Below are 69,342 nucleotides of genomic sequence, written 5' to 3'. Positions count from 1 at the left end.
GCCAGCGTGCCGCGAGGCCGCGGCGGCTGGGGCGCAGCGAGCTCTCTGCGCGGGGCCGCCTGCGCGGGCTGGGGCAACGCTCCTGATCGGTGGTGAGGGGGCTGGGGGAGCTCGTAAGCAGTTAGAGATCCGGCAGCAAAGCAAACACTACAGCGTTTCTTAAGTGAAAAATGAAACTCTGGAAAATAGAGGAGGGGTATTTGTGTGGCTCGGGCGGCTTCCTTACCGCCGGAGCTAACCGCACGCACAGGCTGGGCCAGTAAACCTTTCAGGCAGCAGAAAGGAGGCCTGGACATTTCTCTTCCTGCAGGTTCTTGTAGGCTAAGCGCGGGCGAGATCCCGCGAGATCCCGCGCGGAGCCGGTGCCTACCTGCGCACCGCTCGCCTCGCGCACGGCGGCTCCCTCCCTGCCCTGGCCGCCCTGCCCGCACGCTCCCGCCGTCGGCTGGGTTGTCGCTCTGACCTTCTCCTCTCTCCCACATGAATGAACGTGTAAAATAGCCAAATGGACGCCGGAAATAATGAACAGCAAAGAGGTTAGAAACGAGCTAGAGACAGAGCTACTTGTAGCCCAGCTAGAAAGAGCAACGTACGCACCCCGAACGACAGCGCGGGCGAAGCAGCCCCGACCTGCCCCTCCTGCTGCTTTCCACCTGCGTGCCGTGCCGGCATAGTTTTCCAGATTACTTACGGAGTTCAGGCTGGGTTTAAGTCTTGGCCCTCACAGGGAGCATGCTGCTGGTAGTCCACCTCTGCGCTCCATGGAAATGCCAGCTCAGCTGCCTTGGTTGACCCACGGTAGCTGCCGGAGAAAGGAGGTCCAAACCATGCAGCATTTGGGGGCGAGAAGGGCGAGTCCTCCTTGGAGACTAGCGGGCAGCCAGCGGAGGCTTGCTGGCGTTGCCCACTGCTTCTGCTGTCATACATAGCTCAGTAAAAATGCTGTTTGGCCTCTGCTGACTTCAGCCTCAAGTGGTTTTAAAAGGGCCTTCATGGTTTTCGTATATATTCAGTGGTGTGGTGAGGGCAAATGCACATAACTCCATTTCTCTAATTTCGGTGATATTGATGCCTCTTTACTGCCTATTCATAAAAATGGAATGAGTGTATTTTCTGATTTTTTTTATTTGGTGTTACAGTGGTGGTGTAAGGCCCATGCAGCGCCTGCTTCTGAGGCAGCAAAGCGCCATGTTCGGGGCTCTGTAAGACCCACAGCCAAAGGAGGGACTGTAAGAAGAACCGTGTGAAAAATGCAGACGCGTGGCATTGATGGGCATCTTCAAATCACATTTTGTTTTCACGGAAATGTTCATGCCCCCCCCCAAAAGCAAATAGAAAACTTTACAAAAAAAACGGAATATTTTGTTTTGGCAGGTTTTAAACATCTTCCTGTTGTCCATTTTCACTAGTTTTCATCTGGAAGTTTCTTTCAAGTTTATGCAAACTTTCCCTCTGAACCATGCAAATTGCATCCTGAAAATCCAAAATGAAGTGATCATTTCATATCAATGTTTACATTCCCAAGTAATCTGCTAGTCTATTCCTGCCCCCCAAACCTTCAAAAAACATTGTTCTGATAAATCTCCTTGGTTTTTAACTTCCAAAGGAACAGCTGACCACTAATTTAGCTGCAGCACGGTCAGTGTCCTGATCAAAGACAGACTCTGATGGTGCTACGATGTGATGTGGTAGCTCGGGGAAGCTCGACTTTTCAAATGACCTTCCTATTGCAAATGTTGGTAATCAACAACTGCAATTACCGCTCAGGGGGCCCTTTTCTCTCTTGCCTCTCTGACGGTTACTCTCCCCAGTTTGCCGTCAGCTTCTCACTCGTAAGTCATTTAGGACCTACCTCAATTAGACCCATTTTGTATCCCACCTGTTAAACATTTCTGTTTCTGCTTCTTTCTTGCAAGAGAAGGACTACTGAGGCCCAGAATTTTAATTACTGTGTTGGAAATGAAGTTTCCCTTGACCCATAGAAAAACAATACAACATTGTCTTACTGTTATAGACCATTTTAAAGAGGACCATTGTAAATCTGTAATTCACAGGTACAGCTGTCAGCCTGGAAATCCCACGTTGATGCCAAAGGGTACGTAGCAGCCACTGGAGAAACTGTGACCTAAATGAATGAGCTCTATTGAAACCAGTGCTAAGAGAAAAGAATCATGCAGTCTTAACCAGCACAAGATTGTTCATTATAACAAAATAGTACCTCTGCATTTTAAACTAATGATGACTTTCAGGCATAGTGTAATTATAGCACCAGTGGGAACCCATATGTCACCGAACTTTCAAATGTAAAGGTTGTGCCTACAAAATGAAGCCATATATTCCCATTAATTGAAGCAGTTGATTTCCAGTTACACAATATTAGTTTTAATGGTGAGACTATTAGAAAGTCTATGAATGTCTTTTTACTATTGATTTGTAGTATTAAGGTGGCACACTTTAAACTGATCAAAGCTGGTGAGAGGGTGACATTCATGCCAGCAAAGTTATAAATATAGGTGACTCTTATAGTTGTCGTCAGTAAGTTAACATTAGAATAACCTTGGAGGAACGGTAGTTTTGTGCTGTCAGCACAGCCTGCATAGGCTAGAAGATAAAGGATTAGCAAGAGAAATTTTGATGAGGGTATTTACTACTAATGACTGCCTTCAAAATTGCCTTTTATCTACAGCTTTTCAAAGTACTTTCCATTTATTAAGCCTTATAAAACCTTTATAAAATTGTTAGAAGATACAGAAATGCAGATATCTTTGTGCCAAAACATACACTAATACTTTGACAGAAAAGGGCAGCAGTACACACTACACACTGTTTCAAATAGGAATTGTACAGTTTTATAATGAGGCTATCATTCTGTTAATTCAAGTTTGACCAGGACAAGGGAACAGTCCTGCTCTTAAAAAAAAGTGCCATGGACTCATCTGTAAGTAGTGCTCAGGGCTTCTGTTTTACATCGTATCAGAAAGACAGATGTACTTTATGCAGTGCTATAAAAATAAAGTTAAGAATATGAATGCCACCTGGGGTTTTTTTGTATTGAAATCTGCTTCACAAACTGCCAGCCCCAAGAGATCAAAAGCTGTGAGTCAGACCTCCTAAACAGATGCATTGAAAACCTCAAGATTTAAAAAATAATAAATGTACGGTCCTTTATTTGCCTTTTTGTCTTTTGAGCCTTTAGTGTCAGATTTCCAGCCACAAGGAATACAAATTAAAAAAAAAAAAGGAAAAAAAAAAGCAAGCTGAAGGTGTGTCCACAGAGATGATCACTTTAGCAGCGTATGAGTGGTCAGAGCCAGAAGTGCTACAGCCACTGCAGAGCACCAGTGCTGGTAAGCCTTGCCAAGGCCAGACTTAGGCCAGTAGCTGTATTAGTGGCTTGCACTGGGTAAGGATGTGAACTCAGCTTGGCTGTGTTAGTGACACCTCAGTTGTGTAGACAACCACGTTGTTGAAGAGAAATGAGTAAAGAACAGAGCACTTGAGTATAGAACACACTTCCTTGCTGTGAGGTGCCTGAGCACTGGGACAGGTTGCCCAGAGAGCTTGTGGAGTCTCCATCCTTGGACATATTCAAAACCCACCTGGACACGGCCCTGAGCAACCTGCAGTTGACCCTGCTTTGAGCAGGGGGAGCTGGCCTAGGTGGTCTCCAGAGGTCCTGTCCCACCTCAGCTGTTCCATGATTCTGTGAGTCTGTTTTCTTGTTTCACCTGGCCACAATCCTTTGTTTAGCTTGGGTGGTTCTGCATTGTGTTGCATAGCGTGTTTTTACTGTAGCACTTTAGAAGAGGTCAGATGATGCATTTAAAAAAAATGCAGCTTCATATTCACAAGCTATTCTACTGATGGTGCCTGCATGCCACCAAGAGACAGAGTATGTGTGATCCTTATAACTTTATTGTAATTATATACACATTACCCCACCCTACGAAATTAAGACTAAAAGAAACTTGCTTCTTGTCCCAGAGGAGATCTAAAAGAAGATCAGGATTTTGAATTTGAGACACCAGACCTAATCTTGTCTGGTCTCTATTCCTAAAATATATTTTACTGGATATACATACTCACTAGCACTTACCACCTCTGCAAAAAAGCTAATCTTTGACTGTCAAGGTTATCCCCAAATGAAGTTCATTATACTAATTTATACCACTGGTCTTGTTCCCATTCATTGTCTTCTGGTATTTGAAGAGTCAGTTACGACAGGGTCATGATCAAGGAAAACTTTGCGGGGGGGTATTTTTCTTTTTTTTACTACACCAGTTACTGCTTTTTAAATCCTAGTGTTGCTGCTTAAATGTTAGTTCAGGTGTGTTGGAATTCAGCAGTTGCTATAGGAGCAATGTTTAAGGGATATCAATACAATTAGTCAGTCCTATAAAAACATAAGTAATAGCATATAAATGCTATAGCATTTCATAGCATATAAATGAAGGATGCCAAAATATACAGTAATCTGTTGTAAATCTTAAGTTATATGCATGTGTCAGCATGAGTCAATGATATGTACATTAAAAAAAAGGTAAAAGCACATTTTTACTTAGAAATGAATCATGGAATGAGCTTCACAGTATTGCTGAATGTTTTTAAAGGGAAAGATGTAAAAGTTAATACACAGGATCACTCTCAGAGTCAGCTATGCACTCTTCAAAAGGATGGAGGGTTTTTTTTTTGCATCATGAGGTGATAGCACTTCCCAGCAGCAAGCAGAAGGCTTTGTAAGAAGGAAGGGTCATAGTCACAGTGAGTACAATATTGCTTTCTGAGGAACCAGCCGATTTGGGTGGCTTACGGGTAGTTTTGTTATTCAGTTCATTTGCTTATAGGTTTGTCATTTCAGCTCATTAAACTGGATGGAAATTAACTCCACCTCAAAAGCAAGAAAAGATTTCTTTTTCAGTTAAATAGCACAGAAGAAAGTTGGATGAACACCAGGAACAGCATAATGAGCATGTGGGGAGGGAGCAGGAGGGTATAAGAAGGCTCTTAGCAGCTCCCCCCCACTCAATAGTTTGTGGAAGGAACCTACGGAAATTTGTCTTTTAATGTTGGATGGGCATGAAAACCCCACTAACCTGGTATAAAGGTCTAACTGTGTCAATAATGATCATAATATGGTTGTTATCAAAAATAGGTGAAGTCTTCTCCTAGGTAACTTGGCTTGTAAGTGCTTATGAGGTGGTCAGGGCTTTTGTTTCCTACAGCTGCAAAGCTGCATAGTTGTTGATTAAAGACGCAGTCTTTGGGTGAGAAGAAGCGCTCCAGCTCCCGGGAGGAGTGCAGTAAGCTAGATTTCAGTTTGCAGTGGTCATGCTGGTTAAAATATTCCCATTCTGTAGTGTTAATCTATCCTTTAATAGCCTGGCTCTGGCCATTGAAATTCACTGTAGGATTTTTTTCCACTCAGTTTGATTCACAGCATTTTCAATTATTTAGGTAGAAAGAACAAACAAACAAACAAAAAACTGGCTAGTTGCACAAGAAGAGAAGAGTTTTCAGAGCAGCTGGGGCAGTGCCGGTCCTGTTACAAGGGGAATCTCAGGCAACGCTTTGGAAAAAGGACCACTTCAAATTTAGGTTTCTTTTGAAGCCCACACTAGGCATCAACAGAACAATTTTGAAGCCTTTTAAATGCTTCTTTTATATACCCACAGCACAGTTAGACCACACAGCTAATTTTTAATCAGAGTTATGAGAAAGCATATAACAAGCATGTGGCTTTCTTTCATAATGCTTGTTGGCTATAGATGTACTGTTGAAAAAGGCAGCTACATTACCGGGACTTAATGTGACTGTAATAACTGCATGGCCACAAACCATTAGGTTCTTCATCTGATATAGCTAACTAAATTCAAAGGAACATATGTTAAGAGAATAATTTATTTCCCCAGATCCAACCCCCACCAAAAAACATAAAAAGAGGGTCTCGCAAGGCATTTTCAATGCTTTGTATTTACTGATAGGAGAATGAATAAATACAGAATAAGATCTAAAAGAATATTCTAGCAAAACTAGGTCTAGTATTTCAGTCAGTAAAGGCCAACAAAATTTATTTAAATGCCTTAAAGAAAAGGGGGGGGAGGGATGTCATTCTGTTGAACAAAACTGAGAGTCCCTTGGCCCCATTCTGTTTTAGCCCTAGCTATAGCTGGCTCGAGAGTCAAGCTCGCCTGTGGGGAGGATGCAGGCAGAGCCTGGGGAGGGCATGGGAGGAAGCGGAGCATTTGCTGCCCAGGCTCTTCTGAGAATTTAACTGCCAAATGCTAACCGGTCTTTACAGAGCTTCTACAAACTGAGATTTTTTTTTTTTTTCTTCTGAACCTTATAAGTTTTCCACATTTGGATGTATTTTCTTAGGGAGAGCTAAGTGTAAATCACTGACGAAATGATTATCCTCCTGCCAGCTTTCACATCCTGCTCTAAATCGTAGCAATGCTGAAACTTCATAACAAAAACAGTTGTCAGAATTCTTTTAATCTTGGCTGTAACATTTTTACTGAAACTTTTCATCAATTCTGTTCCTCGAATAAGTTAACTTTTTTTTTTTGAAAGAATCCAGGAAAAAATTTCATCCTAAATAGTTTACATTTGACAATTTATGAGTGTGAGTGTGTATATGCAAATTTCATAATGTGAAGTTATGGTGCGGTCTACAGCGTTATTTTGTAAGGAAATTTTGGTCAGGGTTTTCAAAGGTATCTTGTCTCAATGCAAACATTTGAAAAATAGTTGAACAACTAAATCTGTCTCTCAAAACACCTATTGATTGTCTAAGCTTTCAATATATGGATTTAAATAACAGTATAAAAGCAATCTATTATTTCACCTATCTTGTAACAGAAGTAGCTTATAACAGCTATAAGAATATAAGGGTTATATGAAATTATAACCACTATTTATGTATTATTGTATCCAACACATATGTCCTTTCCATATGGGTTGTTCTCACTGTACAGAACATGGTAGATTCCAAGTATAACTCAACAGAAGCATTCAACCTTTGATTTTAAAACTGCTATCATCATCTCCACTTCAACAACCCACGTTGAAAGGAAATTCCAGATTGTGGGGGGAAACGGCTGCCAATCTGAATAAGGAGGAACATAGTCAGATGGCAGGGAAGTATTTGTACTAGTTGTATTAACAGAAGCAATGACCTTTACACACTCCAAAACAAGCCATATGGGCCCTGGATCACAGCAAGTGTTTGTCAAGCAAAACTCCTGATTCATTTCAAGCAGTGTTCAAACACAGGCGGAAGAAGCTCGAACACATAATGCGCTTCTAAAATGCATTTCTGAAAGAGGGGAGATTCACCAGATTTTGAGGTAACTGGTAGCTAAACCTTCAAATCCTAGAGCTAATTTTTTGTATAAGTGTTGGCCCATTGACTGCTTGGGAGGGAAACCAGATGGGCCGCAGTTTAGCCTCCCACCAAGGCTCCAAATTCAGTTCATTGGCTTGATCTTAGGAGAATTAATGAAAGTTGAATAATATGCACTGGCAGCCCCTAAAACCCTCTGGGTTTTTTTTTTTTTTTCTTTTGGCAGGGTGAGACTATTCTGCATTAAATTTGCATATGGCCCCCTTTCTCCCTGGTGTAACTCTAGTGATTCTTCTGGCCTTATTTCTGATGCGAATGTGGACCCTAAACTTCCCAAACTTAAACTTTACAGACTTGCTTAGGCCTCTACACTCCTCACACTTTCCATCTGTGAGGAGGCCCTGCAGAAGTGAGCAATGGTTTAGCATGGGGACTGTTTATTTGTTAAACTGGTGAGGATGATATTATACTCCTCCATGACAACACTGATCTTTAACTGGAACAAATTAACTCTGTACTGTAAATTTTCTCACTGGAGAGCAATACACTGAGTTTSAAGTGCTGGTGGCAAGGATATTAGTGGAGTACTCAAGGTGGCAGGCAGAAGACATTTTAAATGTAATCTGAGAGAGATCAGGAAAGAAAACAGAATCTTTCAGAAAACAAAACAAAACAAAACAGAAGCCAAATTGTGCGTGTGACCTTTCCTATGAGTAGCATGAGCAGGGTGAAAAAGCGTGCTGAGCTATGCCCGGAGAATCTCAAGCAGGCAAGTAGCTTGTGTGTGTGTCAGAAACTCAGGGCTAATGAAGCAACTGCAGCAAGAAAATCTTCTGAGTTTAATGATGAAGGGATTCAAAATAACAAACCCTGACTAATTCTGAAGTCTCTGAGAAAGACAGTGAAACCCTTTGGCAGACAAATAACTCAGAAGTTGGCCCACTAAGCTCAACAGTCTTTGAAGTGCAAGACCATGCAATCACAAGAGACGTCTGCAGACCCAAGGCCAAAGGGTGGCCCACACACTGGAGGTCCTTTCAGCCTGAAAGAGGTGCTCGGATTATTTTGCTCTTCTTGTAGGCTTGTATTTTTCTTCATATATAGAAATCAGCCACAAAGTTGTTTGTCTGCGTGTTTTCTCCTCCTACTCCTCCCCAAAAGAGCTTCCAAGACAGACAGTAAAGTCAGCATGGGGAAAAGAGGCGGCTTCAGGGCGAGACCCTCCTCCCTCTCCTGTCACCTTTGCCTCGGCACCTCCTGTGTTGGCTGTGACTGCACACAGGCTGCCCGCCTAAAAACACTTTCCTTCATCTGCTCCCTGCCTCACCAAAATGAAAAGTGATTTTTCGTTAGCTCGGCCAAAGCCCACAGTTAACTGGCAGGTGCCGCTGTGCCGTCGGAGCCGCTGTCTGTACTGGCTGCGGGGTGCAAGGCGGCACCCCCCCGAGCCGCGGTGCTGCCCGGCACCCCCGTGAGGTCATCCTGCATCTCTCATGTCCCTCCCTGGCTATTCTGCTTAGCGACTACCTGCAATAGCTCGCACGTTTTGCCCGGAGGCGCTGCAGCCAACACAAATGGGTAGCAAGGCGAGGCAAAGCCTGAGGCTCGCTAGGGAGGTCACGAGAAAGGACATGGTCTGGCCTCTAGGAGGCTGGTTATTGCAGTAACCTCCGTAATGCCGAATAAACAGAATGGCTGGCTTTTACTGAAATTCGGTTTGCCTTTATACATGTGACAGTGAGAGGCTGTTTCTGCTGTGAGAGCCGGCACGTTGCCTCATGCACTTTGCTGGGGCGGTTAGTTAAGTTCTGCACTTTATAGGTGTAGTGGGAGGCTAATGCTCTTTTATTACCCCAAGCTCAAAATTGACCCCTATATTTTAAAAAAGCAGGGACTTTCATATTATCTCATAATTCACCAAGGGCGAATAAACATTCAGAAATTCCAGCCTTTCTTTTTTCTGGATTCTCCTTAAAACTGCAGCTTCTTTTATTTTCATGCAGACATTTTTCAGTGATTTTTATTATGGTCAAGTACAGCTGTCCTCTTTGTTTTAAAACAGTGTTAACGGCAAAGATATGGTTTCAAACAAAGTTTCTAATCATTTGCTATGGCTGAAAGCGGTTTACCAGAGATGATAGTCTCCTCGAAATCTCTAGGGTTAGGCAGCAGGTGATGCAAAAGCCATGTCCTGTATTTACAGATCTAGCCAGCTAGGGTTTACTGGGTTTACTCTGCCCCAGTGGGGGGGGGGGGGGGGGGGGCATCAAAAAATGTGTAGCATGCATGTTCCAGGTGCGTTTCAGTGAGATGATGGCTTCTGGTCACCCAGCTCTGCCCTTGAAGCAAGTTTTGTTCTGTACATGCGAGGGGAAGAGGTGGTGGGAGCAAGGCAGAAACACGCTGTTCGGCTCTGCGTGTGATAGCGGCTCCCTCGTAGGTGCTGGCCTGGCTGGCGAGGTACGGCATTTCTCAGCACTATGAATTCCTCCTACTCGCTTCTTGCTTTTTCAAAATGTTTTAAAGCAGGTCCTATGGCTTTATTTATTTTCCACTTCTGTGGGTTTTTTGTGTTTTTTTTTTCCTTTGTACAGTTGCATATTGTTATTAAATGAATGAAATGTACAATCCGTTCTCTTTGGGTGGCCATGACAGAAAAAGAAAAAAAAGAAAAAAAAGAGTCATTTTAGCATTTCTTAGTGAGATTCTTAGGTGTTATTGGAGGAATTTTTCTCCATGAAAGGAATTTAACGTGACATTGGGCACTTCAGCGTAGACGCCGCAGTGCAGCAGCATGTGTGGGCACAGAAAGTGTTCAGCGTCCTTTATTTAACGATGTTCCAACACGGGGCGAGACATTAGCTTCCAGTAGTGTGGGAGCACTTTGATTACAGTAGTGTTACCTCATTATACTTACTATTATGAGTGCTACCATTGATTCACAGTAGTAAACATTGTGCTAAATAGTTACTGTATACAGGATTTCAGATTTAGAAAATAATAATACCACAATTATGAGTACTGAACAATCTTAAGAGATTGTGTTTAGTGAAAAGCACTTGCTGGATCATTGTATAAAGCCACAGAAACAGGCAGTGCTCAGTTGTCAGAAGCATTTCAATTTCTTTTTTTTTTTTTAATAAAATGCTGAAAGGAATTAAATGTCTGAGATATTAAGTACGATTCATTAGTGACCAAAGTGGCAGAGCCCGGGGCCGCCAGCCATTCTGCGACCTCTGCTGAGGCTGTTAGCAAGGGTGATGATAGATAGCTGGCTGATGATGGGTTTTGGATGTGTAGATTTCTGCTAAATCAATGGACAAGTTGTGTCAGATTTCTAGCAGTTTTCAAGAGCTTCTGCCAGTCTCCCGAAAAGATACATTTTTCATTCACTATTGAACTATGATAGGCCCATATAAATTGATGCAAAAGAGAGAAAAGTATGTTGTATGCGGTTTTATCATTTAATGATGTATCCATATTTCCATTTTAGAAAGCAAAGAATACAAACAACAGTTTTGCTTATATGTATGGGAAACATACAACAGCTGCGCAATCGTTAATAGAAAATGTTACTGAAAGGCCCAATAGAACTGCGAGAGATAATGTGAATTGGCCATTAACAGTAAGCCATTATAGAACTTATTAAGTGAAGCCTTAGGGCTGTCATAGAGCCTAAAGGTTGACATAAATTTTTCATACACATTGAACTTTGCTAAATGTGCTTGCATTTGATTAATGATGACTTTCTTCAGTACACTAAGAGGAAGGGAAGTATGAGCTCAGACTGCAGCAGGGAGAATAAGCTCCGGGAAGGAAGGCCGTCTTTGGCAGGGGTGGGACAGCAGGTCTTTCTAGGGCTGTCCTGCCAAGCACAAGGGAGCTTATTACCCCCCAAAATGTTGTTCTTCACCACTCAGTGGTAGTGCAATGAGCACAGCATGGAAAGCTGGTTTTGCAGCTGTAGAAGTGGAAGCATCATGCCTCCAAAAAAATCAAGATTAAAAACCCTTCAAAAAACCCCACACATCTCAAAAGCAGTGCAGAAGTGCTTCCTATTTGTAAAGCAGTGGTATGGCTGCAAGGTGACAGAGCTGACCAGAGGAAGTCTGCCTTGGCAGCCAAAGCAGTGAATCATAGAGCTGTAGAATAATTTACTTTGGAAAAAAGACAATAACAACAAAAATCCCCCTTCACTTGCAGAAAGGTCTGGGCAACAGCATATGGAATCAGTCAATTGAAATAAACATGTTTTGCCACACGTTAAAAAAAAAAAAACAGTCCAAAGAAATCACAAGGTCTAAGTTCCCTTCACCAACGACCCAAATGCTAAGTATGGCTTAAAATTCAAGGGAAGGCTTTTAAAACTACGACAGAGTAAGTAAGTTTTGTTTGTCTTCCTAGTTTTTAAATCTGTTAAGGATCAAATTTTTAACTTTTATTTCTTTCCAAGGAGAAAAGTACCCTGTGCTCTGCAGAAGTGAGCACCCGCCCTCAGCATATATTGCCACCAGCTTCACACGCAGGACAGGAGGTCTAGGCCCTTGCATGGGCTGGAGAGGAGCAACGTCCACAGAGAGCAGCTACGCGGCAAGACATCGGTGTCTGCGGGAGGTGGAGTTTGGGCACTTGCTCTGCTCTGAGAGGGCAGATGTGCCTGGAGGTGGTGCAAGGGCCTGAGCTGGGAAGTGGTTTTTGCAGTACCAGAGTCGGGAGGTAACAGGTACCGCTGGTGAGCAGGCATGGCGCAGGACTTTGGACATGCTACAGGAGGCATGTTCTTCAAATAAATAACATAGAGCCTCCATCCATAAATCTCACTTGAGGGGAGCCCCAAGTTTATTGAAGTTGGTCTTTCTGTGACCTAGGTTTACACAGGCAGTCCAGCTCAGCCAGCCAAGGATTTAAAACAGCCTTCCTCATCGAATCCTGAGATCAAGGACATTAAATAACAGAAAACCTTGTCACTAGCATGCCATGCCTGAGCTGCTCCACCAGTGCCAACAACATCACCCGGAGCAGGCCTGAATCCCAGCCGTGCCTCCTTTCAGACCAAGGAGCTAAGGAGCCCAGTAGGTCACTCCATTCCTTACACAAGGCATTCCTTTTTTTTCTTTTTTCTTCTTTTTTCTTCTTTTTTCTTTTTAAATATGGAAAGTGATTATGGTCCTGACTGTTCAACTTTGACTACAGTAGCTTAGTACTGAGCTCACCCACCTAACTGGACTCCTGCATCAGGTCTTCCTTGATTTAAATAAAACCCCCACAACTCTGAGAATTTGGCTGGGATAGGGAAGACATAAAAGAATTCCAGGTTTTGGGGTCCTGGAAAGCTAAGGTTGCCTCGCTATGAGCCTGATTTAAACTCAGGCTCATAAAGAAGGCGGCTCAGGCTCAAAAGATTTAAATGCTTCACTTTTTCTGTAAGCTTATCAGCACCAACATGGTCAAATTCAGCATTTTATTTTGTCAGTCAACAGTATGGAGACAAGAAAACACGCAAATTATTTAAAACCTTTTTCCTAGCTGTGGACATGTCAGTTCCTGAGGAGATTGGCACACGCTCATGGAAATGTTCGTGGCCAGCTCGTAGCCCTTGACACGGTATCAAAAACTGCTTGATGCAATGGCAAGAACATGACAGAGGCAATCTAAAAAAATCCCAAGCGAGCCCTCCCCTCCCATATCAGTGTAAGTTCTGAGAGCTCCCTTAGCAACTAGCAGTGCCCTCGCATACCCAATTGCGTCTTGGCGGTGCGGCGCGATGTGTCCAAACGCGCCGTGGGTGAGCGTGAGCAGGGGACACGGCCCCCTCGCTCAGGCGCAAGCTCTCCTGGTCATTAGCAGCTAGGCAAGGAGCTGGCTCGTTTTCTTGCCAGCATTCATGTACTCGGTTCACTAAATAAACACCACCCCTGGCTAATGTCAGCATCTTTTAGTTGTCGGGGGGATCTGGAGTTTGGGTTTTTTCTTTTTTTTCTCGCCTCACTAAATGATGTCCCAGGCAAGACTTTCAGGAGGTGAAAAAGAGGCCTGAATATCACCTGTGCCTGCTATACCGTCCCTCTACTTACCTGCTTCAGCGCCACGGCGAGCCGTCCGTCAACTGGGGTCTGTCGCCAAACCCACCGACGCGGTACCGGCCCCTTCTGCGGACGTCCGGGGACGTGAGGCTCAGTCCTCCTCCGAGCTCGGCCAGGAGGCGAGCGGCACCGTCCCGGAGCCCCTCCGCCAAGCGGCCGCGTCGCAGGTCCCACGGCCTCGGGAGCCCTGCGGCACGCTGCGGTCCCAGCCTATGTCTGCACTAATCCGGGTGGGGGCGAACCCGGTCCTGCTGCCCTGCGCTGACTTTTCACACTCTCAGCTTGCAAGCCTGAGCCTCCAGTGACCACTGCTGTGACGTTTAACACAAACAAATGTCCTGTAGCTGTGCCAAAACACACTGTTCATCTGGGTGCTGCAGAGGATACGCAATGAATACAGTTCCCAGCGTTTCAGAGGTAGTGTCGGCTGGGATTAGCAAGCCTAACTTAATAAAGAGCTATGATAATTGCATATTCACTGAGAAGGGGAAAATAATCAAATGAAAAAGGACAAAACCACCAGGGAAAGAAAATTTATTTCCAAGCATCTACGAGAGTGCTACAAACAATAGAGACTAAAACTCAAAGCATTTAAAACTATTAAAAAATGTAGTTGACAATGTCCTTCTTAAAAAGTAAACACAAAAAAGTAGAAAATGCAATTATTAATTCTAAAACTTGCTCAATAGTGAAATAAAATCAGATAGCATCAATGAGGATGGAGTCCTACAAATGTTTTTTTTTTACTTTATTTCCATTTGTTAATTTGTAAATTGATACTCATTTCATTTTTTAATGTTTATTTAAATTTATAATGGAGAAATGTGCAAATCTAGCAAAAAATTCTTTGGATTATAAACAGAGAAAAATCAACAACCAAAGAAATTTGAACTGAGTTAAGTAATAAACTATAGAATTATATAGAATGCATACAGCTATAATAAAGTGAAATATTACAATAAACACTGTAGAGCAAATCTGCTGATTTAGCAAACTCTGCATTATAAAACATAGGAATATAATGGGACAAGTGAATATGTTATGAATATAGAGCTGAAACATCATTCATAATTTTAATGAGTTAAATTTTAACCTAACTACATATACGGGGGTATTCAGAAAAGCAATACACCAGCAAATCAGATTTCCTTTCAGATCAAGCAGTTTGGTACCTGACTGCAAATGAAGGACAGGATCCGTAAAAATGAATGGTAGAAAAATGTATATCATTTCTGTTTATTGCCTCTTCCCATATTGCAGCTGCTGATCTCTGACCCTAAACAGCAAACTATATTAAATTTAGTGGATGTACAGCTGTACACAGATGCTGAAAATGTTGATGCGCAGAACATATTCCAATCCCTTGCTCATTCTGAACTAATATAAAAAAAGTTACAGATCATTTTTTGATTAAAAACATACATTACAAAGAACAATTCTGAAAGCACTCTGTATTTCTGTCATTACAAATTAAAATGTCTTCCTAGCAGTAGACGATGCTATTCTACTGTAGTAAATGGAAAAAAAAAAAAAAGAAAAGAAAAACGTAAGTGCCAGAATCTTAATTAATACTCAGGTAAAGTAATTGTCAGGCAGAACAGTCTTTAGGGAACTTATAGCTAAATTGGGTCAGATTTAAGTCTTTAAAACCCGCAGAAGCTTAGCACAGATATTGAAATTCACAAGCCTGGAGTAAATTGTAAGTACAGTGTACTCCTGTCCATTTATAAAGTCATTACTGAAGTCTCTGGAATTCCTAAGATATAAGATAAATGCATATTACATGGGAAATATTTAAAAGAATTACACTTAATTTAACCCAGAACACAGTATCATTATATGAAGATTATTACTGTGTTCTGGGAGCAGCCACAAGCTGTAGATAGAGAGGGTACAAAATGTTCACCAGACATTACATTTTTTTAAATCTAAAAAACATTTGTAAAATGTACTTGATTTTTAAATAATCACTTAACAAGGCAACAAACCAACTACAAACACATAATAAATAAGGCTATTAAAAGGTCACAATTGTAGTAAATTAGTCAGAACTATAAATGGGACATTAGAAACACTATGTTTTTCCTTATATGCTTAATAACCAGAACAAGAATTAAAAAAGAATCAGTTTATTTCAAAGTCTGCTTCTTATATTGAAGCACATATTAAAGCAACAGTACAATGTTCATAAAATATAAGTGTGATGCTGTAACATTTCTTACATGTCAGAATACTGATATTTGTATGTATACTAAAATAAGAATTTTAAAATTGTACAAATAGATACATTAAAAATGACATAGAAATAGGGCGCCTCCCACTGCAACAAGACAGAGTTTTTATATCTGGCACGTATTAGTTCAAGATGAAAGTATAAGCAAAAAGATTTACAAGAATCAGCAGTAACAAGTTTGATGCTCAAGAGACATAATAATTGTACATTGTACTGTACATACATCATATGGGTTTAAGCTGGCTGAATATTATATATTTCAAGTTTAAAAATGCACTACCATATAGAGTGTCCATAGTTTAAGGCGAAATTACAGCTCAGAACTGTTATCTTTTCTAATTTGTGGAAGCTTCTTTGACATAAAAGATTTAGATGTTCATAATACATAAAAGATTTCCCTTATTTGTAGGTTCGCTTTTAGCATTTTCCTTCATTTAAATATTTTGTATCGCATAAGTGGGTTTTTCCTCTAGTGAAGTTGATAGCCAACTTCTGCATTTGCCTTTTGTAGGAAAAGGTACTTCACAGTATTTACCACTTTTATGTCCTTTTTTTATCAAAGGAATCCTCTCTGTCAAACTTAAATGTTTAAATGAGACTTCTCTTGATTTTTAAAAAAATACCTGCTTACATTTCTTCTGGATTCTTCAGAACATCAGACACAGTTCTTAAGGCCAAATCTGAAACTTTATTGTTAAGAATCATCATCGAAAGTGTCTTTGGAGCCATACAAGTCTGCAAGTTTCTTAAATCGAGGTCCCCAATTTTGTAGATAGTCGTAGTCCAAATCAGAATCTGTTGTCGCTGACTCTAAGGAGCTAAGTGAACCAGCCACTGAGCCTCTGCCTTCATAGCCATAGATCTGAATAGAGTCATAGGGAGGAGCAGTTGGATCATTATCGGCCTCTTGTATTCTTGTGTTGATGAAATCATCAACATCAACGCTATTGGGAGCTGGCCGAAGCCCTGGTCTTGGCATATACTGATACTCAGGCTTTATGTCTTTACGAGGAATAAATCCATTGATGCCATCAGGGTTCTGCAAAGTAGCTATGTCAAAAGCTTCGGTATCTTCCTCTCCTCCACCTTCATCATCATAAGTAATGATATTCTCTCGGACATCTTCTTCTTCAAACACAATCAGGGGTTCTTTTTTCTGCCTTTTCAGTGTTACAAACAACACTACAATGACTGCAGAAAAAAATAAAGCAAGTTAGACCACACTCTAAAGCGGTATCTGTTTTTATAAATTGATTAGTGTTGGGACCTAACAACTTCCTAACTTTGGCCCCTCAGCTTCTGCACTAGTTCTTCATGCATTTTTGCTGACATCTGCATTTTTAGCATATCTAACTAGGTAAAAGCACGATGTTGGAATATAGATTTGAATATACTGATTTGAGGGTTTACATTTGGACTGAATACATTGCTCAAACTAACTGCTCATTACTGCAAGACTTCAACTCGGGAACTGTATTTTTGGGTCCCCAACACTGCATGACCACTGTGGCACTGCCTTTGATAGAGTCCAATCATATTGCATAGCTGCAGCAAAACACAGATGAATCTTTACTCTCCTCCGTATGTCCAAACCTAAACTCTAATTCCATGTTCTGCTAATGATGAAAATGGGCATTTCCATGAAAATGGAAGTTTTCTAAAGCAAGACCTCAAAACGCATGCTTTTGTTGATGTGTTCCTTCTCACTTCAAATTTCTTTAAAATAACTTAAAATTACATATGAAAAATGTGACCATAAATTCCCATGGGCAAATTAATGTTTTATATAAGTATTTTCAAATCATCAGGAAATGCTTTATAGCAATTTCTTAAAAGCAGCTCTTCTGAGCCATTCATTTGTCTTCAACACAAGCAGAATTAGAGGGAAATAGCTGGCAGGAGCCATTAATCCTGGCTGACCTCAATAAGGAACCTGTCATCCAGGGAAGATCACAAAACTTAAAACTGTGTCATGACCTCCTTTAACCAGTGTCCCTGATTAATTGATATTAGGCCACAAGAGGACATTCTCTGACCATACCCAGGCAAGTTCACTGGTGTTTCCTATTGCAGTTATCATATAGTGCATTTCAGCCAGATAAATCAGTGCCTCCTATAAAAATAAAAGCTGAGAAATTAAGATAGATTGATTTATCCACCTCAGAATTAAGGCAGGATTAACATGGTAATACAAACAAACAAGTGTAGAAAAATAATAAGAAGAGAACTTTTTACCTAACAAAATCACAATGCAAGCAAGAATGGCAATTAAAGCACCAGTGCTTAATCCAGCATTGAGGATGTAGGCTTCAGCATTACAGGAGAGCAAGGAGCCATTGCTGTCACAGCCACAGACTCGAATGGTGAGGGTGTTGGTGCTGCTCATGGGTGGGAGGCCGCCATCACTTATTACAATAGGAAGAAGGTATAAATCTTGCTTTTGGCGACTAAATCCTTCACGTCTAACAAAAACGCTGGCTGTGTTATCTGTTTAAAGAAGGGAGATAAGTCATAATCATTATTTTTTCCTCAAATTCATCCTCTTACAAAATATTGAAAAATTATATTTTGCTACAATGGTACTGATTTTTCAGATGCTGTAGGCATGTACGATAAACAGATTACTGCCTTCTTAATGAGCCAAAGGCAATTACAGTATTGTGCTTCATTCATATAGTACCACACTCAATTTTAATTATGTTAGGGTGATGAGGGTAACACAAGGAGCACATAAAATGGTTTTCTTTGTTGGTTTTTTTTTTTGCATAAATTGTTCTCATTTGCAAAGTATCTTAACATCATTCATATGCGAGTTCAATTAATTATATACTATAAGGGAATACAGCTCACGGTAAACAAAGCATTTATTTTATAAATCATAATGTTTATGACTATTTTGAAAGAGATATCATATACACAGCTGAATATTAGCTAAATCAACTGCAGCAATTGAATTCATTCACTATACATACTAAAAAGTATATATATCATAGAAAGTCCATACTACAAATAATTACTATAGAAGATGATGTTAGTAGTGTTTCTAGAACACCACTAACCTTCAAGTAAATTCATGACACTTCATCAACCAATTGAATGACTGGGCCTTGGCATTGCTGTCTGTGCTGGTTCTAAGCCAGAATTAAAGCATTCAGTGGAGGGGAAAAAATCAAATCCCATTAATGTATTGTTCTAGGTGTCAGATCTACAGAAATGGAAGGCAGAATTCTGCACAAAAATAGCCTGTATTAATAGGACTCCCACCAAAATGAAAAGCAAACGTTACTGTGTATTAGCAAATTTAAGCCTCGACGTTGACCTATTTCAGCAAAATACACTGTATATTTTGCAGTTTTTCACCCAAACTCCCCAAAGCCAGAATTCAGAAAGCTTGACCACATATGCGCTGTGTGTCCAGGTGCATTATGAATTACATAGATGTGATGAAGAGGTCAAGTATTGCTCCAAAACTATTTACAGCACTGAACAATTGCCATGTCCCTCTTCATCTTAGTCCTGGAAGCCAAGCTGCAGCGTCAGCACAGAGCGTCATTTTGGATAGTTCTTCAAACTCTTTGGGGTGACAGCATTCAAAAGGGAAGTGCATAACATGAGACACTGGGATGAGACTGCCAAAGTTTCCTGCTCCCAGCCATTCCAGAAATACAGAAGGAAACACAAACAGTATTTCTTTCTAGTGTTTCTTGTTTCTTAGTTCTCAGCCTGAACCAAAGTTCATAAAATTGTAAACATCCTGAAGTAAGCAAAATGAAACAACTGTATCCATTTTTTTCAGACATTCAAAAAAGATTTAGTTTCAGATACAGATTTACTTCATGCAACCTTTTCTGTTTTGCCAATGCTCTTTATTTCTCACCATATAACAGGAGGGAAAAAGAGAACAGGATGGTTCTTTTATCTACTAAAGGAGAACTATTCACCTTCAGTGGTACCCATTTTACTGCTGCCTTGGGGTACTGCAGAAGATTAATCAATTCCTATTGAAGAGTCAGCATAAATTCCAGAATTTAATAATGCGAATCATAAAACCTCTTTTAATGATCTGACCACTGCTATTTCCATGAAAATCTGTGAATAAATTATACCAAAAGAGAAGTATTCTTGCCTTAGATTAACCACCCTTGCAGACATTACCCCTGATGATGGGAGAAAAGGTCTGTAACTGTCCCCAAGTTCGGTGGACTCAGATAAATTTATCGGATGGTAAGGATGCTTGTACTATCGCCCTGTTTATCTGGACTTCCCCTCTAGAAAATTCTGCAGATCACATCAGAAAAGGATGAAATTATTTAGGACTGTTCTAGATATGATCTGCTTGATACATGCGGAACTAATTCATCTCCCCGTGCCTGCGCCTCGCCTCCTGCTAGACCCAACCTCAACAGATGCCCAATTTGGTTCTCTCTCTATATGACAGCAGTGCAGACTGTAAGATGCTTAAGTTTCATAGAATTAACATGCAGATGGTAAACACCTTGTCAACTTCTCCTTTATGTGATGGTCATGTTTGTTAAGGATGGAGAAGCTGATAAAGATTTGATTATTTGTCATTATTGGAGGTGCTGTTTGCATCTTCTCAGAGTTTTTTCGACCTCCTAAATGTTTACATGCAACATTTGTTCAGCTAGGCTTTGTGGCACAATTTTTAAAAAGACCTTAGTGATGTAAGTGTCTGTATGATAGACTTCTTATTTTACAACTTTAATGAGCTTGTTACAATTTGTTATAAATAGAAATGTAACATCTAACATCTATAAATCTATCAGCTAATACTTACAATACTTATATAATCAATAGAATCAAACTATTCCACAGAATTCTCCAAAATGCATGTAATAATTCATTTCCTCTAAAGGAGAACAAAGATCTGCTCTATTAAACAAAAGGTTGCGATAGGACAGATTATTTTTGTGGCAAAAAATATGAACATTAATAGAGAGCTAAGATGCTACTGCCTAGAGATTGCACAGGCAACCTGGAAGGAAATCCAGGCCTAAGAAAACCCATGCACATAACCCATTTTAACAGTATAGGCAATCAAGAGTTTACAGTCCATGCAAGCATCTGATTGGCTAGTTATGTCTACGATTTGGTTACCTTTTGCTAATAATATTACAATTTAATGACCAAACAGATCAGCCACAAATGAAGCAATTAAACCTTGTCATCTTCACTAAATATATCATCTGATAAAATAAAAATTATTTTCAATAGGATTTGTTTAGATCATAACGATAGTAGCAGATATATAGCATAGGCTATACATACACTACCCAGTAATAATGTAGAGCAAGAAAAATATCACACATTAGTATGTTTAGTCTGCTGGCCACATATTTTGTATTATATTATATTTTTCCTGAATTTTGGTAGCTTTAATAGTATTCCTAATAAGAAGTAAAAAAAGGATGGCAAATATTCTGTTATGATACAGCCAGGCCAATTCCACTGCAGTCAATTACATTACACTACACTAAGGGTGAATTTGATGCAATGGTTGATTTGTCTGGTTTAATTAAAGGTGATTTCTGGTTTAACATATATATATATATATATATATATATATATATATTTTTTAAGTAAAATCCAATCAACATGCCAAGCTAAAGTTTAAAAAGGACTACCATATATCAACCCTAAAAGGTCATTTTTTTAACCTTTTTTCTGTTGATGTTCACTCCTCATATTTATAAGGAACATAATATCTATGAGAGGAAGAAAAAAAGCTCTTTAACCTAGATAAAAGATAGCATATAATCCTAGCTAATATTCTCATCCCTTCTTTTTCATCATTTTCAAGTCTCAGGAGTATAACTGTAATCCAGGTATAATGGCATTTTTTAAGCCAAGAAAAAGAAGTTAAATGTCAATACCAGCTTACAACTATTACTTAACACATATGGGAGCTACTTGACCGGCAGTCTTAAAGAACACAGTGTGGGTTAACATAAGATAGAAGGACGAAAATATCCATCCCAACACCGTCCAGAAAAATATACATGCTTTCATTTTCCCTGCTAGTATTGTCTGGGAAATCCCATGTCCAAAAGTGTTGTAAGTGAACAGATTACCTATACTTGCCAGGAAATCTTCATAATTAGAAGTTGCAATTGCATCACTTTATGGTGATTTTTATGGTGATTTTTCCTCGTCTTTGATTTTCCTCTTTTCCTCTAGTGATCTTCTCAATGGTTTCCCAAGTTTTCCTCCACATAAAGGCAAGCGTAGCTCGGGCTTTTTGGGGTTGTTAGTGTAGATATTCTGTAAGGAGGCTTCTAGATAAAAGCAGCTGACTGCAGTGTGAACATTAGCAGCTGTATCAGAGCATGAGAGCTGCCTCGGCAAGAAACCTAACCAAAGGTGGGGTCTGATTGCCTCGGATCAGTACCAGGCAGTGGCGACTGCTGCAGAGAATCCAGGGCAAAAACCCCATCATTTCACTGCCCACAGGTTTCAAAATCTCTTGAAAGAGACTGAATTTGAGAGCCAGAGGACATGTTTCTATTGAAAAAATGGATTTTGGTCACGGATTTTAGTGGCCTTACAAATTTAAGTTCAGTCTTCTGACTTGAAGTCAGTGCTTTCTAAAGAAATTATGTCTTGTGTATTCTAAAACATCATTATACCTCACTTTCGATAGCAAGGTGTCATTCGGCTTTGTGCAGCATGCAAAAACAAGGTTGCTGCACCATGTGCAGCAATATTGGCTTTGTGCCAGGCCTCCACAAGAGGTGAGGCCAAGCAAAGGTCATTATGGCTTAGGACAGAGCAGGATTTGAAGCAGGAAATCCATTTGCTAAGAATCTGTCATTCTTTCTTTTGTGAAGGGCCATGCGCCTCTGCTACACTTTTGAAGTTGACTTCAATGGAAGTAAAACTGAACGGAGTCTGGGCAAATATAGTGCTGTTTATTTACGTGGTATAATGTAAGTGAACAGTGCAAAAGCAATTCAGTGTTTTATCACAGCATGTGATAAGCCATTATCTCATGTTTTCCATGGAAGATAGTCTCAGCTGAAAAACTTGGTAACACAGTAGGCTATTAATAGGATGTAGAATGTGATTACTTTTTTTGGATTACTGCAATATGTGATTACTTTCAGTAGCTGGTAGAAAGAAACTCTATTAAATGATAATTATAGGACTGTATTCACTTTAAAGTTCTGTAATAGACCCAAACATTGGAGTTTTCATTAACTGTTCTCCACAGTTAATAAAGCCATTTTTCTTTGAAACTTGCAATTCCCTCTGAAAGAAGTGGCATGGTACATAGGCTACTCAGATTTACAAATGAAAAAGAGAACTTTAAATGATCATGTAAATTATTTGACTTACAAATGGTAACACTTCCTCTGAAAAGGTTTTCTATCTAGAAGTACATAGAATTCTAACCTTTTCCCTTTGCTCTCTACCATAACTTACTAAAAAAACCCAACCAAACAGAAAATAGTAAAATTAACAATACAACTGCAATAAAGATTGTACAATAATGATGGAAAGACAGTATGGAAGTGGGTGGATTTCATTACATTCATTATATTACATTTCATTACACATTTCCTAAACGCAAAATTATACAGGAAGATTTAATCCTTAAAATAGCATCTTGTTGAAATTACCTTTTGCAGTATTGTCAGGTCCAGCCACTGTATTCAGTGGACATCATCATTTCCATTATAAAACCTTTTTATCTGGGTTAATTTTTTCATTAAAAAATGAATTTGATGCATATGGAAATGAAGGATTAATAGAACTGGCTGGAGTTGGGCACTATGATACCATTTGCCTGCAGCTGTCTCAGTGCATCTCAATTCTGACCCACACTTTCTCTGTTATTTTAGATGCGAATCTTCCCTATCAGTTTTGCCAAGTGGTGTCAAAGGATGAGTAGGGCTTGTGATACCAGCTATTATCCACTAGAGACTTAGCTGGTATTTCTAAGCTCATTCCTAAGTGCACCTGGAACCTAGGTCTCTGAAGGTGAAAGGCCCGTTATCTTTATGTGCAATCTAATCCATTTTCAGATCGATATGGTGACCATAAAACATCTTCTAAGGAGAAACTTGACCTCAGGGTCTTAAGCAAAGAATACATTTCTATTTACATCTCTTTAAAAATACATTCATTGATTTTTCAAAAAAATTGTGTTTTACTACCTTAAAGAGAATAAATATATCCCCTCCACTGGATCCTTTATGAATTGCATATATATGTACAAGTGCCAAGCACTAGACAATATTACTTTGATCCTTCAAGAATAACAGAAATTGTGCTCAGGAACTCTGATGATAATTACCCTTGCTTCAGGTGTTGAGAGAGATATAAAGTACGGTACAACATATCACTTATGAGAAAAAAGTTCTTATTGAAATCATGTATCTGGATTATGTTGCCTTTTGTATTTCTGGCAATCTGTAATAACTAACTCCTTTGGCTTCATGATTTAAACCAGTTCAAATGAGTTCTGAATTTCAGGAAACAGTTAAGTTTCTCTCAAACATTAAAGCTTGCTAATTAAAAAGTTTCTTGGAAGTTGCAGCAGTTTTTTTTCCTTGTACAGGAAAATAACAAATGAATAACCAATAACATTTAATGTAAATATCAATTGATTATCATTAAATAAATAGAATAAATATTTCTGATGACTGGATTGTCTTTTTTCTGGTTTTCTCCCTCTGGCTTCCTCAACCTTTGGCAAGTTATGCTCACTGAAGCTGTCACGTTAGAAAATTAAGTAAGTTTTGGCTTTCATCTATGTCTTTTTGCCTGCAAGTTTCTCACATCTACAGTACTCAGTCTGAATGCAAGGCTACCCTATATTTCATTAAAAGAAGGTTGGCAAAGGGATCAGGATTCCAATCTGGGCATGTTCCACAGCAGAAATACATATTCATATTTCCTTCCAAAGTTTAGTGTGGCAGCAATTTTATTCCATTACAACTCTAGTCTGTGTCTGTCATGATCCATAATAGACAAAAACTACCAAGCAGAATTAAGTGAAAAAAAGCCAAGCAACTTAACAATTTATCCTTCCTCAGCTAATTTTAGCATAGCAAGTAGTTTTGTGGAAATCGCAAAAACCTGCCTACCACATTTAGCAAATGTTTTTGTCAATGTTTTTATCCTCTTCCTGGGAAATATAATGGCAATGGATTTTTCATGTAGGGTATTATTATGTAATCTGAAATACGTATTCAGGAAAATGAAAGTGAGTTAATGAGCATTACATTATACCAAGAACATCCCTGTAGATCAGCTATATTTTTCCTACCTTCTTCCCCTACACCTCTGAAAAACAGGTACTCTGTCAAAGTTAATGAAAATGCTGTTTATGACATTATATTGACCATTATTTTTCCTTTGTCATTTCTTGGGACACTAATATAGAGGGAATCTTATACAAACCTCTGTTGTCTCTGAGAGTGAAATTTGGATTATGAATAATTTCAGGTGGTAAACTGAAGATAAATCTTGGTCCATTGGCTGAGTCATCCTTGTCATCAGCAGTAACTGTAATAAATTGCTGTAAAAGAAAAGTAGTGTAAACAAACAGTTCCTTCTTCGGATATATGACATATAGACAGCATTCGGAGGAGACCTTTGAATACAAAGAATTTTGAAAGTCAAAGGAAATAATAGAAAAAAACTCCAAAATATCCCAAACACATGCAATTATGAACATGCTGCAGATACAAAGCTAAAGCAGGAGGTCTTTATTTGCTATTACATTTAACCAGTGCAGAATTATAGATGCACACACATTCTTATATATGAATTTGTGCTGATGATAATTTAGTAAGCTAAAAGACCTCAACAGCTTTGAGGGAGTTAGCACAATGTCCTCTCTAAACTGGTACACTAACTGCAAAAGTGCAGTTAATGCATAGAGCCATATGCCAGCTGATACCATCCCCATTCCTTATGGGCTGTTCAGGGATAAATCTGCAGGCTCCACACCACAAGCGCTGCAATGTGATTCTCACCATAGCATGCAGAGTATTTCTGCAATACCCACAACAGGCTCACAACTGGGAATGCTGTTCCCAGCCATGGTTGGTGGATTCCCACAGCCAACACCAGTCACATTCAGTGCACGAAACACTATTCTATAGCAGTTGATAGCAAAAAACAAACAAACAAAAAAACCTCCCCAGGAAAGTGCCTGTCTGTGTGCTCTAGGCATCTTTGCCAAAACTTTGAAATAGATGTTCAGTTACTAGCACTCATTCAATCATCAAAAACTGGGCTGGTACCCCGAGGAAAGAAATTCACCTGCCAGGAACGCGGCAGATGAAGGCGTACCTGATTGCTTCTAGCGTTCTCACACACAAACGCTTCGTAGGCTGCTGCAAATTTCGGAGCGTTGTCATTGACATCAATGACCTTAATTGCTACTGGAACTTTGGCTTCCTGGTGCTGCTTGTCTACGGGAATAAGTGGGAAAAAAATGAAACGGAAGCGAAAACCCCTCAAAACAAAACCCCAACAAAAAACTGTGTTAGCTGTACAAAAGTAAAAAAGAAATAGGCTTAAGCTTATCTATTAGGATTTATCACAGCTTATTAAACTCAGACAATTAGAAGACTACAGAATTTATATCAATGACTATAAAATACCTCAGTGAAATACTTACGGACTTCAACTGCAAAGATAGAGATATTATGCCACGCAATTTCTTCCCTATCCAAAGTTTTTACTGTCTTGATGTTGCCATCTTCTGCATTAATAGTAAAATATCTTTCAAGGTCAGTGTGACGATCAATTGAATACCTAAAGAAGATTGAAATTCAGTAATCAGAAAAAAGAAAGATTTAGCAGTTTCATGCATCCAAATTTGTTTTATACCATATTATTATTTTTAAACAATTTTAAGCAGTACACTTAACATTATGGATGTATCAACGGAAAGATATTTGGTTCTTTTAAAAGGAATGCACTTGGGTGGTTTGTACATATAGAAAGAATATTATGTCAGAACCTTTGTAGTAAGGGTAATGAAAATTATTGTTCCTTGAAGTCTCTAGAATGAAACCTATGAATATACTATATATTCTTCCCTTACAAACATAATACAAAGTCTACAGAGATATTTATGTTTTCACCTGTTTCATATTAATGATGAAAATCTTTTAAGTCTTCCAATCTTTAGATTACTCGGAAAGTTGATTGATCATACTAGATTATTAAATAGTATTCATTACCTACACATTTCCAAACTTTATGAAGCTCTGTTTTTTCTACCTTCACCTTGCAATTCTTTGTAATGTTAACTAAACCCCCAAACAGAGTTTTGCAATTTAATTTACACTGAAGACATGACAAACAAAAACACACAAATAAAACACTACCCAATAAAAGTGCTGAAAGTAGGTGTGTGTATATGCTTGTCATTAGAAATTAACACTTAGCAATTACCCAGGATTGTTTCTAATCTACTGCATATACTTCTGTCTTTTGAGAAAAAAACATCCTGTCTGTGATAATAGCATAGGATATTTTATAGAAAATATAATGTAGAACAGTCAAACATGGATGTCCTTAAGTCTATTTTAGGTGGACAGAGCTATAGTATATTACACTTTAAGCGTTTCTTAGTGACATGGGCTTTGAGGAAAGCGTAGCTTATGGAACAAGACAGACAAACACTGAAGGGTTGCATTTATTAATATTCTGGCTGGATTTGGAATTTTACTATCATAGGTCTCTCACAATATCTTAAAAAGGTTGCACAACAGTTCTAAAAGCTAATGCTTGTCCGTAGCAATAAACAGCCAGCACTAACGAAGCATACCTTATCGCACTGTTTGCAGCATCAGGGTCTTTGGCATGTACTTTTCCAACGACGGTACCAGATGCTGCATTTTCTTGTACTTCAAAAATATAACTTGGTTTTAAAAATATGGGAGGCTCATCAGCATCTTCCACAGTAATCTTCACTGTCACTGTGTCCTTGAATGGTCCATTGCTGATGAACTTAGGATCAATATGTACATTGGCTGCCTCTACCTTCAGATTGTAGGACTTTTTGGTTTCAAAATCTAAGAGCTGTGAGAAACAAGATGATGGTGCATCCATTGAACAGAGTTAGCAAAACTAGAGTGTAAGAGCAGTAAACAGTCCCCTAGTATTCAATAACATAAAACAAATGTGAGCATATCTTTCAACAAGCTTGGACTGAAATGTGTATATTTAAAAAGACGCAGACTCAAGTGGAAGGAGCTACATTCTATGTATGCAGCAGCAGCAGCAGAGGAAGGCCGCGCAGGACAGCCTTCCAGGCAGCACAGAGGAGGGGTGGAGAGGAAAGAAATCACTAGAAAATGCTAGGCTTGGTCTATCCCAAGCTGGCAGGCTTTCCTTTAGGGATATGGATGTGGTTTGCACTGCTGGCTGCACCATATGATAGGACAAAGACAATTATTACTTAAGTAACAGGGGAAATATGCAGATGGCTCATTGTTCCTCTTTCATTTCTGTAGTCCCTTCCATCCATAGACCTCATAGCACTTTAAAAAAGGGAGGTGAAATAACATCCCATGAGACAAATCCTTTTGAGACCCTGATCGAAGCTGCAGCGTATCTGCGTTGTCACTGACATGGAATGGCTGCAGGGTTGCAGTATGGGTAGCTTCAAAATGATTATGCCTCTAAGTAACTGAGAAGCAGGTGCCAACCACAATTCACAAAGTATGGCTAATACTATAGACTGAATTCAGGCACTATACCCCACCCCTAGAACAAATACAGTAATTGAACTGCAGCATAAATTTTGTTGGAATTTTGTTGGAAGTGACCTGTGGAGGTCATGTAGTCCAACCTGATGTGCAGAGCAAAGCAACTCTGAAGTTAAGCTGCCCAGAGCCTTCTCCTTTTAATTTTTGAACATCCCCAAGAAAAATGAATAGCTACAAAGATATGAAGAGCAAAATAATACTATTAAAATAGAAAATAGTATTTATAATTTATATTATTTAAAAAATATTTAATAGTATTTAAAAAAAATCACACTGATGGATTGTGTATGAAATAAGCTCAGTATTTTTGCTGCTTTTGGCATAGCCTGTGACTCCTTCAGAACAATATTGTGGACAATGCACAGCTGAGGAATTCAAACTATAGGGCATGAGGCTGTTTAGACCGAACATAAAGCAACAGTGAATGTCTGCTACTTATCAGCACTAGGCAAAACTTCATCAACAATGAAGCTGATGGCATTGTATTTTACCGTGACTTTTTATTATGAATTCATTTAGTTTTTGCATTAATCCACTGTACAGTTTTTATGTAACTCTTCTTGGTTATTTTCTTCCATTCCATTTCAGCTAATGGGGAAATGGAATATTAAGAGTTAATCACAGCTTTATAAACAAATTCAGTGAAATAACATTTACTGTTATTTTAGTTTAGGTGATAATCCATTACAACTAAATATTCTGTCAGAAACAAAGCATATTACACATTTGTAGGTTTGAAAGAACAGTATTACGCACCTTCTTAAGCTTTACAACACCTTCCTGAGTCTCGTAATCTGTTGTAATTTCAAACATATCCACTCCATCTCCATCAATGATGCTGTAAGCTACTAAGCCATTTTCTCCAATGTCTGGATCTTTGGCCTTCACTCTTCCAACTTCCTCTCCTGGAATGGCTGCTTCTGATACTGACATCTGGTATACACCTGGTAAAAGAAAAAAAGGCATTTACCTTAAATATGCAGTCTGCTTCTTCATTTGTATATTTACTCATGTAACTTGTAAGTTCCAAATAAACACAGTAATTTTTCACATTTTTCAAATTCCCCGAAGGAATGTTATGTAATAAAGAGCTTCGAGAGATAAGTCATCTAGGAAATCTTAAAACGCATTGCTAACCCCATAAAATTCCCACCTCACTGATGTTTTATACAACCTTTACCTGTCATGTTCAGGGAAGAGTTAAAAGGCCAACTCATCTGTCAGAATACAGAAATGATTGTGACATCAAGGTTGTAATTCGTATCAGAGATGTTATTACAAAAATTGAAGGAAAATTCTGTTTCATATGACTCATGGTATGACCTTCAACTCTTTAGCATCTAGAAGGATAACTGTCCATTCAGTCAGGAGCCACAAATTATATAACATGAATTGGATAAGACCTCACTGCTGTGCTGCCTAAAAGACTAAATCTGCTGCTTTCTATGGCTTTAACTTGAAGTATGAACTTGTACTAGCAGTGAATATTAAAATTTAGCACAAAAGAGAATACATACCAATTTGGGTGTGATTCCATATCAAACAAAAAGTGGCTATCCCATATCAAACACCACTTGAAAAACAAGCCCTAAACCTCCCACAGATGTGTTGCTGTACAGGTTTTTCCCTTGTGTATTCAGGGACACCAGAGCAGAGCACTAATATTCCCAGATAAATCTCTCTCCAACAGTTGTCCTTTAAGCAACATTGCTTCCTGGACCTTCCTGACCCTCTCTAGAGTTTAAGTAGCGTAACCTGACCCTAAATGTACAAATCTACATCGGTGTTTTCTGCCATTTCATCAGCATGAATATTTACATGAATAAAAAAACAGCATGAGAAAGTGAAATGATCTAATTTATCCTCCACTCCATAATTTCTCTTTGCTGCTACCACTGGCACTCTAGGAACATCAGGAGACTTACACCAGGCAGGACTTGGCTCATTACCCATGCAAACAATTGGCACATGTCATGGAAATAGACCATTAACTCCAGTCACAAAGAAATCAAAATTTAAGCACATAACTCATTAAGGATTTCAGCTATGTATTAAAAAAAAAAGGGAAAATCACGTGGATGTTACTATAAACAGGCCAAATTCTGGCTCTCATTTACAAAGCATTCCAAATTAAGGTTTTAACCTTGGGGATGAATCATTAAGTAGAGTAACTGCATTTGGCATTTCCGATCATTGATTTAAATAGTCTCACAAAACATACACTTTTTGCACTCAGTAAAGTGGGTAGAATTTGCTGAGAAAAATCCATCATTTGATTGAAGTATTCAGCAAAATACCATGTGCTGTTGCCCAAGGTTATGATTTGGAGTGAAAAGGGGTGCTTGTGAGGTATATAAAAACCTAACTTCAGATAGGAATCGCAATGGGGGTACATGGAGGGACAGGGCATACCACTTTCTAGAATGTAACGCTTTCCTGTTAGAATGGTAGAAAATGCTGACATATTTTTACATTTAGGGTCTGGCTATGTCACTTAAGCTCTAGCATGAGGGTCCAAGAAGCTATGACTCTGGAAGAGGAACTGTTAGAGAGATGTCCAAATCCAGGATGTATCAGTGTCCTTCAATTGCTCAGAGGAGAAAAGAGTGGGGTGGGGGGTGCATACCCTGCCTTCTAAAAAAATCCTTCAGGCAGCGAAGAGTCCGATAATGCACTTCCAATCCAGCTGTGAACACTGAACCTATTAATGTCAGCCCAGACTAATTTTATATGTGAAAAATTAATAGTTAGTGCAGGTATTAAAAACAACTTTATTTTACCACTGACAGTACACTTCCAGCATCAATTTCAAAATGGCACTGTATTAAATTTGTTTTTTTATTGCCATGGTAGATATAACTCATTAGAAGTATCCAGTCTTCTGGATTTATCCTTATGAACAGTCCCTAGTTCACTGAGAGTGTTTATAGAAGTAGAGGATGAAGCATCAACACTTAAACTGAAAAGCTATGTGAAATAAAAAATTATGCTCATTCACTTGAAGGTCTGTCAAAGACCTGAAAGAGCAAAGTCAGGAGCTGTTAATAGATTATGCAACGCTCTGTCATCAAGGGCCATGAAAAGCAAGGCACTTGTAGCCCGAGAAATACTGCTGTAAGAACATAAAGTAGATCACCTTTCCTTTGTCCGCACTCATCAATAAACAGAGTGGATTTGCTCATTGAAAATGACTATTGAAACTCTATTCTTGCAAATAGCTATGAACTGGGAGTACTGAAAGGCTTACGATAAGGCCACTTGGAGACTTCTTTCAAAGACTGTAAGTCTCGCAGGAGAGCTTTCTGATGCATATTGCAGCTCTCCAGCCACAGAAGAATCTGTTCATATACGAGACATGAAAGAATTTCTTTTAACCTCCTCCTATTTCCCCACAAAGATTTCTCACTGTTCTTGTGGTCTAAGCAGAGTAGTAAACACAGTTTGCTTTTTTAAACAGTCTTTTACATCCACCATATAATTATGAAATGGGAAATAAAGTAAGCTATCTTAGTCCGGAACTGCTGCAGTGGAGGTAAATTTGGGGGTATTTTTGCCAGAGTTGCTTTAACTATCCCAAGAAATGAGGCTTCTCCATTACTAGAAAAGTCCGGACTATGTCTCCCTGGTCACATCATAGATATATTTCTAATATAACATGGTCCAGCAGTTTTAAAAATGAATTGTACAGTTAGGAATACTTCTAATCTTGACTTCAAAAAAAATGACGCACTTTGCAGCACAGAGCAAACCATCCAAACACTAAAGCTCAGTACGCTATTAGCAAAATGATGTAAATAATATTTATTTATTCACATGGGCTGTGATAATCCATTAGTTACTGTTTTTTGAAGTTCTGAATATGTCAGATACTCTACAAATGCACGGATTAATAATAAATGTGACTTAGTAAGGACTTTGTTACTTACTCTGTGGGAACTTTGGCGGATTGTCATTGACATCTGTAAGTGTAATTGTCACTTTGGTTGTCCCTGAGAGGCCTCCCATGTGTCCCCCCATATCTTTTGCCTGTATTACAACATGATATTCTTCCTTAGCTTCTCTGTCCATATTCGGAAGGGCAGTTCGGATAATTCCTATAAATACAAAGAAAATATGACACATGCAAATGTTCCAACTTTCACATCATGAAAAATGGACACTGGACACTGCATTTTCTAACTTATGTTAAAATAGAGCAATACATGCAGTAATGGTGCAGATTCTGCTTTCTCTATACTCTGCATCATGCTATGCAAACAAACTAGCCGAAATATTCAACATAGTTAAACACAGAACTACCCTGGAGAATTACATTTCAGCACAGAAATTGCCGTTTCTATCATATCACAAAATAAATAGTCAGTAACATCTTTCTGGTGTAGTGTCCCTAGAAGCTCTACCAAATGCCAGAGGACCAACCTACAAAACAACTTAGCTAGGATCAGGAAAGAATGAAAAAAGCTTTGTTCAAACACATCAGTAGATATATCTGAATACAATGCCTTGGCCAATATATTTAATCCATCATTTTAATGTATTCCAGTTATGAGGTTCTACTCAAATAAATTGCTCAGTAATACCTGTTTGAGCTTCCACCGAGAAGTACGGCTGACCTTCAAGAATACTGTAAACCAACTTGGCACTGTTCCCATAGGTAGGATCATCAGCATCTGAAGCTGTTACCTGAATAACTGATGTACCTAAATACAGAAAGCAAAGGCAGAAGGAATACAGTCAGAAGCAAATATATCTGAGAGAACCATGCGGAGATACTTTCAGTTGTATGGCACGACTATTTTTTAATGATTTATTTCCGGGTTTGGTAAATGAAAAAATTTACTTAATTTATATACAAGGAAATAGACTCATAAGATCCATAAATACGTCACCAACTGTGACATGGATTAATGTTCTAAACAGTGAAGATATAAAAGTCAACAGTCACGCTGTTCCATTATGTCCTTCTTCCCCAGTAGTTTAAGCATTACATTGCTTTTGACATTAGACAACCAAACAAAAGAGTTTTCTTTTTCCATTTTCCTCAAAAAGTTTCACAGGAATCATTCCCGTAGAAATCTCCAAGGTAGATACAAGATTTTTCTTTGCTGGCTCAAACAGGAGATGAAAACTGAATGGATAGTGTGGCAGTAACTCCTTAGCTTTATTAAACAGCTCAGCCAAAAGCATGATCTTGATGTTTACCCCAGGGGACTCACACTCCATAAATACCCAGGAACCTTCATGTTCCTTCCCAGGGTGGAACAGTGCCATTCCCTGAACCTTCTGCAGAGACACTTTGACCATGATAGTTAGTAGCTGCAGCAGGGTTTGATTTGGTCAGTGAATTAGATAAATTGACTGAGTAGTTGGCTGAGGATGAAGTAAGTTTTACCTCCCAAAATTCTAAATAATAATAATTAAATTAGGCCAAGATGTATTGCAAAAGTAACTTCCTCTATACAGCCAGGCACTGACGTCTGTTTATGAGTACTTACCTACATTTGATCTCTCCGGCACATTGGCATGGTAGTTTTCATGAAGAAACTCTGGTGGGTTGTCATTTATATCTTGAACTTTAACAATGAATTCAGAGGGTGGTTCCAAAGGTCTGTTAGTGTTCCTGTCTACAGCTTGTGCTGTGAGAGTGTACTGAGCTCTCTCTTCGCGGTCCAGTGTCTTTGTTGCATGGATGTTCCCTGATTTGTCATCAATAACAAAAATGATTCCTGCTCCTTCACCTGAGAGAATGTATTTAATGTTTCCATCTCCAGAATCGATATCCGAATGAAGCTACAAAATGAGAAACAGACATAAGGTAACAAGATGGTATCCATCTTATGTATATGTATATGAGACAAAAAAGTTCCTGAAATTACTATAATTTTCATAGTTTTCAAAAAGTCTTGTCCTTGATCAAGAGCTAATTCGTGCATGGGCTGATGCTGTGAGTACCTGTTCCCTGCATTCAGGGAAGCTGTCCTGATGATTTTCATGCTGCCACATGTAGGGAGCTACTGAGACCCAAGCTTTAAGATTTAAGGAAGAAAATACATAATGAGATAGTTATAACAGGCTCTTTGTTCAAATGAGGATGGAAGGAAGAGTCACTTCTACAAACAGTTTGTACTCTTCATACTAATCAGATTTTACTAGGTTGCATTTAAAAAGTTAAGTAACTCATGGAGCTGTAACAAATGAGTCAATCTTTGATTGCGAACAAGTTTTTAATAACAACTTCTTTATTATAAAATAAGTAACAAATGCTACTGAACTTTCTTACCTTCATGACCTGTGCACACTTCAGTTTGATGAATGAGAGAGAAACATTGAGCCAAATTATAGATTTATTGATCATACATTCACAGTTACAAATTGTACATTTCTAACCATCTTTTAAACCAGAATACCCAGAATGGAATTTGGTGTCATTGACCCAATTCTCTTCTCTTTTGTGCTGGTGTTAAGTCGATGCAGTTCCACTGATTTAACGGGAAGTTATAAACTGGTAGTTCACAGTAAAGGAAAAAATAATTAGCTCAGTATGTACGTACATATACTTGTTCACACAGATTATATGTCTCAATGTATACATACCTTTCGTATTTAATTTTACTGATACCTTAAAAATGAAAGGACGAAGAGGTAGCTATTGAGCAGTACACTTTTATTAAGCTGCTGGGTTAGATGTTACATTTTTAGTTACTATTATAAAAGTCCTGAGAATGATACCAGATATTCTTGGGACACACTTTAGTTCAAATGGTTGCTGTGGTCCCTGCTGTGGTGTTACATGACAGCTTGTACACCTTCATTCAAAGACTACCGAAGTCAATGGAAAAACCTGCAATCGCTTCAAGAGTCTTTTGCTTAGCTCCTTAATGGAGCTACAACAACATGATTAATTCTAGGTGAATAAGTGCTTGCTGAATAAGCAGCTAATATAACAGAAAAGCAGTGGCAAGAAAAAAAGCAACTCACATAATAACGAAGCAGAACATAACTAATATTCAAATGAATGAAAAAACATAATTTCTTTCTTACCCTTCCCACTAGTACAGGATCTGGTCCTGTATACTCTTCTATGACAAAGAACTGATTCCACACCCAGCCTCTTTTTGAACGATGCAGAACTTGTCCTTCTTTCCCTTTTTCATGGTGACCATGAAGTGACGGCCTTACGTTGTTCAGTTTTTCTGTAGTGATGGCATGGCTGTAATACAGCATGCCCATGCAGATTAGAGCGGCATGTAAACAATTGTCCTCCTTCATTTTTGGTTATTCTGTAGGCACAGGAGTATCCAGGAATCTACCCCTTCCACCTTGGAAGTCAAAAAATGTGGGGCTACTGAAAAGTTTCAGATTAAATGTTCTGCACATAAAATGCCATCACACATGAAATGCATCACTTTAATGCTCTGCAGCTTCCCAACTTAATTCCTAAAAGAAAATGAAATAGAGAAAAATATCAGTTCTTTCATGTCTTTCAGGTGCAAGAATTTCTTTACTAAGCAAAATGAAACTAGTACTAATTTGGAACATTTCAAGATAAGAAGATTAAAATGTAATAATTATTATATTAAGTAATGAGTATATTTGGTGTTTTGTTATATGCAACCCCCATTTTATAAAATCTCCGAACTTGCTGGTTAGGGCACTCATTTGAACGTTGGAAGATAGAGAATTATATTCTTTCATGATCCTGCCAAATGGATTTAGCCCAAGATGCAAGGTAACTTTAGAAATACCTAATTTATATCTAAGCCCTCTTAGGAGCTTAGATTTAAGCCTTAGATATAAGCCTTTAAGCCACAGGCTTAGATATAAGATAGATACCAAGATACTTGCTTATCAAGAATGGAATATTTCTACACATGCCCAGAAAAAGGCCTTTTAATGACCAACAGATTTTCATGCTGCAAATAAGTACCTAGGCAGGGGCAGTGGCTGACAGAAATCTGAAGACCTAAATTTTGGATTCAGGCACTTGAAATAGCCCTTCTACCTCCCTCCGAGGATCACGTCATCAAAGGTGAGAAGCAGCACTGATTGCCAATGTTCCTCTCTTTGTTCTGGTGACTATAACTGTCACAGACCAATACAAATATATAGAGATACTTCTAATAATGTAACAATTGACAGTAGCTATTTATTCCTGCTGTTGCTGTGATTTAAATTACCAGAAGTATAATATTTTCTTAATTTCTCATAATTTTTTTAAATCAGTAGGTCAGAATTAATATTTGAAGCAGAAACTGCATAATACAGTGAAACCTGAACTAAGGTCTACACCTCCAGCAGCTAACAATCCATCTTAGAGGCCACTTTGACATATCCCTGGGGTTTCCAATACATTCTCCTTCAAGCTTTACAGAACAGCCAATTTTTACGGGTTCCTAGGATGTTTGTTTCAGCTCTCAGTGTAATTCACTTTGTTATTCTGCAAGACTAATAAAATACTCAAGGCTATATCCTTACAGGCATATGTATAAATACATGCTACCATCTTCATTAAAAGAGAATGATTTTTTTATGAGAGATACGGAGGTCTTGCACATAGTATTTGTAGCATAGAAAATGTGAATATAAGGAAAAGCTTGAACCTACATCACATCCTACAGCTCCAGCAACAGATAAACAGCTCAGCAGTACTGAACCCACCCCCCCGGGGGTGTCCTTCTCAAACCCAGGGCAGTCATGTCCTCCCCTACAGTCCCTTTTGCAGTTACCTAAAAAAAACACATCCAACATCGAGAAATAGGGTGCATGTATAAATAAGGAAGGAAATATTTGTGTTCCTTATCTCCAAAAAGGCTGTCTTTTTGTTTTAACTGTAAAACAGAAATCACCTCAACTACCACACCATAATGACTCCAGCCTAATGAATTAAATGGTAGTCGCACATATATACGCAAACATAATCTGGCACCAAGGGAGGGATTTCTACAGTTTTCTTTCTTAAGCATATTTATTTATTAAGTACAACACTTGGTGTAAACATTTAATTTTTCACTATTGTTACATGATGTCACATTACAGATGACCCATAACAGTATGGCAGATTTGAAAAAGAAAACTCTCTCTACTACTTTGGTCAGAAAAATGATTTTAAATTCAGTTATTCAGACATAAAATGTGTGTGTGAGCTGTGGAGCATTAGGCCTGGGTTTTCTGAGCTTGTTTCTTGCCTCCATTTTGTTGAGAGGCAAAAATAAAGCGGGACTTAAAGAAGCTGCAAACTAATATTTATCCTGGTTTAGAAGCAGCTTAAATAGCAGAAGCCTTTCAGCATGAATCATTACAGTGGCCTTTTCTATGATAACATTAATTTTAAGAGGAAACTGACATTTTTTTTTTCAATTATGCATAAAAAACCTGAACTGAGGCACCTACTATGCAGTAGTTACTGACTAAGCTTCCCTGTCATTTCAGTAACTATTTATTAAACCTCCCTCAAAGTTCAGAAAAGTCTTTTTAAAAATAATCCATCAAATTCTCCACTCAGTCCCATAGATGTAAAATGTGTTCCTCTGTCCTGTTCAGTGCACACCTCTGGATTTACACCCCTGGACAGGTGTAAATTTAACCCCACAGCAAGCAGGCTCTGAGGTTACCTCTCCTGGGTACTTTGTCTACAGAAACTTATTGATGTTACCAAATTCGACATATTATAGCCACTTTAGCCCTCTTCGTAATTGCATTCAGTTAATCAATGCTATTGCTGTTTCGCAAGTGGTTTGCTATGGAGTGGCCTTTCAGCTGAATAGCCTCCAATGTCCTGCACCTACAGCTAATTATGCTGGACGAGTACATTTGCTACGAGCATCTAGTGTGTTCCTCGTGTGCAGCAGTTAGCAGTGCCTGGCTCCTGGACTGTCAAACAGGGCCTACATGCTCCAAATAGAAACGAAACAAAAAGGCTGCTGCACCTAGACAGCAGTATATTTTTAAACCTGTTGCTAGAAATGGTTAACAAGTAAACTGCTTGCTTTAATAGATTTTGGACATGTTTAAAAATTAAATTATTCTTCAGATCATTAATATCAAATTATGGTCTCAACAATGAAAACAAGTAAACAAATACAGCCATTATTCCCAAATTTTGCAAGACTGTTATGTAAGTCAGTAAACACTTTATAAAGATGCTTAACCATAACTGAAAAGCCAAGCTGACATATATGCTGCTTATTATCAGCTGTTCAAGTATGAAACAAAACATTAACCACACATCCATGCTTAATGACGATTTAAAGCAGCAATTGCTTGCTACCTTTAGTTCTTTCCTCCGTGTATATGTGGGGAGAGAGGAAGCACTAACGCTATGTCTTTGGGACAAAGAAAACGACTGCATCTCATCCCGTGAACCCTACTCGGGCAGAAGTCACTGGAGCTGTTTATGGTAATTGCTTCTGTCTGGGGTTGTAACGCGAGAGGACTCCATGCCACTAGCACCAAGGTGGCTCTTTAGGAAGCGAGTCGCCGCTCGATGGGCTGCAATTAAAGCTGGAGCGGCAGCCGGGCGAGGTGTGCCTGACCCCGTCGCACCTCTGCCGGCTTCCCCCTTCCCAACGCTCACACGCACTGTTGAGAGCTTCCCCGACGCTGCCACAGTAGTAAGCCCTGTGACTCCTATCTTACGAAGAACAGTTAATAGCTCCTTGTTAAATCTTTAGGTAGAATAAATCAACAGAGCTCCACTGAAGTCTGTGAAATGACTCTAATTTAGAACAGCTACAGTCTGATTTTATAAACTACTTCCTTCCTAAAAGGCAAGGTGCACGAGATGCTCTTAAGGTATAATTAAAATAAACTGCATTACAAACCGAAGTGGCATCATTAACAAGAAAGAAGTCCTGTTTCCTAGACAATCTACTCAAAGCCTTTCAAACATTTAAATGTAACTCAGCTGCTGAAAGCTAATGGTTTCCTATTTCTTCAAACAGCCAATACGGAAAAACAGCTAAACAATCTATAAAGCACCTCCTTTTCTCCCATGGACATCACTGAGGGAAAAATACCTCATCATCCTCTAAGCATGGTATAAAGATATGAGAACTGCAATTGCAACAGCTGATTGAAGTGCTGCTCGGTGTCCGTAAATTCTCAGTGTGTAGCAGTTTTATTCAGATGCTGTACAACATTACACATATATTGAACAGTTAGAATCATTTGCTGTTAATGTTTCTATTCTTTTTTTTAAAGTCATGATCTGAGGGACACCTTTAACATTATTGTAATTATTCAAACAATTCTGCACGTAGATTATATTGCTAAACTATAGCAAACTGAATCTCAGGTGGGCATTTGCCCAAATTGCAACATCAAAATTTTTTCATTGTTGTTTAGAATTGCACAGCATATAACTTTGAAATTCTACATTTTCCTTAGAAATCTATGAAAATCTAATCCTTCAATCCCCCACATCCTTAAACTTAATGGATACTAAGGTTTGAACTAAGATGACTTTTTCCCAAAAGGAAGAATTCTGTTAATATATTTTAGCTTCATAATTATGGCAATTTTGGTACCGCATAATAGCTCTGTCAGGGATAGGGGAAAAACAAGAGTTAATCAGCCAGTATCCAAGATCCAGTCACTCACAGAGGCACATGAAAGCAATGAGTCTCTCAAATGCTACCTCTGAAAGTTGATCAATCGGGGTGCACAGCACAGAGAAATGTTAAAATGGCATGGAGTCCACACTTGGGAAAACATAATGCACCATAAGGTGTATACACAAAATATTTGCATGGAAATAGCAGCTCTCCCTAAATAATTGCGAAGACATGCCTTCAGGGCCTTTCTAGCTATGTGGTCTATGTTTTGTGCTTCCATTTTTAACTTATTTTTGACAATGCAAAGCTGCAAGTCTCAATTTTATCACAAGAACAGTCTGATCTACCCTTATATAGCACAATCCATCAATATTCATAATGGAAATATGATATTCAACTCATTAAGAACTCATATATCATAAACCTGAAAAATAATATGACCATGTCTTCAGATTATGGCAAAGAATAGAGCCAGAGTTTGGATTACTCCGAAATGCATAAAATAACTATCCTTCTGCATCCTACCACTGAGAGCCCACAAACCTGCAAAACTCTCAAAAAGTGCAGCACGGCACAGTAGAGAGGTGGTATTAGGATGCTATCCCAACTCTAAGAGGTAAATCTAAAAAGTCAATGTGCTCTACAAAACTTCACACAAAAATTAGAATGACTGTTTATACATGACTAATAGACAAAAATAAAGAGCCAACAAAGATTATTTTAATGACAAGACCAGTTGCGGAAGCTAAGTCTAGCCAATTTTAAATATCTTTCATTATATTTATAGCAAAAAAATTCCAAACATCCATGCTGACTTCCTGTGTGCTATTAAATGACCATATGTCAAATTAGAATAGACTAAACAATTTTTCTGATTTGTCTGGGCTACAACTTCTGGATGATACATTAAAATAGCAATTGTTCTCAGGAATATACTTGGCAGAAAGCAGTCAAGAGCACAGTGCGGCAATATAATGAAGGATGATTATGTTCTGAAATGTTTTGCAAGAATATCAAGTAAATATGGCAAACTCACAATCCAAATGAGATTTTAGCTGTAATTAGAATTAGCTGAAAAGATGAATGATGTCTTTTACTATAACTTTATTGACAGATGAGTAAATGAATAGTTTTTTAATGACAGAATAAATATTGGACCGCATGAGCTGTGGAGTTAAGAACGGGTGCGGCAGGCGCGGAGCCGGGCCGTAAGGACGGAGCAGCTGGCGCAGTCGGCTGTGCCCCTCGCTGGGGGCACCTGTCGCGGGGGCCTCCCTCCACGTTATCGGCATCGCAAAGTGAGCAGGAACCCTGATCTTTGCTCTCGGGCCAGGGCTGTTTTGAGCAGCCTCTCACTTAGGGCTCCTACGCCATGGTTTAACACAATCGGGTAGCTAAGAGACTCTTTCTTCCTTCAAAACTGTAACGGGGGTCATGAAAAATGAGCAGCTCACTTTGAAAGAAGCTAAGAAAGAGATTTCCAGATCAAATAATCAGCCGAGTCCCACTGAGCCCATACTGCTTAATCTTCAGGGCATATCATGAATTTAACTACTTTGGGACTTTTTAAAAAAAGAGATTAAATGAGGGACAAAGAATAGTTACACATGCAAGTGTGCAATTGGTGAATGCATGTATAGCAGTAGGAAGGCAAGAGTCACTGCCATGTATTTTTATTCTTTCTTAGTTTGCCGTATTTACATACCTGATGCCCTTTTCATAAATATTTCAAGACATTCATATAAGTAATAGGAAAACATTTTGAAGGAGGACAGTTCTTGCTGCAGAAAACTACTCAGTCCTACCCAGTTAGTTTCACACATCTTGATAACCTAATACGCGGTTTTAATTTAATTTTTCCCAATTTAACAAAACTTTGTTCTCCCCTTTGACTTATTTCAAGAAAACATTACAAAAAGGTACGAAAATAGCCTGGTTCCTTTTATTTATGAAACAAAAGAAAATAGTCAGAATAACTTAATTCTCTCAATGACTTTTGGCTTTTAAACTACATTACATTATCAGACCAACCTCTTTTTACCATAGAAAAACTAACTGTACAGCATTCTTGTGGGGGGGAAAAAGTCATATCTCATTTTATTTGCATTAAATAATGGTATGCAAAGTATCAGATCTGCTATATGGCATATCTAGTTTGCATGATACACACAGAAAATTCAGTTCTAAAAGCAAGTCCTTCAGTTCTGAAACATGCCATACTCTTTCTTTCCCCGAAGCTGGACAGGATTAGAATCAGGATTATTGTCTTTCTCCGCTGGAACTAGAGTCTTTTCCACAATGTAGCTGCCTACGTGATATGTAGAATTAAGAATGGTGCAATACTGTCATATCATCATTCCCAAGGTCTACTTTAAATGCAACGAGATGAAGTGGAGGATGAGACAATAACAGCTTTTTTTTCTTTTTTTCAACTCTCAGGGCACAGCAGCAGTTGATGGCTTTGTGTATGTCTTTCCATTCAGGAAATCATCCCATCAGGAGATGGATTTTGCTTCCTCAAATGAAGCCCTGTTCCCAGGGCTGCATTTGTTCACGTACCAGCAGAGGTCCACTGCTAAGTGCCCAATCATGGCTCTTAATCCTCACATACTAAATAGGAAAATGAAAAACTACAGGACTCCAAACCCAGCAAACTGACTTTATGAATATGACTAATCCCATGAGACGAGTCACGTACATATACAAGTAACTACTTGGAATCAGGCATTAAAGGCCAATATGCAGTAGTCTAATGTAAAACATTTCACTTAAATGACAAAAGGCCTGATCTCTGATAGAGAAAAAGATTTTCATGCTCTATACGTAACTGGTAAATCCCATTTTTCCAAAAGTGTAATTCTGAAACAGATCACCAACATCTCCCTGTGAGCCCTTCTGAAGTACTGAATCTTCCTTCTTGTTGAACTTCAGTTCAGTTTTCACTGGAGTGAACATTAAATCATCCTAATCTTAATGCAAATTGATATAGTCTCTTGTGTCATTCACAAAACATTATTAGGCTTATGAGACAAAGTATTTTGTCCAGAAAAGGAAATTTTTCATATTTAGAGATATTTGGGGGGAGAAAATCTGTTAGGTATTCCACTTAACAAAGACGACCTCGTACTCCTCCAATTCATGTTGCATTGTCTTGCATGGGAGCATGAGGCCCTTGTAAATGGTTATCATCTAGGCTGCAGTTTTGCAGCAAATTAGGCATTTGTATAATTCTACATGTGGTATGCAAATGCCTAGGGGTTTCTAGGGGGTGTCTAGGGGATATCTAGGGCTATCCTACTGCCCAGGGGTTCTAGGTCATGGCAAGGTTTATTTGTGCTAAATATATAAATAAAATCATTACAGAATAGGGGATTTTCATTTTCAGCTATAAAAGTTACCTTAAAAAATGCTAAATAACTTTTGTAGAATCCTACTCTGAGTTCATTAGGAAAGGAAATCTTAATCCTTTGCATTTTTAAATTATGCTTTATAGCACTGTATTGGATTACTGAGATGTTTAAAGCCAATAATCCCCAGCTGTTCCTAAGAATAGCTTTTGAAATGTAGCCATATTCTTCTGTAACAGCTTTGAGATTCAATATTAGGAAGTCATAGACTAAAACATAAAATGATGGCTCTTTGAAAATAGAAGTCATTTTGCAGCAAAGAGGAGGAAAAATAAGCATCCTGACTAATATGATGTGTTATTTCCTTCAGTATCCACCTCTGAAATCATTTTCACCAGACTTTGGTTTAGTTTGTACTCATTCTAGAAGAGTGAAATTGCCATTTGGTGCACCTCACACAAAGCAGTAGAAAGGTAGGAAGACAACTTAGCACATTATGAACTGAATGACATAGAAATAGGCCTGAGAGAGTGATATTAAAAGACTTGGAAATGAAAAATGTCTGTAAACGGAGTTTCAGTTTACTTGCTGCCCTGGGGAGATCCACTTAAGATAAATGTGACAGAGGCTGTCTTGTTTTTAAGCATAAACTCTACAAGAAAACAACCAGCATAAGAAAGGTAGTCTTATTAAAAAACATGGTGATCGATAGAGTCATCTGAAATAATGACTAAGCCCTTGGAAGAGCTTATTTTAAATAGTAATTGTGTTCTTGCCCATCTCAGCCAAATCGGAATTCTTGTAATTTCCTGTACATTCAAAACCCGCTATAGCTGCAGCCTATGTCCACTCCAGTTTCAATATAGTTTGCTGTTACGTAAGTAAGTGGTTATAGATGACACCTTGAGGAGGAAAATAAATGACAAGTAAAGTCAAGTTACTTCCAGCTACTAAATGCTGTGTTCACACACTAAGCCAATCCTGAATATTTTTTTTTTCTCTTACTAGGAATTTATACTTATGGATGACAAAATCACCCTTGTGCTGTGACTGATGGTCCTTTTGGTTAATGCCAAATATGATATAGAAAGTCAAGTTTAAAGAATGATAATTGAAACTTTACCAAAAATTCATGACTACAGGCAGGCCTATTCAGCCACCAAACCGAACCAAAAAGAATTCCAGCAAATGACCAATTGCTCTTCTGATTTACTGCCTCATGCTGAAGGGTCAACATTCTCCACCCATGCAGAAATCTGAACTGCATCTGTGATATTCTACTTACAGCTTCATTTCTGGAGGCAACTTCAACAGTGCTGTTGAACCCTCAAACCTTTGTAGCATCTCAGTATATAAGAAAATAGTTCATAACCTTGTGTGGCCTTTACATGACCAATACCAAAATATAACTCCGAGTAGCAAGAAAGCTATGAATCAGCTTTCTCTACAGTATATTTTACAGTGCCAAAGCTTTTGGATTCTTCTGGTAAAAGTCCTATTGAGTAGTAAAACCATATATATATCTACAGTGGATATTGCATAGTCTTTGCATACCCCATGCACACACAGAAATGTGTGTGGCAGTTTTCCCTATATATAGAAGTAACTTGAATGTAATTTCCTATATGATTTCACTTTTCCAGAACAATGAAACATTATTTTAAAAAATTATTTTACTTCCAAAAAAAAAAAGATTTATGACAGAGGAAATTATTTCTAGAAAATTTCTGAAAGGAGAATGCAGTGCACAATAGGTTATTCTGCTAAATGTATAATCAATCAATTTCTTCATGTGGTCAAGGCCTCCCTCTACAAAATGTTTTGCCCCTTGGAATATAATTCTACTAGACTACTTAATCCCCTTCAATTTGGTCTCCCTCAAGTAGAAAGTTTCTGATAAAAGATCGCCACTTCAGAGCCACATGCAAGCCCCCTTGAAAAGACAGCAGTTTGTTTAAGTCTAGCAACCATTGTGACTCTCATTTAGAGAGGTTCACATAATTAGATTTTCTGTAACGCTTATCTTTATAAAACTTGACAAGTTAGTGAATTTCTCTCTCTCTCTCTCTCTCTCTCTCTCTCTCTCTCATTCTCAGATACATTTGCTAGGGAAAGAAAGGTGAGGGCTAAAATTCTGCTCAAAGAGCCTCCTCCCTTTCTTGATGTTCCTGGCATTGCAGAGGGAAGAGCTCAGGTCCTTCAGCCCTGCACATGCAAGATTCTTTCTGACTGTTTGCTTAACTGGTCAAGTTTGGTGCATAAAAGCCAGTTTGAGATTTTTATGAATGAACAATTGAATCAATAATTAAATTTTTCACAGGCAGAGACTGTCTGTGAAGAGACTTATTCTGGCTTGATAGCACGAGACAATAACATTGGAATATTCAAATACATCCCTAATGCAATGTCAATAGTCATCATAAAGGAGACCATCACTGTTTGAGTACCTAATGGGAGGCTAAAGGAGAAAGGGCTAAAATTGCAACTTTAAATGTTAGTTACAATCCATTAAATCACAAGATTATAATTCTAACAATATCTGCACAAATATCTTTTGAAATGTCATGTTCTAAGTAGTCATCATGGAATATTTCCACTTAACTTACTTAAAAAAACCCCCACCACCTTCATTAGATGCAACCTTCCCTTCCGCTTCCTGGGCAGCCTGACCTGCTCTGAGCACAGATCAGAGGAGCTGTCTGTGCTTTCAGTGTTACATGTGATTAGATCCAAAACTGTAAGGGCTAAAACATAATTCCCAATATTATGCTACTAAAAAAAAATGCAACAAGAGCATCAGGTGCTGAGCGTATAAACAGTACAAAACAGACAGGCTTGCCAACTTGCAATTAAAATGTGTTTTTCATGTGAGTGGTACATTTCCAGAAAAGGGCAAATAATTCAATATATTTTGCATGGACATAATTCATTCCAAGTTAGACCTGTTTATTATATATTTCTTACTGACCACATGAAACAATATCGTATCCCAGAGATTATGGCCTGACACCACTTCCGATCTGTAGTTACAGATGATTTTGACAAAACATTTCTATTTTTCTGATAGAAACCATTAACATAAGTTTTGAGGCATCAACTTGCTACAGTTGGAATGATGCTCTGGCCCTAAGATACAAAGCAGAAGAGGCAAATTTTAAATACTTTGAACCTATTGCTGTTCTTGCACAAAAGCTGTAATTTTAGAAAGAACTGTCCCATAATGGCATACACGTGAAATTGTCAAAAATGTGCATTTCTTTAATTAGATTAGTGTTATTCATGGCTGAAACTATAAATCAAATATGATATATTTCTGAAAGTTCATTATATGTTTTGGAGATATGAGCTCTAGCTTTTGCCATAATTTCACTCATGTCAAAGGCTAGTCTTCACCTTAATGGTGCAATAATCGGGAACCATGGCATATATCTGCACCCTCGATCATTTATACCAATGTCTTTTTTAACCATCAGGACAGTATAAAACTATTTGACTGTGAATGAATATGTGAATGAATGGCCACTCTGGTAAAGCTTTAGCTTCCAAATCAACAAGAGAGAGTTTTCTCTCTAATGGAGACCAGTGAAGTGTTACTTAAAAACAAGCTTGTGCAAGAAGAAGAAAACAATCTGACACTTGGCATAACTGCTGGGTCAAGAACACTATGATTTTTGGATAGAATGACCTTAATATGAGGCAAGTACAGGGGAAAGAATTTATATTCATAGAATAAAAATGGAGGCCAATAATAATAATAATAATAATAATAAAAAGAATTAACTTGTATGCATATATAAAAAGAAGAATGAAACTTCATTTATAAGAATGAGATCAGGCAACTTTTTCACATAAAATATACTCTACTAAAGTTCAGCATATTTTCTACCAAAATGTTCTTTTCAAAAAGTTGCTGAGATGATAGTGCTATTTCAATCCAACCAATTTCCTTTTTACTAAAAAGTCTTCCATAATGGTAATTAAATAAATTGCTCTTGGAGTAATTATGTTTTTTTCTGGAAAAGAACTATTAGGGTGAAGAGATATGAGAGAGTCTGTCACCAAACAAAATCTTTCTGAATACATTTGTGCTTGTTACATTTATTGGAAGAAGGATGGAGCACGTATAAAGGTTGGACCTTTTTAGTTTTTTTAAAGGAAATTTCTACCTGACAGTTGAAATAGGAAACAAACTAAAATGACTGCTGACAGTCTTGGGAATGCAGAGAGAAAGACAATGGAAGCTGTGAGTCAATAGAAAGCTTTTAAAGACCACATGTGTTAAGCCCTAGAGAGCTAGTGTGAACTAGAAGTCCAAATTACGTTAGAGGCAAGTGAGTGGTGGACAAGATGAAGACGAGTGAAAGCCTAAGACTAATGGGTAAGTGCATTGCATAAAAAGACATTCTGCGTGCAAGTACACATACATCATGTTTCTAAGAGCATGAGGCTTTGGAGATCCGTGTACCGTAGCTCTATTAAGGAGCATGGCAATTCATCAAACACCTCTAACCTCTATGAATTGTATCATCCTAGAGCGAAATGAGATGCTTTTACAGTTCTTGGGCTGACCCACAAGTAATTTCTTAATAGGTAACTATGTTTCATCCATACTTCTCCTCCTGCTTACAAGTCAGGCTAAAATGGTTTGTTGCAATGTGTCAAGTATACCATGAACTTAATTATGTTTTTCCTCAGGTTTTTAAACTTGGTTAAAGATTCTCCTATTATTTGTGGAAACCGACCATATATGTGCTATGAAACCTGTGGCACAACCCTCCGCACCTTGTTCTCTGGGCTGGTCTAGTATCTCAGACTTCACAGGACTTTAATGCAATATTGATGCTTGCTGGTTTTGCTCACATTACAGAGAACCTGGAGTTTTTCCTCCTGTAAAAGCTGATGCAAAACTTCAGTGGGTATTGGCTTTTCTGTGTGTATAATGCTGAACACTCCCATTTTCCTTTTTGCTTTAAATCCCTTTGGTAAATAGTATGAGGATAATCTCAGAGGCTAAAGATTAAACAGTATGGATTAGTATTTGAATTTCTTTATGGTGTCTTTACAATATCACATCCAAGGATAACGATACAGTCCCCTTCTAGATGCTAACCCTGTACTTCTTTGCCACTCAGAAGATGAAAAGACAGTGTTTTGAGCTCAGAAACTCACAAGAGTGAGGAAAAAGAAAAAAAGAATGATTTGGTACTATTTGTCCTTCACCTACGATCACAAAATAGCTTCCTGGAAATCCAATGGTCAGAGAGAATAAAGCACAAGCCAGGAACCAGCTGGAGAAACTGGATCTGGGGATTCATCCAAGAACTGGGAACATCTTTCTGAACAGACAGCCGTATCTCTTGTTTAAATGGAATGGCTGTCAGGGTAAGCATTGCCTTAAAAAATGCAATGTGATTTTTTCAAACTCTTTGCGCATATTTTGTGGACCCCTTCAGGCTTAAGCTTCTGTGAGTGAGCTTAGCATTGGAGTCAAAGAATGATAAATGTATAAGCAATAAGAACTCATTTTGTATGTCATGTGCGGGCATATATGCTGTATTATGCTACCTGTAAACACTACTGTAACTAAACCCAACTGTAACACACCAACACAAATGATTATATAAGAATGAGACAGCAAATACAAATGTTTACTAAATGCCTATCTATTAATGGGGTTTAATTAAATAGATTAAAGATATTTCCATGTGTAAGCAACACAAACGCTTTAAATTTTCAGAGCCTTGTAACCCAGTAAATCTGGTGTTGTTATTGCTTACAACAGGCCAAAGGCTTTGCGTTAAGCTAACAACACGGGCCTCAGGACCTGTCAGGCTTTGTCTGGACTTCTTTCCACCTGCCTGGGGCTTGGTTTTATTTAGCTTGTTAGGCTGTAACAGGTTATCTAAGGACCAGATGACTATTGTCTAATTTGTTTTGGCTTTTTGCTTAGCTTTGTATGACTTTGTGATGTAATACTGGTTATTATATATATATTCGTTACGAATAGATGGCAATAACAAGTAGTTATTCTGTGTAGAATGAACTATCTATGACCCTAGAATAAAATGCAGCAGAGGGTAGTACGGGCATGTGGATGACATGAGAAGCTTTGAAAGTCCAGGTACAAGATGACACTGGAGGCCCCACAGCCAATGGTCATTTCCTGGCCATCAGAAGAATGCAACTTTTGAAGCTGCTCCAAACCAATTTTAGGAATAACAAAGAGAACAATGGGCAAACTATTCAATATATGTAAAAACACACCTTATATAGTAAAATCAGATGTAATGCGGAACTGAAGAGCAGTGAAGACAGAGCAAGGTGCAGAGTGTGTTAACAAACATACAGAAATGGCTCCAGGTGGATTCTAGGAGGAGGAGGAAGAAACCATCATCGTCATCGTGCTCCTCTGGGGATGCCAATGCCTTGGGTCCCCCACCGAAGACATCATCCAGAGAGATGCAGCGGAGGAGCAGAACCCCACGGAAAGGGTAGATACTAGAAAGTTTGTGTGCAACAGTTTTAGCCATATATCATATGCACCATATAACTGGACTAACAGTTCTTTGGTTAGACTGCTAAGGTTTTAACTAGACTAATAATAAATTCTTGGCTTTGCATATAAGTTTTTTTCCTTTGGCCTAAATAAAGTGCAGTGTAATAAACTGATTCAAGCAATTTAGTCTGTAACTTGGAGGCAACAAGCTGGTAACAGCTCACAGGCAAAGCAGTTCAGCAGGACAAAGGATGATACTGTCAGCCATATGTGAGCTCACTTACATTAATGAAAATGAAGTCTGCACTGGAAGGAATTAACAGGGGGTGAGGAAGAGGAGTTTAACCTGGATAATGAGGGCCAAGAGAGCACCATTCTCTGTTTAGGAGAGTTGTTTTGTGACAGTTTTTAAAAAGCCATTAGCATACTATTCTTTACTGAGAAGTTTTTCCATTTAAATATTTAACTCATCTTTATATTTCTTATCTGAAAGCACTTTTTAAGCAAATCAAATTGCTACAGATCTACAAGGGAAAAAAAAAAGGGTCATTCCATTTTACGCTAGGTTTCTTGAATACACAAGTATTGTATTATTTTGTTTATCCTGCAAGAATGCAGCGAAGTAGCAGTAAGCACCGGGTCACTAGCTTTACTGTGAAGTAGCACAACACAGTCTTTGTTGAGCTTTCCTTGGAGTGACTCATTGTAATTCATTGAAAGACTCTTCGCTGTGATGGTGTTGTTCTTTCCTGTGTCTCGTGTAGGGCAGAGAGGGAGAGAAGACAGAAGTGGTACCTTTTAACATGTACAGTAGTGAAGTTTGCAGTTAGTATCCAAACACTTGAAATAGAGATAGTTTCCAATCTTGAAATGAACAACTCATTAGTGAGTCCTACATGTTTGTACAAATCCATTCACTTCAAAAACGAAGTGCTCTTCTTGCCAACATACTGCAATTCACACATGTTGCCTGCAGTGAAAGTATGAAAATAACTCCGGAGGTCTAAGGAGAGGCTTTTGGTTGGTTGGTTGCTTTTGCTTCAGTACAGCCGCATTTCACAAAATATAGCTTATAGCATGAAACTACGCCAAGATAGCTTGGAGGCCTTTCAGAGCGACCAGACTTTCAACGTTACATAATCTGTTTTTCTTTTTGGGGGGAGAGAAGGGAGGATGAGAAGCCAAACAATACCCAAGATTCTCTGGTAATATTAGGTACAAAACTGTAAAAGTACAGTTTTTCTGGGATCAGACCCCAGAATCATCACCCTTTGGTATTTTAGGCTGTTGTTTGTAAGAGGAGATTGTGTTCATAAACAGAACCAGAGAATACCCAAGAGGCTCAGTCCTGTATTTCATTTCCAAACATTATATTGGCTCACACTTCCTATGTTCTGGCCTCTCCTCTTATCCACTGAATTCATTAGAAGGTTTTGGCTACTGGCCAAAAGAAACAGTTAATGCATCGCAGAGCCTATATTGTTTGAAACATCTTTTGAGACAAGAATTTATAGCACTGCTATAATAAAACTCAGATTTCAGCATTAAAGTATGAGTCTGTGTACTTGCCACGCATACCAGTATTATACAGAAAAAGTGAACCATGAAACTCTGAGGAAATTAGGAAAATATGTAGCAACATCTAGAAAGATGCCATTAGGACTTGGTTATACCTTTAAGAACAACCTTAAGCAAGAGATAAATCACATACAATGTTGCACAGGGATCTGCAATGGACCTAAGAGAAAGACTGTTGAATCACAAATCCTTTGTCCTTGCTTTGCACTGAAGGATAGTAGTCTTAGACTGATCTAGAGCACTTACTACCTTAGCCAAGAAAAGACAGGATTGAGTCCGGACTCGGCCCTCACTTTGCCCCCTCCATGCCTCTGCCAGTCTCTCAGAAGGTTAATTTTTTCTCTGATGTAGCTCTGTTTAGGGTACTTTATTCTATTCTTTTTTATATTATGCTTGTTATTATGCATTCAAAGTATAATGAAATATGTGCTTTCCATCCCAAAGAGTACATATCAATCTTCTGTAGGAATTACAAAATATTACTTTTATGGACAAGAAAGAGTACAGCTTTTTCCTGTAAAGGAGTAGAAGTATAGACTTTGCCTAAAACCCTGGAAGAAACCTTCATTTACGAGACAGGGGAATCATTTTTATTCTACTACATGAATTCAGTGGGCTGCCACAGGCCAGTTATAATCTGTTATTGTTTCCCTGCAACCTTGTACTATTAATTTTTCTTTTTAATGAACTGTCCAGTCTAGTTTAGCTATGGGAACCATGATGGAGCTGCAATATAAATGGTTTATGTCATGCCTTTGTCAAAAGGCTTTCCCCTACAGCACCAGAATATAACTGAAAAGCCATTTTAAAATAAAGTAACTGAATGATTGCAAATGCAGGTTGTCAGGAATAAAGTGGGAAAATCCTATGCATTATATTAGATTTTACCAGTCACAACTAGTGTGACTTTATTAGTGTTTATACAGATTAGTAAAGCTACATAAATCACATATGTTTGCATGATTTTATTAGCATGTATTCCTGAAAGATAGTGAGTATATTTTTAAGAAGTTGTTCTTCAACTGTGACTAACCACGCAGTAATTGTTTTGGTTAAATGTCTCGGATGAATTAAATACAGTAAATGTTTTCTTTTATAGCATACAGAATAAGTGCATGTTTGAGAGAGCAAATTAACTTCTGAGTAGAATTAAAGACAGTTTTTGTTGTATATGAAACCCTGAAGGGCTGAGTACCCAGTAGTCTTTTTATATGTACTACATATGCAAGAATGTATCTGCACTATATATGCAAGAATAACACTTTTAATTTAGTTTTTTCTTACGTTTATTTTTTCTAGCCCTGGATGCATGTGCTTGTTCTTGGAGGCATTATAGTGAATGTTTTTAACTAGATAATTGCATTATTATTATTATTATTATTATTATTTTTATTACTATTACTATGAAAGCCCAAAGAGAGCTACTATAAAGAATACTTACTATAGTTAAGGCTGACATCACTTTTCTCAATATTTTATGCAATAATTTCATTTCATTGGTAGTTCAAAAATTTCCATCAAAATTGTTTCTGAAAGACTTGATTTTTGGTTCACACTTCTCACCTTTAAAATAACTAGTGAAACTTCATCAGAAACATTAGACATACGTGTTCACTAGAACACATATTTCACAATTAAAACCAACTTTTTTTACTTTGTTCTGATTCTCAAGGTCTTGGATTTGGGGTTTTTTTTTTAGTCAATGTACCAATCTTTCCATGTCTTTTTTTCCTCTTATGGCCAGTCTGCTCATTTTGTGCCGTGCAGTCTCTACTTTTGCTTAGCAACTCTCATGCCTTGTGGGAAGCTCAGGAGCTTCTCGTGGCACAGCCCAGCCATGGCTTTCCAGCCTACTGGCCAGAGCATATTGCAGCCCAGGTACAGTCCCCAAAAGGCTGGGAAAACACAGAAATGACTATTTGATGAACCAGTTGTTTCAGCACTTGAGCTGAAATCAACTTTGGGTCAATAAGATCTGAATTTCAATTCAGTTCCAAATTGGTTGTTCCGAATAACAAATTACACATTTCAACAAAATCAATATTCTTTCAATCAGATTCTTTCAATTCCCAGAAATAATTTTCTATTAAAAAGCTGATAGGAAAATTTAAAACATCCATATTATGAGGTATTGAGATTATAAGATCTAGTGCAGCATGAACATATTTTTCCCACTTACTGTCTTATAGAAGTCTAGTTGATTTATAAGAAAATAATGATTCTTCTTTGGTTTGAACAGGATATATGTCTTATAGCTATTCTAACAATATTTCCAGTGGTGTTTTAGCTCAACCAATTCTCAATGTTCAAGCAATGATGAGAACCAGCACCAACAAAGCCAAGGTAGCAAATTCATACTCCAGCTTATGAAACTGAGTATGTGCAATGAGACTGACATAAGCAAATTGTTCTTAACATTTCACCCATGGATTTGATGCACTTTGCAGTGTCATTCCACTAAAGTCAAAGAGGTTGTACTCATGTATGAGTCTCTTTCATTTAGACTACTAATATTCACCTACAATGTACACAATAAGCAAATGCCTCAGAAATACTGTTTATTTATGCAATTAAGGTTTCTCTTCAGGTACTGAATATAGAAAACTAAATTCTGACAGCTTGTTTCCTTTGGTGTACAAATTTAAACTAGAGGTACAAGCTTGGGTGTGTCTTTTCCCCATTTACAATTTTTTGCTACACAGAATATCAAACTCTCTTCTACCTCACTGTGGAAAAGCTGTGGGTTGAAGTTGAAAATTCAAAAATTCTGGTCTTAAAACCTATATAAATGACTACATGTACAGAAATGAAGTGAGATGTGTAAAATAGGTCAAAGCAGGTACCTGAAAATTTAACTCTGTTCGGCTATGAAGGCCTCATTACATGTGCTAGCATTGTAATAAGACAGGGTGATTCTAAGTAACTGAAAATTAAGTTTCTCTTCACATGGCATTTGTGCAGAAACAAAGCTATATGACGATTTCCTTGCATGATCTACTTTGTATGCCAGTAACAGCATGTTTTTCCTGTTCCAATGTAAGTTTACTATGTGAGAATTAAAAACAAATTATAAAAAGGATGTTATACCTGAATGAGGCAATTTATACATCTTACAAGCCTGAATTTATCTATCCAATAAGGGAAACCAAGTTTCTCAGCCCTATTTGGTCTTTAATTATGCCAGCATTCCCTATTTGAGGTCCCATGGGTTGACCCTTTATTCATATATAATGCTTTTAAAAGTAATGTATCTGAAAAGAAACTTATCAGTTGTGCCTCCTGTCACTCCCTTTAGAATTTAGGTATATATATTCCATCAAACATAAATATTCCAATAAACATAAGGAGGAAATCTCTCATCAGGATACAGCTACTTAATGAAATTCTAGCCATCTTTAGTTCAAATGAGTAGCCTAGCCCATGTTATAGCTCCAAATAAGCCCAGTAGTGCCTTTCTCTCTGCACTGTTGTTCTTTGTTCCATTAACAATAGTTAAACATGAATATTTACCTTGTCAACTGTTTGATTATGTAGATACTATAACAGGAAATTTGCATTCCTGAACAGGCACAGCTGGAAACAATTTAAGAGAAAAAAAATCCTTCAAAAGAAGAGAAGAGAATTTAAGAAGCATATGGATGCCCAGGTTTACATGATAATCAACAAAAGCAGTGCTTGTTCCTCCTCTTTGCAAGGAGGCACTTCACATCCCAACCAGAGTGAACACCCTACAGTCACTCTGCGGGAAGCTTTCTTTCAAAAATGATTTCCTCTAACTCTGAAATGTAAAAGAGTCTATAAAAATAGACCTGACAGCTCCTAAAATTAGACATGAAGAAAGCTTGAGTAGGGACCTGGTTTGTTAGATTCACTTATCTCATGAGAGTGGTGAATTTTCAAGTTTTCCTTGAAGGCTATACCTTACAGTCCTTTAATTTGTTAAAATTGGAAGTGTAGCTCCAAAGTCAAGAACCAGAAGAGTAGAACTAGGCCTGAACTAAACCATGAAGAGAGATACAAGAATGAGTGCCAGAACAGGCAAAGTAAAACAGACGCAACAATAGTTACATAACTGTGCATGGAAGGGACACTCAGTCAAAGAGAAGACATAACTAATTTAACTTTTCCTGTGTCTTTTTGAAACCTACATAGGAACTTGATACCCAGTCAGGAAGTCTTCCATCAACCCAAACTTCCTTTAACCTCATTCACTGCTGACAAGCTGTGTCTGAACAAGAACTGAGCACTGCCTGCAAAATTTGGCCCTTGAGTTGAGTGAATGATGGAATAAGAATCTCACATGCTGAGCTAGAGCTCTTTGCAGCTAAGAAGCAAAGGAGCTTGCAAGATATCCCAACTTTCTAAACAGAGTGCTGTTGGTTTCACTGTCAAATACACTATGCTGGAGCCTGATACTCATCGCTGCAGTCTACCTGTATAGCTGGTGGCAAGGATGTTGTGGTACACAGCCCGTTTGGCTGCCAGAAATAGGATTATCATTCAAGGACATTTCCACAGAAGTGAAGCATCTGTCAAGCAGGACTTGAATGCACAGAATGCAAAACCTGTGAATGAGTCAGCTAGACAAAGAGCTTTAATATCCTGGCTTTGTACTCTTTATCTTAGAAAATTCAGATGAGATCATGCATTTGACTCTGTAAAGATGACAGTATTTACATATCTATTATTATCTATTACATTTAATCTGTTTCCCTGTTAATTTTAGAAAAGCAAGGATACTTCTATAGATGGCAAATTCTCACCTCTGAGGAATCACTGGTTTCAGTAATAGCACAATAGAAAGTCAAAGAGGATATGAAAAATTAAAGGCTATCGCAGCAGCATATATAGCCTTTTCAGGTTTAGGGTTTCCAGTAGTGCCCTATTTCCACACCTTCTGCAGCTGCCTTCTCTGAAGCCTAAAAGTCACCACTAAACTCATTTTCTAACACCAGTCTGAGCATTCTTTGAAGCTCTGTGGTTACACAAAACATTGTTGGTGAGATAAAACAAATTTGGAATTAATAACTCATTCGCATAGGCTTAGAATAAGAAAAGTATGAATCTTTTTGACCGATAAAATAAAGTTACAAGCCTACCTATTAGAAAGTTTCTTGCATTCCTCCTCATAAATGCTACATTTCTGAGTTTTCAAGGGGTTCTCTGATGTTTTAAACAAGACATTAAATGAGTGTGATCGAAAAAATGCAGCTTCTCAAACCACGCTTTCTAGGCATAGCAGAATGGCCAGGGTCCTACAGCATCAGCTCCCCTGAGCGACAATTAAGACCGATGGATACACTCTACGAAACTGGATGAGAAAAACTGGCTTATAGAGCACATCAAGCATGGGATTACTTACTGCAGAAACTTCCTTATATTGTACATATATCAGAGACAGCGCAGAAACAAGAGACTAGCTATACGTATCTGACTTATCGCTCAGAAGATCATATTGTCAGATGTACTACTCACCTTCACCCACTGGAAACTTGTTGCCAACTTACGTAGCATATTCCACACATCTGAAACGCCACTTAACGAGACTACGATGACAATGCAGATGTAAGTTTTCTGCTGCCACTTATCCAGTACTTCAGCTCTGGCTGCAAAGAATGAAAAAGTTCCTTTGAAATCCAATGAAACTTTGGTACCATAATAAAAGAAAATTAAAGTCTAGCCTATAAACTATCCCAGTAGCCCAAAGAGAGTTTAAAGACTAGCAATTAAAGAGTATGTATACGCCAAGGACAGAGTTAATAAGTAGCTTTTTCCTTAACAGACTTACAAGAATGTTCCCATAACTAAAATGCTGGAGGCCATATCAATATTCCTTCACATCTTTTTCGTTACCTCCTGAATAAACAAAGTTCTATGGAAAAATCTGTTCTGGGAATATTATCCAATACAAGACATACTGTAGGGAAAAAAGTAACAGCTGCAGATATCATTAGCCAATAAGATGTGCTTTGAACATTTCCAAGTGCTCTAAAGGCATATTAGAAAATTAGTATTGTTATCATTATGATGGAGAAGGGAAAAGATTATTTTAGTAAGTGGAACTACCACTGTAGTAGGGAAAATATATCTAGGATAAGACATTTGAAGGAAAAAAAAGAGGCAAGAGGTGCCTCTGCCTATAAGAAGTCCATTTATAGTTGTTTCATAAAATGGGGTAGTGAGTAGAGACATTCTGTATAAATGACACTGAAACAAAATGAAATGTATTGAATTGCTCCGTATGAGGTGAAGAGAATCCTTTACCTTTCTTGCATTTAAATTAAGCAATTAAGAATGCTCTCTATCTGTATGTTGCCATAAAAGTAACAAATACGTAGTTAACATGATTGAAAGCAAAAGAAGTACTGTTATGTACTGATGTAGACACTGTATTTCTGATACTCCCTTGATATCTTGATATACTCTTATATGGCTACTAAGTGAATGCTCCTAGGAAATCAGGCTAGATTACCTAGATCTTTCAAGTATACTAATTGAGAATTTCTAAGAAAAGCTACTGCAAAATAGCCTCTATAATTTGGGTTGATACTATTTAAAATAAGTTTACGTACATCCAAATCAGTAATTTTTTGCAATATCTTACTGTTAAAGATGCCTCAGCTATACCAATCCTCCATTTTATGCTCACTTTACACTGCCATTAAAGCAAACAAATTTTACTGGCAAAAAGTTGTTCAGCAGCACACAGCAAATTCGAAAGTTGCTGGTAAAAGCGTTCAGGAGAAATAAATAGACATTGCCGGAATCTTACATGCAATATTACATAAAGACTTATTTCACACTAACTCCCTCAAAGGAAGATATAAAACCATGTGGTTTCTACAGCCAATTCTAACTGCAGATATATTGATTGACTCATTTTAAAAAAATTTGTGATGTATGTTCAATAAACACACATTCCTGGAAAGTGAGTTTTGCTAAAATAAGCTCTATGAAGTGCAGTACGCTCTATGTGATGACAGAGAAGTTAATATACAAAGCAGTTGGTTTATTAAATATGCTGCACATACAAGATATTTATGCAATTTACTATGAAGTACACACGGCATTTTAAAATATGCTAATTTGCAAGCAAATTCTGCTTTTCTTTTCATAGAGGATCTTTTTGAATTAATTCCCAACTCATTTGAATGAATAAGAACGACAGAAACTGAATAAACTTTCTCATTTTGATAATTAGCTCAAGTGACGTCAAGATCTTTACAGATGAATTTGCAGCTCAATTTCCTTTTTGCTCAAGACATTTGAAGTTGCTTAGGTTCATATTTATCAAAATATGCTCTTACATATCCCCATGGTCTAATTTTTTCAAGATCTGCTTTTGATTTTCGGAGTTGCAAATATAGCTGGTAATAGATATTACCAGTCTTCAGCCTGACCTGCTACACTATTCAAGCCTTTTTTCTGTATATGAACCTGAGCACCAGTCAGTGAAGTGCCTACATACCTAATAATTAACTGTCAAATAAGGGCTCCATTTGCCAGTTACACAGCATTTAAACAGCCATCAGAAGTTACAAATCAATATTTTTGATAGTACTGATCATTATTTTAAGCAAATAAATCTTCATATTAACATCAGGGAAGGAGAGAGAAACTCCTCCAGATATGAACTTTCATGACAAACATTATTTAAGACTGCTGAATGAATTCATTGTTAATATAAATAGCATGGGGTATAGCTTAACTGATAAATTTTGATATATAGGTAACAGGTATTACCTACTTTATTGTACATTACATTGTTTATTATTTTCTGCTACAGTTGAATATATTTTCAACAGCAAAGTTCTATTAACTGTATAATCTTCGAAACTGGAAGAAAAGGCAAAAGAAAAACAAGTGCTGTATTTACAGAAGTCTGTTTCAAAGTCCAATTATAATTACAAGAAAACTCCAAAAAACATCCATTCAACAGTTCCAAAGCACCAAATAGATTTGACACAGTGGCACTTTAAATCAAATCTCCTAATAAGATTTTTTTTTTTTTTGGCAAAATAAGCCGTGTCTTCAGAGTTGGTTTATACAAAGTGACAACTTGAACAATTTTTGAAATGCTGCTAGTTAGAGGGGAATAAAAAAACCCACCCAACCCCATTGTCACTATGGTAATTATTTCACAATGCCTGATGTTAAATGGGCAGTCCTGTGGCCTAAGAAGCAGCTGAATCCTGCATTGTCCTTGCATGATAAAAAGATTTGCGAGTCTGAAAAGCAGAGGAACGGAATCTCACAGCTTCTTAGACTTTGCACTGAAAGGGCCATTGTAGCATCATCATAAATCCTGGGCTCCCCAGGCACTTGACAACTAAAGCAGTGGACAATAGAATTCTTGTGTTGAACAAAACACTCCTTGTCTGCCAAAGGGCTTATCTGCTTCATTTACAAATGTCTTTCATTGTACCAAAATAATTCCCTATTAGAAAAACTATTAGGAACAGAACTAAATAAATATTCACAGCTTTGTGGGCTGTTTGGCAAAAGGAATAAACTAATACAATCAAGGAACATGCAAAATATGAGATTTAAATCAAGGAAACACAAAACAACCCCAAACCTCTCTTCATTTTCTCTTCGCCTTATTACAGTGAATTACATTGAAAACACATTTCTCTACGTAAAAGAGACCTAGGGGATAGAATATTAACTAAAAGAAAAATATTAGAAACCTGGAAAGATTTCAGATTAGAGCAAAATTGTGTCCAATGTGCTTTGAAAGTTAAAATATTTCCAGATTAGCAATTACAGAAATAATAAATTACAGACACATCAGAAAGTTTTATGAAATGGTGATAAAATATTTATAATCATAAAAAGAATAAAAAAGGAAATTTATAACTACATATATTTAACTCCTTACTAGTAAGAGATGCAAAGGTGTAAGGGAAATGAAATGAAATGAAATGAAATGAAATGAAATGAAATGAAATTAAAGGAAAGAGTGGTGGCCAGCTTACTGCATCTTTTTTTCAAGAAGCCTAATGAAAATTCTGGCAGTTACCATAGACAGAAATGAGAGAGAGAATAAAAATATTCAAAAATATTTATTTACAACTTAAACTTATTTGCATTTCTACCACATTCAGAATTCTATTGCATCAGGTTACCACTTAAATAGTTATTTGATTACAATTTACTATAAACATGCTTATGGGAAGAGAATTTCCAACATACACAATCAGGAAGGGAAAAAACACTACCAATCTAAAGTATTGCTCAAGCATAATCAGTACTGACCACATGCAAAGTATCAACATAATCAAAATGGTTAAATTAAAACCTAAAGAAATTGAATCTTCTTGAGTGAATTATATTATTGATTACAAATTATTTATTCAAATACAATATGAAAACAAGGTTTTTACATAGCCCAGGCAAATGGGCTGAGTGGCTGAATAATTTTCCTTCTGTTTCTAATTATTACAAGCCTACAAAATCATATAAATATTTCTAACCTGCATATTAAACACATATTCAAGGAGGTGGGAAAATGAAATATTCAGATTGTACACAATGAACAACTTTGATACTGTTAAAAATACAACAAAGAGTTTAAAAGCATTTAAAATAAAAATAACAAGAATATAAGCTCACAATCACACAAAGATGGAACACAAGATTTAGGAATACGTGAGCTTTCCATGGTTCTACCATGAATTTCCTGTGTGACCCTGCCACACACCACTTAACCTTGGAGCCATTTCTAAAAGTGAACAAAGGCATGCTATAAAACATTTCACCTATGAAAAACGCAGTAATCAGTACAAAAATCTGAGGAAAGAGCCCTGAATTCAGACCTCCCACATGCCAGCTGAGTATCTCTTCCGTTTGGCTGCAGACCTTTATCATTTTTTATCTCACTCTCTCTCCTCAGTAAATAATTAACTATTCTGAAGATATAGGTAAAAGTTCTGATTTAATAAAGAGTTTGAACCTGAGTTCTCATATGCCATTTTTTTATGTTTGCTATTCTGAGCTATGTGTCTCCAAAACTCCCCTCCCTCTTGAAGCTGTATCATCTGTAAAATTTGCATAAATTTATCCTGATCATTAGGTAATTTGCAATTCAGGCATGAGTTTTATTTTTATTTTTACTTTTTTAAACAAAACTGTTTCCTTCCAGCTCTCTAGTTTTTTTCTCTGCTTTATTCTAGTTCCTACCACGTGACCCAAAGCCACACCACAATTTGACAAAGTTAGCAGTCTCTGTTCAAGAAGAAAGAAATGGTTCTGCTTCAAAGTTTCAGTCTCTTAATGCAAAACTCCACAGCATTTAACCCTGTTAGGGAATATATATATTGGATTGCCTTGGTTAGGAGGGTAGTCTCCTTGGCTATGTATAAATGGCTCCTGCAAGCAATCATCTTAGCACCTAAATAAGCTGATGCTCTGAATCACCTTCCAGGAGAACCTGTCTTTTTCCACTTATTACTGGCATCTAAGTTGGGTAATGTGAATCCCCACATGCAGCAACCAATATAAAATCATAGAATAATTTAGGTGGGAAGAGATGTCTGGAGGTCATCTGGTTCAACTCGGCCAGTGAAAGCAGGGCCAACTTCAAAGTTACATTGGGTAATTAAGGATATCACGTTATCATTGTTAACAGCTTCAAGTTGCAGCATGACAAGTGCTTTTGGTGTCGACATGAGAGCCCAACAGGCTCACCATCTTATGCTGAGAGATGGAAACATGAAAAGAAACATAAAGCAAAGGGCAAACATTGCATCAGAAAGCATAAAAAGACAACGTTGTATAATCTGCTTTATGAATAAGGACGCACACAATTACAGGGTCTACTGGCAGGGCAGGGCCAAGGACTTTGACACTGCCCATATCTGAGGTCTGGGACCCTGGTCCACGGTGCTCAGTGTGTGTCCTGGAGCCCTGGAGCCGCGGTGTCGGAGCAGCCGCGGCCAGGCAGCTGCCGTCCTGGAGGAGCACTCGGTTCCCCGGTACAGTCTTCTACTGCTGTCATAGCCAAACTCCTCCGACCATATATACTATCTGCTGGTTCTGAGGCGGGGAAGTGGTAATATCTGTATTTTTCAGACACAGAGTTGAGTCTCGGAGAGACCAAGCATTCTGCCCACAATTGCATAGGAAACCTGGAAAATGAGGGCTTGAAAATAGATTTTATATACTCCTTAGCCAAACAGTTGGACAAGAAGCGAAGAACCTTGCCACCCAGCAGGCATACCTCATGGAAAGGCAGCATATGCACGAAAAGGACAAAAACTAAGACATGTAGAGAAGGTTTCATATAAACAAGGTTCTACTCAAAGCAGATAAATCGCCTGTTTCTCTTGTCAGACTATGCCCTTTCTTATGACCTTTCTGATTTTATATTATACTCTCTATCAAAACGTTTTCCCCTGTGAGTGACATCCCTCACAGGACGAGCAGCCACCTTGGAGCGCACTGCTGACATGGGAGATGTCCAGCGTGTTGCAACGCTGGGAACAGGAAGCTATTGGCCTGACTGCTTCCAGATAGCGTGTGTTGACAACCAGTTGATCATACATACTAAGTTGTTAGACATGAATGCCATAAACAATGATTGCAATTAACATACTAAAATATCTGTGTACTATAACAGAATAGCTACACACTTCCATGAGAGACAAAAATATGTTATTGGTGATGAGAGTACTAATAGACTGCAGACTAAAGCCCAGATCTTATCTGTTCAAGGCCAAAATAAATAGCAATAAGATAACAGTTTCATGTGGGCTCACAAGTGACAAATTACCCCCCATCAAGAAAACTTCACCGATCACGTGTGCACCAAGGCACAAGGCCCTGTGCTCACCCAATACAATATGACTTCATCAGTTCATCTCTTGCTTTTGGGTCACAAGTGCCTGCAGGCAAATGATAACCCCTTGAGGATAAAGTCTGTACTAATTAGCTTCATGATGCTTCAGTCCCATCCTATCCAGGTACTAAGAATATAAGTGGATATGGAGGCCTGAAGGCAGGTATGTTCTGTCATTTTAAATATCATAAAAATCAAGCCTTCCATTTCCATAAATCCAACTTCTCTGAGTTTCTTCTAAAATTAAATTTGGTAGAAGAGGATCCACAGTAAGCACATGTATTTTTTACACATACATGCCTATATAGATACACACATGTAAATAAATCTTAATACAAGCATTTTGTATATCTTTTTCACACATAGGAAATATTTCAGTGCACCACACTATTTATAATTTGAATTCCCTGCATTTGGAGAAAGTCTCCATTTGTGCCCTAAGAGCTAGACTTCTTATACTTGCTGTCTACTAGATTAACTTAAACATATGTTCTTAAACCACCAGCAGTAAAATACTCATATATATTCTCTCTTGAATAAACGTATTATACATACAAAGCACTCAAAATCAATTACTACCATCACAAAAAGCATACAGAATTGCTCTAAACCCTGCTAAGTCATGCTGGACGTTGGCTTCCACCAAGAGCAGATGTCAGAGACTACTAGAGTGGGTTCTTGTCACCGCTGACATTTTTATGGCAAATTTTCACCTCAGTTATTTTTTTTGCTTGTTTGCTTCCTTCCCTTGCCACTTTCTCATTCGTATTCTTCTGCACTTTCCTTCCACTGTACACAAATGGCCTGATCCTGCTTCTACTGTGATCAATAGCAAAGCTTCAACTGTCTTCACTAGCATTGGGTGCTTACTTTGTCCTATCCTTCTCTGCTGCCAATTTAAGTAAGCTGTTTTCTATTTCTTTCCTCTGGCTTTCTTCTGTTCTCTTTTATCAACCTCTTCTAGTGACCTGAAAAGAAATCCTAAAAAGTGAGAGCCACTGAAGTATATGCTGAATGCCCCCATTAGCCAAGCTGTAGGGGACACTTAGCACAGGAAAAAAAATTCAACTAACCTTTCAAAAAATCTTTATATAAATGTTCCACAAAATTATCCTGCTGGTTGCAGGTCCACTAGAGACACCCAAGAAAGAATAATCCTGAGACATCAGAGATACTATAAAGGAGACGAGCACAGAATTTGTCCAAGGGACTCGAGAGAGATGGAGTTCTTTGGTCGTAAGGACATTTTTACCTACCTTCTCCCTTTTATTAATAAATAAAGAAAAGAGTAGTTGTTTAAAGCCACCACAGAGATCTGACGTTTTTGAATTTCTGTGTGCCTCATTCAACTCACTGAATCTCTCTGTCATCCCAGAAAGATTCGTGATTTATTCTGGAAAGCCTATTGCAAATCTGGCAATGACTTTTCAAACATTTGTAAAGTTTTAGAAAAAATTTAATTTAGTCTTATTTCTGTACTGAATACACCTCTTCCCCCCCATCCCTTGCCCAAACTCCCACTGGTTATAGCTTGTCTAGATTTAGGAATGGTGGAATGAGGGGGAAAGGGGTAGTAAACTCTTTTTAGGTCAACCTAAAGCCATTTGGTCTCTGTCTTTCCTGGTCTTCTTTTCCTCATTTCCGTTTGTGTTTTCTCCAGGGATGTTACAGAGTTGGCTTCCCAATAAAGAACAAGGCAATGTTAAATACACTGTTTTGTCCACAAACCAGTCTTTACTTATTGACATCAAAAAGCCAAAAAAATCAGGAAAGAAAAGCTGAACATTACTGATTTCCAAAAAAAAAACAAAAAAACCCCCACCTCCTTTAAATGCTACATTTCAGTTTTAATAACTGAACAATACCAACTAAGTAATGTTTGATGCTATTCCCAACAGTTTGTCATTTTCAAAATAAGGTAATTAGAGATACAACCAAATGTCCATAGGTAAGTATAATATTTGGAATATGAGCAAATACTAAGAGTTTCCATTAGGCACAGTGCGCAATTCACCCTCACAACTAATGCAGCTTTCCAGCATTTCAGCAATGTTTATAGCAAGGACAATACGATTTTCCACCCCCTATCATTTCAGGCTATTCCACTCTAAATAAAAATTACAATATACTTTAATTTTTATGGACAGTTATTTTGTCTATATTGGATAACATGCCTACCTATGTATTCTTGAGAGTTAAACCACAGATGCAGATCTGTGTTTCAGCAACATAGCGTAATGAAGTGCTCATAACACTCAAGTTCACAGCTAAAATTAACCAGAATATTCTACTATATTAATATTTAACATTTGTCTGCTATTCATTATGCCTCCCAAATACCACCGAGACTTTAATTTTCTGTGGTGTAATTATTATAAGCTATGAGCAAGTGCATTATGAGGTTTCTTCAAAACAATGATTGTGAGAAAGAAATATGCATAACCAAATAATAACATCGCAAGTGCTCTCCATATTCAGGAGAAACTGCATAATGAGGGAAGAATTCCTACTGATGCTGATGGGAGCTTTGCCTGATGAAGAAAGTCCTAGGTACTATAAATGCAATTGCTTTAAACAATGATAAATGAGCTCCAGAGTACCATACCACTAGCAATTAACTAGTAAACTCATACTCATCCAGCGAAGAGAAAATATATATTTATGAAACACTGAGGATAATAAAAAGTAAGGAAAAAAAGTTGTTTTTTTTTTCAAACTGGTTGTCTAAAAGCTGAGACTATCTCTACTATTTCAAATGTTTCCTGAAAAGCGCCTACTCTAAGTTTCAGTTCCCTTCATTTTGGAGTCAGCAAGGACACCCAGTGTTAACACGTCCGGACAAAATGGAAGAGCACATATGGGAACAAGCTAACGGTTAATAAAAATCAGAGATAACTTCATAATAATAACAGAGGTCTCTTTGCCAACTGTGTGGAAATGTGGATCCCCAGCAAAAGCATGAAAATGTCTATTTGCAAAAAGCATATCTTAAAAAAGAAAAGTGGAACAACTTCCATACAAAGGTAACTCTCTTCCTTTTCAGCTGGACTGGAAGTTCAGAGATGGCAGAATATTCCAGGCCATAACCTACGTCTCCAAGGTGGCCTTGGGCAGATTTGCTAGGAGTATCTGCATGGTATATTGCTGGCAGATGTGAACTTTTTCCACCCAAGCTCCAAGCTGAGCTGAAGCTGAATAAATGTGGTTAGCACAGCGCTGAGCCCAGCCCAGCACGTCCTACTGCGCGGCAAGTCACATTAGCTGGTGAGCCGCCCTGCTAATTCAGTTTTGGCACTGCGATAAGCACGGCTGGGCTGACAGTCCAGCTGCCAACAGAAGACTTTGTAGACATGCCCTCTGTTCCTCAGCTTCATCACGAAACTGCAAATAATAATTAACGCCTGCATCTCAAAAGCATATTGTGAAGGTAAGTTAATTTAGTCTCATGTGAAATGTTAAGATGCTCTAAAAGTAGCATTGTGTTAGTCCAGATTATTTAGTAAGAAAACCATATAGCCACACTGCGGTCACTTAAGGTCATATACCTTTTTCCCTATGTATGCTACGGCATTGAGTCAACATAAAGCCATATACATACTTTATGTTCAATTTGATGAGCTCTCAGCTTGGATAATATAAATAAAGACACTAATGCCTTTGGTATTACCTTCAAGTTAATGAGATGTATCACTATATCACTACTTATCTCAACAAACCTGTTATTTTCATTTCAGAAAGTGTCAGCTTAAGTGAGTTCTGTTAAAAACAAATCACCTAGTAGGCTTTACCTAAGAGTGTGGATGACTTTGCTTCAACAAGTTGCTGATTCTCCGGTCAGTATTCATAGCAACTGTAATTATAATGTAGTCCTTTTTAACAAACAGCACTCTTTATGCTAAATTATAGCTGAACACTTTCGAAAACTTATTTGGGAAGTTGCAAGTGACAAGAATAAGCTTCCCCTCTCCCTTTTTAAGAAGAAATCTGATGATTCATTCTGTCAATCTCATGCAAAATGTTCAGTTTTTATATTAATGTTTACTTATTACAGTAACTGTAGTGCAAAGAGAGAAGATGAAGAATAAACCACAGAAGCTCCACTAAATGTTGGATTTTTGCTTTTGTATTTGTATTTTTTTCATGTGCTCTTTTATTCTTTTATTTTTCAGGGCGCAGGAACCTCCCCAGCCACATTTAAGAAAATAAACCTCAGCAATCCCCCACATCAAGACTGTGTAATTTTATGAGTGGCTACATAAATTATCTTCCAAAATACTTTGTGAAGAAACATCTTGTGGTATTGAGAAATACATAATGCTGTAACTCAAAAGCTCAAGATTTCGTGGTTTGAAACACTGCACATCCATGAATATGGTACAATAGACCAAACAAAAATGACCAAAAGTTGCTAATTTCAGAGCAAAATCCTGTGCTGTGTGAAACAGATGCATCTGCCCAGCACGAGGGCAAAACCCCCTTTCCTAACGCAACGTTAGGGCCCGGGAAACAGGCTCACACTGGAGCACAGCGTTACTGAGCCTGGGCTCAGTCTCGGCATACAATAATCAGTGCATTTACCCAAGCTCGCATGGTGCGCTCACGGCCTTTATAGCCTCTGCAAACACAAAAACCTGGAGAGCTCTTCTTTCTGCTATATAGATATTAATAAATGCCTTAGGATCAGGAAATAAAATTGTATACTATCAAAAATATGAAGCACAGACAGCCGGGAGGTAAGAGGAGTTGCTGAGTTGTATGTTTTCCCTATAGATTTCTTTGTGCCCTGAATTTCCAATATTAAATCTACTTCACTCCTGCACAAAAATAACTCAATTAATTAAAAAGAATAACTGCAGGAAAGGTTACTTACAGGGAAGAAAAAATTCCAAAGCATCCAAGAGATTTAGGAGCACAAATTCTATTGAAGTCACAGGGCTTAGGTCTTTACATGGTTAAATCGCATCGATTTTGAAAAACCTTGTCATCTCAGGCATATAAAGATCTGCCCCTGTAGCAGCAAACTCAAACCTCATAGTTAAATGTAATAAACCCACATGCGCAATGAAAATTAAACGCAACTGTTCAGGACCTTTCAACAAATGTCATTTATTTTTATTTCCAAAATCAGAGCCAGTATTAGGGTTACGCTTTAAAGAGTATACCTTCCCAGAAACTAGGGAGGGAGCAGATTGCTAACAGAGTTTTTGTATTGACCTGGCAAATCACTATCTAAAGATATTTCAGGGATCTGCTGGACTTAGGAGCAATCTTGAGGGACACCCCACTGCACCGGGACGGCAAATCTGCCACCTCTAAGAGCTGCCCACTTCCCCATGGCAGGTCAGCGGCCACACAGGCCACCACGCCTGCTAAAACCAGCTCTGAAGAAAACAGAGCAACTTGTGAAATAGGAAGACAGATTTAGTGGTCCTGATAAAAACCAGGGAGCCTTAAGAATGAAACCGGCAAGCTTTGGAGAGCCAGCAGGCTCCCGTGTTCGCCATATGCCTTCGTATGTCTGTTCTGGGGGAGTGTTACAGCTCCTGCTGTTCCATTCTTCACTTTTTAAAGAAAATGTTACAGGGCCACAAGGACTCACAAACATTTGTTGACATTTCTTCTGGGTCAGCCTTAGGAGTCCTGCAAGAATTTAAACATATGGCAGTATTTAGTTGCATAAGGGAATGGACTGTTTCAGAGAACAGCAGTATTTAGTTGCAAAACAGTTTAGCCACCATAAAGGTTTTTTGAGTTTTGGCAAAAATCCAAGCTTTTCTCATTATATTTTTCACGTTATATTTTTAAAGCAACAGCAGCTTATCAGATGAGCAGTTCACAATGCTTCTCCAGGTCTCCACACAAGTAGTATCTTGCTCTGGGGCTCTGCATCAAACAGACTTGACTGATTTTAGATTTGGCAAGGGATGAAAAAGAAGGGACAGACTGACTACTAAAATGAAGGTTATTTCCCCAACTTGTCAAAGAACACAGAACAGTCACTGTACTTTGAATCAGAAGTAAGGACTCCTTGAATTGGGTGCTTAACATGGTTGGGTAACAACACATATGCATTTGCAAGACAGGAAATGGATTTACAAGGTTTTTTATTGTCATTCA

The 69,342-nt window shown here is 38.1% G+C and overlaps 1 protein-coding gene across 1 annotated transcript; it reads right to left on the bottom strand.

Annotated features, from left to right (window-relative positions):
• Window positions 1-13,945: 13,945 nt before the first annotated feature.
• CDH11 (cadherin 11) lies at window positions 13,946-56,996 on the bottom strand. The gene is made up of 12 exons (XM_026058894.1): window positions 56,862-56,996; window positions 35,455-35,850; window positions 33,909-34,203; window positions 32,994-33,113; window positions 32,340-32,507; window positions 29,170-29,357; window positions 27,471-27,724; window positions 26,313-26,449; window positions 25,982-26,103; window positions 25,085-25,202; window positions 17,894-18,145; window positions 13,946-16,849 (listed from the first exon to the last, which is right to left on the bottom strand). Exons 2-12 carry the CDS (start codon window positions 35,680-35,682, stop codon window positions 16,353-16,355), a joined length of 2,379 nt encoding a protein of 792 aa, XP_025914679.1. The 5' UTR covers window positions 35,683-35,850; window positions 56,862-56,996; the 3' UTR covers window positions 13,946-16,352.
• Between the last annotated feature and the right edge of the window lie 12,346 nt (window positions 56,997-69,342).

The sequence above is a fragment of the Apteryx rowi genome, unplaced genomic scaffold (assembly GCF_003343035.1).
Source record: "Apteryx rowi isolate R43461 unplaced genomic scaffold, aptRow1 scaffold_1, whole genome shotgun sequence".
Lineage (NCBI taxonomy): Eukaryota > Metazoa > Chordata > Aves > Apterygiformes > Apterygidae > Apteryx > Apteryx rowi.
This window is presented reverse-complemented; position numbering and strand designations above follow the sequence as displayed.

Coding starts and splice junctions, on each gene's coding strand:
- CDH11 (XM_026058894.1), bottom strand. CDS start 35,682: ATGAAGGAGGACAATTGTTTACATGCCGCTCTAATCTGCATGGGCATG. Junction 25,203..25,981: donor AGAACGCTAGAAGCAATCAG/GTACGCCTTCAT, acceptor TTTCTTTTACAG/CAATTTATTACAGTTACTGC. Junction 18,146..25,084: donor CACTCTCAGAGACAACAGAG/GTTTGTATAAGA, acceptor TTCTTTAAACAG/ATAACACAGCCAGCGTTTTT.